Source organism: Pristis pectinata, chromosome 12, assembly GCF_009764475.1.
Source record: "Pristis pectinata isolate sPriPec2 chromosome 12, sPriPec2.1.pri, whole genome shotgun sequence".
NCBI lineage: Eukaryota > Metazoa > Chordata > Chondrichthyes > Rhinopristiformes > Pristidae > Pristis > Pristis pectinata.
Window position 1 is genome coordinate 33,248,095 of NC_067416.1, and position 72,089 is coordinate 33,320,183.

General features: G+C 43.3%; 3 protein-coding genes across 4 annotated transcripts in view; 1 reads left to right on the plus strand and 2 right to left on the minus strand.

Moving 5' to 3' along the window:
• LOC127576934 (interferon-induced protein with tetratricopeptide repeats 5-like) overlaps positions 1-4,672 on the minus strand; it is a 9,668-nt gene extending 4,996 nt beyond the window's left edge. The window contains exon 1 of the mRNA XM_052027762.1: positions 4,653-4,672. Coding sequence (XP_051883722.1) covers positions 4,653-4,672 — 20 coding nt within the window. The remainder of the gene's footprint in view (positions 1-4,652) is intronic.
• A 6,509-nt stretch (positions 4,673-11,181) lies between these two features.
• LOC127576756 (interferon-induced protein with tetratricopeptide repeats 5-like) lies at positions 11,182-52,694 on the minus strand. 2 transcript variants are annotated; one of them, XM_052027472.1, is made up of 3 exons: positions 19,630-19,645; positions 18,597-18,830; positions 11,182-13,731 (listed from the first exon to the last, which is right to left on the minus strand). In XM_052027472.1, exons 2-3 carry the CDS (start codon positions 18,722-18,724, stop codon positions 12,282-12,284), a joined length of 1,578 nt encoding a protein of 525 aa, XP_051883432.1. In that variant the 5' UTR covers positions 18,725-18,830; positions 19,630-19,645; the 3' UTR covers positions 11,182-12,281. The 2 variants fall into 2 exon arrangements, 1 of the variants encoding a protein (XP_051883432.1); XR_007957284.1 differs by lacking the exons at positions 18,597-18,830; positions 19,630-19,645 and adding an exon at positions 52,672-52,694 and having other exon boundaries at positions 13,603-13,731.
• Positions 52,695-53,285: 591 nt separating this feature from the next.
• Positions 53,286-54,521, plus strand: ch25h (cholesterol 25-hydroxylase). Its single transcript, XM_052027508.1, is given in 2 exon segments — positions 53,286-53,781; positions 53,783-54,521. Coding segments are annotated over 2 exon segments (825 nt in total). The 5' UTR covers positions 53,286-53,329; the 3' UTR covers positions 54,156-54,521.
• The last annotated feature ends 17,568 nt before the right edge of the window (positions 54,522-72,089 follow it).

A 72,089-nucleotide genomic window follows, 5' to 3' on the forward strand; every position in this document is an offset into this window, starting at 1 on the left:
GGGGCAGCCCGCAAGTGTCGCCACACTTCCGGCGCTAACATAGCATGCCCACAACTTCCTAACCCGTACACCTTTGGAATGTGGGAGGAAACCAGAGCACCCAGAGGAAACCCACGCAGTCACAGGGAGAACATACAAACTCCTTACAGGCAGCAGCCGGAATTGAACCCAATCGCTGGCACTGTAATAGTGTTACAATAACCACTACACTACTGTGCCTGACCTACACTGCCGTGCCATGCCTGGTTTACAACCTGCTCATTGATGCAAAGTATGTTTTTTTCTGGATTACTCTGCCCCAGACCTTATCACAGCCTTGATTCAAACATGGATCAAAGTGCTGAATTTTAAGGTGAGAAGAGAATGTTTGCCCTTGACATCAAGCCAGTGTTTGTCTGAGGGTAATAACATCAAAGTGTCTGGGTAGAACTGAAGTGAATGGGTATCAAAGGGAAAATATGCCAATAATTGGAATCAAACCAAGGACAAAGGAAGATGGTTGTGGTTGACAGAGTTGGATCCCCCCCCAGCCCCAGGACATCAGTTGCAGGAGCTCCTTGGAGCAGGGTTCTAGGCCCAACCATCTTCAGCTGCCTCATGAATGACTTCCTTTCATGATAAGTCGAAAATGAGGATGTTTGCTGCTGATTGCATGTTATTCCAACTCCCCTTCCCATTCCCACACCGACACGACCGTTGTCAGCCTTCTCCACTGCCCACAAGTTCACCTTATGTTCTGCCCAGTTAGTGAACAACCCAAAGGTATGAACACTGAATTTTCCTATTGCAGGTAACCTTTACCTCCTGTGTTCCTCTCTCTCTCTCCTACTGATCCACCTCTCGTCCTCCCATTTATGTTCCCTTTCCTATACACCTCCCCCTGGCACCCCCCCCCCCCCCCACCGACCCCATCACCTTTTTTCACCGCCCTCCCCCTCCTGCTTTCATCCACCCACTACCCACATACTTCACTCACTGGATCCCCTCCCCCATCTGGTTCCAAATGCCCTTCACCTCTCCCTTCATGGTTCCCATCATCACCTTCCTTACTTATCAGATTCCAGCACTTGTAGCCTTTGTGTCCTCACTTATCACCCTCCTAGCTGTCTCCGTCTTCACCCACCCCTCGCCCTCCTGTTTCCATCTCCCCATTTTTTTCCTTTGTCTGCTTCCACCTATTGTCCAACTGCCTCTGTCTCCCAGCTCCAACTCTCCCCCTCCCCCACCTGGCTGCTTCTGCCCATCATCCCTCATCTCTTCTCGGTCTACCTCTCACCTACCATCCCCTGCCTCACACAGCCCCCTCCTCTCTTTATACTGGCTATCTTCTCTCAGTCCTGACGCAGGGTGTCAACCTGAAACGTCAACGATCCCTTTCCCCGACAAGTGCTGCTCAACCCACTGAGTTCTTCCAGCAGTTTGCTTGTTACAGCATAAATAAACTACCTGGCCCAAATGTTCCAACCTGCCCATTGATGTCAGCAACGAAGGTCTCAGAACCTGGAAGGACACTTGGTTTCTTGAGCATATTCTTAGGGATCTTTTTTGATTTCTGGCAATTTCTTGCTCAGCCACCCTAATCAGTCGGTAATCTAATGAGGGTGGCTTAGCAAGAATGTACATCACTCATACACTGAGAAATTTGATCACATGAACCTGGTTCTTTCACTAATATGAAACTGAAAACCAATCTGTCACCATTTCTAGATCAAATTGCACCAATGGTGAATTCCTCTGGATAATTCCTGCATCAGGGTTTCATTTGATGATATCAATTCCCATGCCATATTTCTTTTACATGGATACTGACATTTTTTCTCTCTTCACTGTCTTGTATAATTTATGTGTAATTTATGCTTTGTGTATTGTCTGTACCTACGTGCCTGTGATGCTGCTGCAAGCAAGTTTTTCATTGTACATGTACCTCACTGTACTTGCGCACATGACAATACACTTGACTTGACTTGACATCATCACATACTAACTTATAGGACATTGCATTGGAATATGGACCACATTGTTTCGTAGGTGCGAGGGTAGGGCATTCCTGGGAAAACATGGACTTAATCCAGACTGGTAGAGCATGCACATAATTGAGAAACTGACCTAAATCCTTGGCCCAACCACTATCATCCCCCCTCAAACCCTGCAGTGACCTGCATGGTGCAGGACCTCTGACCTCCACCCAGCCCTCAGCTCTGCAATCCCTTAACCCCAGTTTCCCCACACGGTGCTGGCTTCTTGCGTCTGTGCCAGCCTCCCCTATCAGCCTCTCCCCACCAACTCGCGTGCTGTGCTCCCTCCTCTAACACCTCACCAAGTGAGATTACCAGATGGTGCACTTTTGGAAATGTGCAATGCCCAGCCAGTGGGAGAATACCAGAGCACCTCACCAAAACCCAATCATGGGAAGAACATGCAACACCACCCAAACAGTGCTAGAGGTCAGGGTCGAACACAGGTCTCTAGGGCTGTGAGGCAACAGCATTAACTTCTGTCCCACTGTCCCACTGTGCCACTCAAAAAACACTTGGGCCATAACGTCTGACCTGCCACTTATGGGTATTGTACTCAGTAGTAACGGCAGAAATGCCCTCTGCTTAACGGTTGTGATTATTCAGATGTTTTTATGGGAATTCTGATGTTAACATAACCAGTGGAACTTCAAGCAAAATTCATACCTGCAGCAGTTTTAGCTGCAAAAGTCAACATTGAACTAAACGCAAAGGTATAGCTCATGAAGAGGCCTCAGATGTTCTCTTTTTCTGTGATCCAGATCCAAGGCCTTGTCACCCTTTCCCACAAACCTGCTACTGCAGTAGCTCTAGAACACCAAAGGCTCTGCTGTTTCTTCAATTCCTATCAGATTGTTTTGTGGCAATCATTATTAAATTCATGTTATAGATTCCCTGCAATTTTGTGTGATGTTTAATTTTAGATCATCCAGCAAGTGCTTGGTAGCATTGGCTTCAGATCCTTTGTGATGCAAGTTCAAATAATCCAGCATGCAAACATAGTGTCCTGTTATTATCAGGGCTAATATACCTCAGTTTTAGTGGATCCCTTCTGACCTCATCTGCTTTGACACAATCACAGTTTTGTTTACTGATTGTTGTAAAGTTTAATTTGGTTGGAATAAATGATGGCCTCTACACAAACACCTTTTCCTCGTGTGGCTTGCTCTGATTCATTAACTCAAACTTTTGTAAATGGTGGGGTCTTGAAAGAAGTGGCTGGTGACAAATTGCTGCATTGGTTTAAATTTTTCCAATTTTCCAAGTTTTGGGGATGGTTTCATTAGATTGAAAAATGGGGAATGTCACTCCATTATTTGAAAAGAGGAGAAAGAAAGCATAAAACTACAGGGAAATTGGCTTAACATCAGTCACAGGGAAAATGTTAGAAGTTATTATTAAAGACATTATAGCAGAAAAAATTAAGATAATCAGGCAACGTCATTCTGGTTTTGTGAAAGCAAAACCATGGCCGACCAAATTAGTGGAACTCTTTGAAGTTGTAACATGTGTTGTGGAGAAAGGGGAGCCAGTGGATGTACTATACTTAGGTAAACACAGCTCAACTTCTAACCTGCTGTGCTGATTGTGTGGAGCTTAAACATTCTCCCTGTAATTTTTTGGGATTTCCCCAGATCCACTGGTTTAATATTTTGCTCAAGACATAGAAGGAGGCTATTTCAACCATTCCATCTGGGATTCCATCTGAATGGGATCCAGTGCAATCCCATTCCCCCACTAATTTTTCCCTGTATCCTATTCTTCCCACATTCCCATTGATTCTCCCAGATTCTACCACTCACCTACACACTAGAGGCAATTTACAGTGGCAAAATAACCTACCAACCTGCACGCCTTTGGGAAGTGGGTGGAATCTGGAGCACCCGAGGGAGATAGCAGTGGATTGAACCCAAATTGCTGGAGCTTCTATCACTGTGCATCGTTGTGGGAGAGGGAGAGTTGGAGGAAGGCGAGAGAAGGAGAAAGGGAGAGGAAGATGGGAGAGGGTGAGACAGAAAGAAAAGTCAAAAGGCAAGAGAGAGACAGAGGGAAAAAGAGGCTGGAGGGCCTGTGAGAGATAGAGAAAGAAGGCAAAGAGGACTAGGGCAGATAGAGAGCTGTACGGAGGGAAGGGGTGGGGCAGCAGCCTGCTGTTTCCCAGACACGGGATCTAGTCTCAGCTCCTTTGATTGAATCTAGGGCTCCATTCCATTCATTCCTCAATTCCATAACATCTGTCCGACCCCCATCATCTGCCTGACACCCGTTACCTCCCTGGTTCCCCATCTTCTCCCTGACCCTCCCTCATCTCCAGGGTCCCCACCATCTCCCTAACCCTCCATTACCCCCCTGACCATCTATCATCTGGCCAAACCCCCATCATTTCCATGAACATTATTCTATGACCTCCCCCCTCTCATCGGCCTGGCTCCCCTATCATCAGCCTGACCCTAGTCCCCACTCCAACCTTCCCTCTACTCCAGCCTCAACATCTACTCTTCTTCCCATAAGTTCCCAGACACTTGCCCACTCCCCATCCCCTGCCTGGTCTTCCCAGAAATACAGTCATCCAGCTTCACATTTTCTTATGGTGTCCAGACGTTGAAAGATGCTGTGTAAAGTGAAAGAACCACTCACCTCAGTTCACCCTTCTGCATTGCACCTCAGGTTCAGGTAGTTTATCTGCTGAAGCCCCAGATAAAGTTTGGCTCCCCACTTAAGTCCCATTTTAAGGCCCAACCAGAATCAGGTGATTCCGAGGAAATGATGCCTGAAAGTGTGGCTGGAAAGTAAGTGCCTGTGTGTGATATTTCACTCCTGGGAATAAGATGATTATGAACATCGGCTCTTGGACTGTACTCACTGAAGTACAGAAGAATAAAAGGGGACCACATAGAAACATTTAGAATGTTGAAAGGACTGGACAGAGTAGATGTGGTTAAGCTGTTTCCCTTGGTGGGTGAGTCCAGGACTAGAGGGCACAATCTTAGAATTAGAGGGTACCGGTTTAAAACAGAAATGAGGAGAAATTTCTTTAGCCAGAGGGTAGTGAAATTATGGAATTCTTTGCCACGTACAGCTGTGGAGGCCCAATCATTAGGAGTGTTTAAGGAGGAGATAGATAGGTATCTAATTAGTCAAGGTATCAAGGGATACGAGGACAAGGCCGGAAATTGGGGCTAGATAGGAATAGTTTTTAGTCTAGCTCATGGAGCAGACTCGATGGGCTGAATGGCCTACTTCTGCTCCTTTGTCTTGTGATCTTGTGAACAAAAAAGACATCTTCAGTGCCCAAGAGCAGGAAGGATAAATCCATGGGGACTGATCATCATACAGTCAGTATAATCATGAACCAGCTTAACCCTTACTCTGTTCTTGCTGAATGGGCAGAGCAATAATTAGGTTTGGATTGGAGATTCCCATGGTTATGAATTGGTATTGGTATTGGAATTGGTTTATTATTGTCACTTGTACCAAGGTACAGTGAAAAACTTGTCTTGCATACCGTTCGTACAGATCAATTCATTACACATATATTGAGTTAGTACAGAGTGTATTGATGTAGTACAGTGTAAAAACAATAACAGAATACAGAGTAAAGTGTCACAGCTACAAGGAAGTGCACTGCAGGTAGACAATAAGGTGCAAGGTCATAACAAGATAGATTGTGAGGCCAAGGTCCATCTCATCATATAAGGGAACTGTTCAATAGTCTTATCACAGTGGGATAGAAGCTGTCCTTGAGCCTGGTGGTATGTGTCCTCAGGCACCTGTATCTTCTGCCTGATGGGAGAGGAGAGAAGAGAGAATGACCCAGATAGGTGGAGTCTTTGATTATGCTGGCTGCTTCACCAAGGCAGCGAGAGGTATAGACATGGAGGAGATGCTAGTTTCTGTGACGCACTGGGCTGTGTCCACAACTCTCTGCAGTTTCTTGTGGTCCTGGGAAGAGCAGTTGCCATACAAAGCCATGATGTATCCAGATAGGATGCTCCCCTAACTGCTGCCTAAGGAAGCCCATGACAACTCATTTGCAATCTGTACACTTCCCACCATCTTCTGTTTGCCTTGACCCTGCAGTTTACCCTTCCCTTCCCCCACTCCCTCACCTCTCTGGTTGCTCCCCATTGCAAGCTTCAGCTCAGAGGCATTCACAAGCACTGTTGATGTGGGCAACAACCCCTGGACATAGTCAGGAGGATCTGGGGGAACCATGAATGGGATTCGCCAAACATGAACACATCACTGATGTCAGGGTGGTGACTTTTAAATTGGGGACATTCTCTGAAATTGATCGGGAACCTGCTAATAGGGGGGAGGAGAGAGGACGGCTTAGGATGGGTGTCCCAGGACAGCATGAAATGGGGCCTTGTTTTAGGGATAGAGGAAACTGGGACATGGGAGAATCAGAGAGAGGGAGACTGGGCAATGTAGGATCAGAAAGAAGGGGATTGGGGTATGAGGGTGAGGTTTCAGGGTACTTAGAAGCACATGATAAAATAGGCTCAAGTCAGCATGGTTTCCTTAAGGGGAGATCTTGCTTGACAAATCTGTTGGAATTCTTTGACTAAGTAACAGGCAGGATAGACAAAGGAGAGTCAGTGGATGTTGTTTACTTGGATTTTCAGAAGGCCTTTGACAAGGTGCCGCACATGAGGCTGCTAAACAATATAGGAGCCCATGGTATTAAAGGAAAGGTACCAGCATGGATAGAAGATAGGCTGACTGGCAGAAGGCAAAGAGTGGGAAAATAAAGGGGGCCTTTTCTGGTTAGCTGCCAGTGACTAGTGGTGTTCTCCAGGAGTCAGTGTTGGGTCCCCTACTTTTCACGTTATATGTTAATGATCCAGATGACGGAATTGATGGCTTTGTGGCCAAGTTTGCGGATAATACAAAGATAGGTGGAGGGGCAGGTAGTTTTGAGAGAAGGACTTTGATAGCTTGGGAGAATGGGCAAAGAAGTGGCAGATGGAATAGAGTGTAGGGAAGTGTATAGTCATGTACTTTGGTAGAAAGAATAAAGGTGTAGACTATTTTCTAAATGGGGAGAAAATTCAGAAATCGGAGATGCAAAGGGACTTGGGAGTCCTAGTGCAGGATTCTCTTGCAGATTGAGTCAGTAGTAAGGAAGGCAAATGCAATGTTAATATTTATTTTGAGAGGACTGAAATATAAAAGCAAGGACGTAATGCTGAGCTTTATAAGGCATTGGTCAGACCACATTTGGAGTCTTGTGAGCAGTTTTGGGCCCCATATCTAAGGAAGGATGTACTGGCATTGGAGAGGGTCCAGGGGAGGTTTACGAGGATGATCCCAGGGATGAAAGGGTTAATGTATGAGGAGTGTTTGATGGCTCTGGGCCTGTACTCACTGGAGTTTAGAAGGATGAGGGGGGAATCTCATTGAAACCTACCGAATATTGAAAGGCCTGGATAGAGTGGGTGTGGAGAGGATGTTTCCAGTAGTGGGAGAGTCTAGGACCAGAGGGCACAGCCTCAGACTAGAAGGACATCCCCTTAGATAGAGATGAGGAAAAATTTCTTTAGCCAGAGGATGGTGAATCTGTGGAATTCATTGCCACAGACAGCTGTGGAGGCCCAGTCACTGGGTATATTTAAAGGAGAGGTTTATAGATACTTGATTAGTAAGGGCGTCAAAGGTTACAGGGAGAGGGCAGGAGAATGGGGTGAGAGGGAATAATAAATCAGCCATCATTGAATGGCAGAGCAGACCTGATGGGCTGAATGGCCTAATTCTGCTCCTATGTCTCATGGTCTTATGGTCTATGAAACCTGATGTAAGAACTTGTGACCATCGTGGTCAGAACAACACAAGGGGTCTTTGACCTGAAACATTAACTGTTGCTCTTTCCACAGATGCTGCCTGACTTGCTGAGATTTTCCACCCTTTTCTTCTTCTATTTGCCTCAATACAGGAGATTAGTTGGTTTGTCCTTTCAATGAATTTGGAGGAAAGTACTAAATAAAAACAGAAAATGTTGGAAACTCCCAGCAAGTCAGGTAGCATCTGTGGGAAGAGAAACAGTTAATGGTTCATTTTCTGACTTTATTTCAGATTTTCAGCATCTGCATTTTTTAACTTCAGTGCTTAATAAATGCTTTTTGTGCATCTGGAGACTTTCTGATTGGCACATGTGCAGTCAATGACACTTTGCTCCTGTACAAAGCCCCAAATTTGAGTGCCATCTGATTGGTATCATAGCTGGCGGACTTATTGTAACCACCCTCTCTTGCAAATAGCTCTTCAATTGTCTGCTGAGCATGTTTCTGACCTGGCAACTGGGAGATCCTGGACATCCCTGTTGTGGAATTCTGAAAGGATCCAGAGGCACAAGATGTTAAGGATGAAGGGGCAGCCACTGGTAATGTAGCTACAAGGTCCACCAGGCAGCTGGTCTCCCTCCAGGAGGTTGCAGACGTCTGCCACCAACTGACGTGACAATCAGGGTCCCTTTAAATACTGCTGAGCCAGATCATCAGGGGCAGTGCCTCATGTGAGAAACATCTTTCATCTCTTCCCTACTCTGCTGCCTGGCTACAGGTCTGTCAACAAGCCGCTGCTGGTGCCTGTAATATCCAGGGTGTAGTCTGCGACGCACCACCACTCTGACACCTTTCAGAAGATTGCCAAAGCATTAACCTTTCTAAGGGAATGGAAATATTATAGTGTTATTCGACTGGTAATCGATAACCGCCAACAAATGATCCAGAGTTCAAATGCACAAAGGCAACCAGGGAGTTCAGATTAATTAAAAAATGTGAGAGTGTGTTTGCGGTAATGGAGATCATGAAACAATCCATTGTAAGATCCCCTCTGATCTCCTTTAAGGAATGAAATATACCCATGCTTCCCTGGTAAGGCTCCAACAGTGTGGTCAACTCATAACTGCCCTCTGAGATGCATTGCAAGGTACCAAAGCATGGGCCAATTTTGTTGGCTATTCTATAGAATTGCTCAGCCTAAGTGCCAATGACGTTTGCCACTCCTGCCTGAAAGATTTGGTACTGCTATGGATTTCAGTGGTGCAACAGAAGCATGCTGGGATTCTCCAGAAATTACATTGGAATTCTGCTCTTGGATTGGTGCCAGGCTTGACCTGGACTTGCCCTTTGCCAGGTCTCATTGTCCATTTACTGGGGTGAAGATTGTAGGGTGACATGCAATTAAGGGAAGTATACTTTATTACTTATTTCCATTTTGTTTAATGTTAATTATATTAATGTCTTTGATTTGAGCTGCTTTTATCATTTTTAATGTTTTCATAATTTTAAAATCTTTTATCTGGCACCCTTGGGACTTAGCTGGTGCCAGACCACAGAAAATGTGGACCACAAAAATTGCCCCAATCCACTTCCTCTGAGCAGGAGAAACAGGTCGAATTGTGAGCGGAGTGGAGGATATAAAGAGGCTTCAAGAGGAGAGAGACAAGCTGAGCAAGTGGGTGACAAAATGGCGGGTGGTACATCATGTGGAAAAATGTGAGGAATCCACTTTGGTGCAAAAAATCCGAAATGCAGAGTGTTTTTTAGATGGTGAGAGGCTGATTCATGTCGATGTTCAAAGGATCCTGTTTGTGCTTATACGCACGTCACTGAAAACAAACATCAGAATCAGAATCAGAACCATGCAGGTGCCACAGGTGATTAGAAAGACAAGTGGCATGTTAGCCTTTATGACAAGATGATTTGAATAAAAGAAAAAGGAAGTCTTACCGCGATTATTATGACAAGCTCTGTTCCACCACTGGAATCCATGGTGGAGTACCGAAGTTTTGCAGGCTGATAGTGTTGGTGAGATGGTGTCTGAAGTATTGTGTATGATAATTTGAATAATTTCCGATATTGAAAGACTTGCTCTTTCCCTGGCTACTCTTTTGCTCCTGATGTACTTATGGAATGTCTGGGGATTCTCCTTAATCTTACCTGCCAAGGATATTTCATGGTCCCTCTTTGCCCACTAATTTGTTTGATAAAAATTCTCCTGTACTCTCTATGTTCCTCAAGAAACTCATTCAATTGCTGTTGACCATACCTGCCATGTGCTTCCTGATCAAACCTTCAATAATCTTTCTCATTCAAGGTTTCCTAATTCTGCCATCTTTGCCTTCTACCCTTACTGGAACATACTGGCCTTGAACTCTTATTAACTCTCTTTCAAAGGACTCCCACTTGTCAGATGTCATTTTATTCACAAGCGCCTGCTCCCAATCCACCAGGTCCTCTCTTGTGCTATTACAATGTTTTTCTCTTGGTCCCCAGGAAATTAAGAAACAAAATACTTTGTCTAAAGAGTGGTGACAATGTGGAACTTGCTTTAACTGGAGTAACTGGAAAACACTAGAGGTACATATAAGGTTGTGTCAGACATCTAGATGGGTGAGAAGGGAATAGAAGGTTATGGAGATTTACAGAAGAAAATATTCTAATTAATTTTCTCATTTAATGTGCTCAGTCACTTATCTCACCTCAGAGAACTAATTTAAAGGTATTGGAGGAAGTCTGGTCCAATCTCTCCTCTTAACAGAAATATTCTATCCCAGGCAAAATCCTGGTAAATCTCTTTTGCATCTTCCACAATGCAATCAAGACCTTCCTGTGTCTGTAGGAGGTGCAATAGGAGAAAACAAATGCAATCTGAAATACAGGACAAGAGGGGGGAAAAAAGCTGAATGGCAGTCATGTCTGATGCAAGATTGAAATAGCTTGAATCTAACATTGCTGAATTCACTGTTGACTCTTGAAGGCTGTGATGTGACCAGCCAAAAGATGAGGGGTTGTTCCTCAAGCTTACATTGAACTTTGCTGGAACAGTGAACAGGCCAGGTTGGGAAGGAGAATTAAAGTAGCAGGCAACAGCAAGCACAAGACCACATTTGTGAACTGAATGAGGTACTCTGCAAAATAGGCATGCCATCTGCATCAGATTTCCTCAATGAAGGGGAAACCACATTGTGAGCAATAAGCCCTGTATACCAAATTGGAAGAAGTACAAATAAATTGCAGCTTCACCTAGAAGGAGTGTTAACTTTACTATCAGCACTAAAGGCTGGACTGAATGTTCTTTGAATGTTCCTTGAACTGATCCTGTTTACTGTAGTGTGGACCAAGAAAACAGCATTGGTGTGGAGAATGATGCACTAAAATCATAGCATTTTATTGGTTACTTTAACACTTGTCACTGATATTACAGCACATTTAACAATATTGATCAGAAAATATGTGCCAATGACCATAAAGCTTTAAATGAAAATTTAATAAAAAGCTGCAAATCTGAAATCTTAACAATCTGGAAACACTCAGCAGGTCAGGCAGCATCTGGGCCTTCAAAGGGTCATCAATCTGAAGCATCAACTCTGTTTTTCTTTCCACAGATGCTGACTGACCTGCTGAATGTTTCCAGAATTTTCTGTTTTTATAACATAATACTTTAGCATTTTGAACAGTTTGAGTCTGCCGTGGTGCTTTTTCACTGTAGATCACTTTAAGCTTTAACTCATTGGTGCGGCAGGTAAAATGGGGCCATACAAAGACTCTAGTACAAGTAGGGGAGATTACATCCGAAATATTTTTGCTTTCAAACTAAAAGTTGCTTAGAATGGAAGTATTAACTGCAAGTAACACAGAAGGTTAAGGAAAATCAAAAGTAATCAATCTCCAGTCTAAACTGGATTATAAAACATTCCACATATCTAGGTCATAACTGATTTTGCCCCATTTGAAAAGAAATATGGTGCAGTTGAGTATTCCCCTTTATAATGATTTGAGTATTTCATAAATAATTTCATTTTCTTTCGGAGCAAGCTTTATAACCTGGAAACTGAATCAGATGGCACCTCTTGTTTGGCTCTGATCACACAAAAATCTGTTTTACCCAGAATTTAGTTGACTAGCAATCAACTGAAGGTGAAATCAAACCCACTGAGTCATTGGACTGGGCACTTACAGTTGAAATACATGCTTATGCTTCTGATTCAGCCATAGCATCAGATGTACCTGAAATGACCTCACATATTCTACACTTCATCTCGGATGGAAATTGGAGTACTGGGGAGAGAAGGGAATGCTGTTCTGTGTAGTCACAAAATCAAGCACAAAACCTGCAGATGATCGCCAATGAAATGTGAATTAAAGTGTCCACATTAATGTATTATACATGACATTGGTCAACTGTGTAATAGCGGGAAATAGTTGAGGAAGGACCTTTCCACAGGCAAAATGCCCTGGGGTCCATTTGGGTATCGAGGGCCTAAGTAGAAAGGCGTAATTCACGAAGAGCACTGAGATATTCTTCATTGTCAGGATCAAACTCCAAAGCCTTTTCAAAGCATTCAGTAGCTTCAGTCTTCTCCCCAGCCAGCTGGTGCACTAACCCCAGTACACCAAAGGCTTTGCTGTTGCTTGGATTTCTGCAAATTTGTTTTGTTAAAATCTTTCTCAAGTTAGTGTCACAGATTTTCCATTGTGTTGTGCCATGTTGGAGTTTAAGTCCTTCCAGAAAATAGTTGATGGCATTTGATTCAGATCTGTTTTGGTGCAGTTCAAATAATCCAACCTGTAAAACTAATGCCTGCTTACTATCTGGAGCAATATCCTCCATGCTCAGGAGATCGTTGTAGATCTCCTCTGCTCGTTGTACTTCTTCATTTATTAAGCAGATTCCTGCATAATCCAGTTTTGCAAGAAAAAATGATGGTCTTAGTATAAATGCCTCTTCAAAGTGATGCTTGCACTGACCGATCAACTCAGCTTTCTGTTGAAATGCAACATTGGAAGAGTGTTTGCTGCCTGGATCTTTCTTCAGAGTGAATAGTTTTCCCCTGTAACACATACCTATTTGGTGGTGTAAGAAGGCAGAGCGTGGAGTAGATTCTAAAGCTTTCTTCAACAGCCCTATCGCTATATCAACAGCGCCTCCTTTTCTGTAAAACTTCGCTGCATAGCGAAGCACGTATGGAAGATCAGGGGTCTTCTGCAATGCTTGTTCAACTAATTCATTTGCTTCCTGCTCTTCACTGAACTCTTGCAGCTTTAGAGCCAACAGCACCATGGCCACAGAGTTATCTGGATCAAGCTCCAGCACCCGACGCAACTGTCTCACTGACTCACTCTGCTCCTGATTCTCTGGGATACCAGAAAATGACGCCAGACGAAACAGAGCAGTGGCATAGCCCATGACCCACTCCACATTATCAGGATCTTCCGCCAGAGCCTTCTCAAAACATTCCTTTGCCTCCTCATAGTATTCAGCAGCAGAACTGAGCAATGACCATCCCTTCTCCCCGTACACTTCAGGTATCATTGCTGTATAGCGAGGGTCAGTGGTGAGCGGTTGACAGATCACCTCCAGCCTGTCGAGGTAGGACTGGGCCTCGGTCAGTTGTCCCATGTGGTAATGCACCCAGGCAAAGTTTCCATAGGTGATGATGCTTCTTCTTTCAAATTCATCTTTGTGGTTCTCCCTCCGAATCTTTTCAGCTTCCTTCAAGTTTTGAATTGCTTCTTCATGGTTGCCTTGCAGGCAGTTTACAAAAGCCAGATGGTTGTAGGATGTGGCTTTATATTTTACACTAAGATTTATAGAATCTTGTAATCTAAGCTTCGCATTGTCCAGGTCAATGTTGTCTTTCTGTGGGGTCCACGTGAAGTGGCATTGAAGCTGGAGGAGTTTCGCGAACAAGGAATCCTTCAGTGTGTTGCTGCAAGAAAGCACAAAGGCCATTTATGTCTTTTGGATTCTCCATCCTGGTTGCTCAGATTCACAATATTAGCAAATTCCTAATAAGTGAGCAGGTGCATCAGACAGAACAGTTCCATCACTGCCTGGTCTGACCAGTATACACCAGACGGAGATAAATCCAGTGGAAGAGAGCCTTGGTTCTGGAAACACCAACTAATAAGCTGAGAGTGCCAGCTGAAAATAAATACTATGTTTAGATCATGACAAATGAATGTGTTTCAACTTATGCAGTAGAGCAGCATACATTTACATCCAGATTTGTCATTAAAGGGTTAGGCCAGTCCAGCACTTTATTGATTCAGTAGCTGGAAAAAGGAAAGAAGAAAGCAACTTTGTGGTACCATGTCAATCAGTTGCTACTCTATCAGAATACATACATGATTTGTTCATTTCATAAGTAATTGGTAACTGGGGACAAGGCTGACAAGCTGCCAGGCACTCCCTGGGTAACTGGACAGATTCTCCAACTAAGGAAACCCCATCATCAAACTAAAATTGCAATTGCAAACCCACTGCAATTCGCCTATCGCTGAAACAGGTCTACAGCGGACGCCATCTCCCTGGCCCTACACTCAGCTCTGGAGCATCTGGACAGTAAAGACACCTACGTTAGACTATTGTTTATTGATTACAGCTCTGCCTTCAATACAATAACCCCAAGCAAACTTGTCACCAAACTCTGAGACCTAGGACTCAATGCCTCCCTCTGTAACTGGATCCTTGACTTTCTAACCAACGGACCGCAATCAGTGAGGATAGGCAGCAATACCTCCAGCACGATTATTCTCAACACTGCTGCCCCACAAGGTGGAGTCCTCAGCCCGCTACTCTACTCCCTATACACTCATGACTGTGTGGCCAGATTCTGCTCTAACTCCATCTACAAGTTTGCAGATGATACCACTGTTGTAGGCCGTATCTCAAACAGCAATGAGTCAGAGTACAGGAAGGAGATAGAGAGCTTAGTGGAATGGTGTCATGACAACAACCTTTCCCTCAATGTCAACAAAACAAAAGAGCTGATCATTGACTTCAGGAAAGGGGGCAGTGTACATGTACCTGTCTACATCAATGGTGCTGAGGTCAATAGGGTTGAGAGCTTCAGGTTCCTGGGAGTGAACATCACCAATAGCCTGTCCTGGTCAAATTACGCAGATGCCACAGCCAAGAAAGCTCACCAGTGCCTCTACTTCCTCAGGAGACTAAAGAAATTCGGTTTGTCCCCGTTGACTCTCACCAACTTTTATTGCTGCACCATAGAAAGCATCCTACTGGATGTATCACAGCTTGGTACAGCAACTGCTCTGCCCAGGACCGCAAGAAACTGCAGAAACACAGCCCAGCACATCACGGACACCAGCCTCCCCTCCTTGGACTCTGTCTATACCTCTTGCTGTCTTGGTGAAGCAGCCAACATAATCAAAGACTCCACCCACCCGGGTCATTCTCTCCTCTCTCCTCTTCCATTGGGTAGAAGATAAAGAAGCCTGAGGGCACGTACCACCAGGCTCAAGGACAGCTTCTACCCCACTGTGATAAGACTATTGAATGGTTCCCTTATGCGGTGAGATGGACTATGACCTCACAATCTCCCTTGTTGTGACCTTGCACCTTATTGCACTGCACTTTCTCTGTAGCTGTGACACTTTACTCTGTACTGTTATTGTTTTTACCTGTACTACGTCAATGCATTCTGTACTAATTCAACGTAACTGCACTGTGTAATGAATTGATCTGTACGATTGGTATGCAAGACAAGTTCTTCACTGTACCTCAGTACGTGGCAATACCAATAAACCAATACCAGAAGGTTCAGGAATAGAAAACACTATGACCAAGAATAAGAAGGCAACATTTCAAAGAACTATCCAATATGTCACAAAAATATCATTGGTATCCAATTTAACTCAAGAAGGCAACATCCATCATCAAAAATCCCCCGCCCCCCCTATCCAGGGCAACACACAAAAAATGCTGGAGGAACAAGTTCATTTCCCTCCATCGATGCTGCCAGACCTGCTGAGTTCCTCCAGCAGTTTTGTGTGTTGCTCCAGATTCCAGCACCTGCAGTCTCATATGTCACCATCCAGGCCATTCCATCTTCTCGCAGCTGCCATTGAGCAGAAGGTAGAGAAGTCTTAAGTCCTAAAAACCACCAGATTCAAGAACGGCTACTTTTCTTCAACCAGTCGGTTCTTGAACCACCAGCGCAACCTTAATCAGTACGGTTTAGCAACACTATGACCACTTTGATTACCTTGCACTAAAATGGACTTTGTTTTTATTATTTTGTTCTTCCTTGTAAAATTTGTGCATAATTTATGTTTAATTTGTGTTTTTCTTGTGAATGCTGCTTATCTGATGCTATGTGCCTGTGATGCTGCTGCAAGAAAGTTTGTCATTGCACCTGTGCATACATGTACTCTATGTCACTAACTATTACTAATAATGTTCTTTTAAATCTTCTTACAGGGCTGGCGATCTTCCGACTTCCAGGAATGACTACGAAGTGGACCCGACTCCCAGACCCAGAGGGAAACGACCAGCATGGCCTAGGACGGACCTGTCCACGTGGAAGCCTCTGCAGGGCAAAGAGACGTCCCCACGGAGCCTCCATTGCTGAGACCCGATTCCTGGTCCCCACCAGAGCGCCCGACACCAAGAACTGACGTGCTGAGGATGAGTCCCGAGGCCCAACCCAGTGAGAGGCCCGACCCAACGAGATCGACTCCCGAGGCCCGACCTGACGCCGAGGCCCGAAGCCCGACCCGACGCAAGGCCAAGGGCCGAGGCCCAACCTGATGCGAGGCTGAGGCCCGACCTGACGCAGGGGCAAGTCCCAAGGCTGGAACCGACGCAAGGCCGAGACCCGAGGTCCGACCCGATGCGAGGCCCAGGGCTCAACCCAACGCGAGGCCAAGGCCCAAGTCCCGACCCAATGTGAGGCTGAGGCCCAAGACCCGACCAGCTGGGTCACGACACTGGGGCCCCTCCGCATCGTAAGCCCGACCCTACGGAGCACCCGGGGCTGAGTCCCGACGTCAAGGCCCCCCTAGACGCCCCCACTTACCTGCTGAGACAGCTCACTCCTCTTCAGGACACTTAAACCTGTATGGAATCAACTATTTACCTCACAAGATAGCAGAATCCACTCCAGGTCTTCCAAGCTTACCTCCCAGTCCAGAAGAATCAACTCCAGGTCTTCCAAGTCTGTTCACTGGCAGTCACTTACCTTCCAGTCCAGGTGAATCCACTCCATGTCTTTAAACTCCAGCAAGGAGAAGTTACTTACCATCCAGTCCGGGGAAATCCACTCCAGGTCTTATAGGTCTGACCCTAAACAATAACTTATCTGGTGGCTCCACTTCAGGACTGCAGAGTCGCCACCGCATGTCTCGGAAACGTGGTAAGAGGGCTGGGCTGCAGGTGAGGCTGAAGCAACGTGGTTACAAGACCCCCCCTCCCCAGCATACTACTAGCTAACATCCAGTCCATTGAGAACAAAGTTGATGAACTGAGGACAAGACTGACCTACCAAAGAGAACTGAGGGACTGTTGTGTACTATGTCTCACTGAAATGTGGCTTACACCTGCCTCACCTGACTGTGCTATTCAACCTGAAGGCTTCTCAATTCATCGAATGGACCGTACAGTGTCCTCAGGCAAAGTTAAAGGCGGAGGGGTCTGCTTCTTAATCAATAACATGGGGTGCTTGGATGTGACAGTCTTGGTGAGCTCCTGCTCACCCAGCCTGGAATATCTAACGGTGAAGTGTCGACCATTCTATCTGCCAAGGGAGTTCACTTCAGCTATCCTGATGGCAGTCTACATCCCACCACAGACGGACATGAAGCCTGCACTCAATGAGCTATACTCCGTGGTCATCATCCTTGAGACAGGATACCCTGATGCCCTCTTCATTATCGCAGGTGACTTCAATCAGGCCAGCCTCAAGGGTGTGTTACCAAAATACTATCAGCACATCTCCTGCTCCACGAGGGGCGCTAACACCCTTGACCACTGCTACACAACCATCAAAGATGCCTTCCGAGCCACCCCTCATCCTCACTTTGGAAAATCAGACCACCAGGCTGTGCTCCTTCTCCCTCCATACAAACAGAAACTGAAACGGGAGGATCCGGTACAGAGAGTCGTGCAGTGCTGGTCTGAGGAAGCAGATGAGCTCCTACGTGACTGTTTTGAGACAGTGGACTGGTCCATGTTCAAAGACTCAGCTGCCAGCCTTGATGAGTATGCCACCACCATCACAGACTTTATCAGCAAGTGTGTGGAGGACTGTGTACCAAAGAAGACAATACGGGTGTTCCCAAACCGAAACCATGGATGAACCGGGAGATCCACTCCCTACTGAAGTCGAGGACTGCTGCAAATCTGGTGATCCTGATCTGTACTAGAGATCGAGATATGACCTTCGGAAAGCTATCAGGGATGCCAAGAGGCAATACTGACTCAAAATAGAGTCCCAGACCAGCCGCCAGTTATGGCAGGGCTTACATGCCATAACAGGCTACAAGACGAAGACGGGCTGCATAGTTAACAACAGCGCATCCCTTCCTGATGAACTTAACACATTCTATGTGCGTTTTGAACAGAAGGGAAGTGGATTGTCACCACCCACCCTAATGGACTCCAATGCAACTGAACCGTTGAGGACATAAGATCAGTCTTCCAGAGAGTCAACACGAGGAAAGCATCTGGCTCAGATGGTGTCCCTGGCCGTGTGCTCAGATCTTGTGCTGATCAACTGGCAGAAGTATTTGTGGACATATTTAACCTCTCCCTGCTTCAATCTCAGGTTCCCACCTGTTTAAGAAGACCACCATCATCCCGGTACCAAAGAAAAGCAAGGTAACATGCCTCAATGACGACCGACCAGTGGCTCTGACATCCACCATCATGAAGTGCTTTGAGAGGTTGGCCATGGCACGCATCAACTCCGGCCTCCCAAGCAATCTTGACCCACTGCAATTCGCCTACCACTGAAACAGGTCTACAGCGGATGCCATCTCCCTGGCCCTACACTCAGCTCTGGAGCATCTGGACAGTAAAGACACTTACGTTAGACTATTGTTTATTGACTATAGCTCTGCCTTCAATAAAATAATCCCAAGCAAACTTGTCACCAAACTCTGAGACCTAGGACAATACCTCCCTCTGTAACTAGATCCTTGACTTTCTAACCAACAGACCGCAATCAGCGAGGATAGGCAGCAATACCTCCAGCACGATTATTCTCAACACTGCTGCCCCACAAGGTGGAGTCCTCAGCCCTCTACTCTACTCCCTATACGTTCATGACTGTGTGGCCAGATTCTGCTCTAACTCCATCTACAAGTTTGTAGATGATACCACCGTGGTAGGCCATATCTCAAGCAACGATGAGTCTGAGTACAGGAAGGAGATAGAGAGCTTAGTGTCATGACAACAACCTTTCCCTCAATGTCAACAAAACAAAAGAGTTGGTCATTGACTTCAGGAAAGGGGGTGGTGTACATGCACCTGTCTACATCAACAGTGCTGAGGTCGAGAGGGTTAAGAGCTTCAAGTTCCTGGGAGTGAACATCACCAACAGCTTGTCCTGGTCAAATCACGTGGATGCCACAGCCAAGAAAGCTCACCAGCACCTCTACTTCCTCAGGAGGCTAAAGAAATTCAGTTTGTCCCCTTTGACTCTCACCAACTTTTATCACTGCACCATAGAAAGCATCCTATCTGGATGTATCACGGCTTGGTACAGCAACTGCTCTGCCCAGGACTGCAAGAAACTGCAGAGAGTTGTGGACACAGCCCAACGCATGACGGACACCAGCCTCCCCTCCTTGGACTCTGTCTGTACCTCTCGCTGCCTTGGTGAAGCAGCCAGCATAATCAAAGACCTCGCCCATCCAGGTCATTCTCTCTTCTCTCCTCTTCTGTCGGGTAGAAGATACAGGAGCTTGAGGGTACGTGTAAAAGATAGCTGGACATGCAAGGGTCAATGGTATGCAGCTATTCTCCTCATAGTCAGCTATTATTCCAGCCATAACTATAGTCACCCCATGGGTGAGGTAATTTTATACCATGGGAAGAATAGTAAAATTCTTGTAAATATCTTGTAAAATTGTAAAATTTGTGGATAATTTATGTTTAATTTGTTTTTCTTGTGAATGCTGCTTATCTGATGCTATGCGCCTGTGATGCTGCTGCAAGTAAGTTTTTCATTGCACCTGTGCCTACAAGTACTTGTGCACATAACAATAAACTCAGCTTTGACTTTGAACTGTCTCAGTAATACTGACCACACAGGAAATGGGAAAAACAAATGTAAAAGTGATAAGTGTGAAATGAACCAAGATAACCTTATGCCAAATCTGCTTTCAGGAGAGCTCAATGCAGTGGTAGATCCAGAATGAGAAATCTAGAATAATTCCTGCTCAGCACAGGGAATTGTAAGAAATAGGATAAAGGTGACAGAGACACAAGAGACTGCAGATGCTGTAATCTGGAGCGAAAAAAACAATCTTCTGGAGGAACTCAGCGGGTCAAGCTGCACTTGTGGGGGAAAAGGAATGGTCAATGATTTGGGTCGAGACCTTGCATAAGGACTGAAGTACAGAGGGAAGATAGCCAGTATATGGGAGTGGAAGGGAGGGGTGAGACCAGGGCTGGTGGTTGATAGGTATAACAAGATGAGGGGGGGGGGGGGGGTTTATGGATAGGTGGAACGAGGTGGAGGAGGGGGAGTGTTGAGACAGAAGCTGGTAGGTGATAGGTGAAAACAGATAAAGGGAAAGAAAATTAGGCAGATGGTACAGGGTGGGAAAGGATAAGGGAATTAAACCCCACATGTGTGCCATTGAAGGCTCACTTTAGTCATCGTTCACTAGGTTTAGTGATTTCCCTCCTCCACAATTCCCAACTTGTTCACATTTCCCCACACTGAACTCCAGATTCTGCAGCTTTCCCCACTTGCCTTACCTATCAATGATGCTTTGTAGTTTTTAACCCCAATCTGTTCTGCTCACAGCGTCACTTAGTGATATTGATAAACGTTAATATATGATACACTCTTACTGCAGTTAACTGAAAGCTCTCAATGGTGAAAAGCCTTTTCCCCAATGCAGATTCCTTTAATTGGAGGACATGCTCATTAACTTGCCTCTTGGTCTCCTCTCTCCTAATGAATTTTTTTTACACTTCAGTGACATGGACTACAAAGCTTGCCTCAAATTATCAGGTCCTGGGATCCCAAAGTGAGTGAACCTACCCCACTCCCAATACCTCCCAGTGGTCTGAGATCCCAGGATTAACCTGACGTTCCCAGATCACAAACCTGGGGTCAGATCCCAAATCCTTAACCTACATGATCACTAATCTTTCTCCCAGATGCCTGCAGATCCAGAGACAGATCAAAATAAATTTGACTGATCCAATTATCCATGCTAATGTCACTGTCATTTTCCCAGAATGTCCCAACTCCTAATAAAACTGTGTAAAGTGAAGGTGGTACTCACCTCATGCTGCTGTTCAGGATTCTAGCTGCACTTCAGAGGACTGGTTAGCTGAGAGACTGTGCAAGCTGAGGATCTCTGGTAGTTTTTATATCAGTGGGTGGGGCTGAGTTCCACATATTATTGCCTGAAACGTGGAATGGAAAATGAAACTGGAAACTGAAACTGATCAAGCCTAATCTTTCCTTGGAAATTGTTTGTGTCACAAAAATCCAGGAGCTCCAAAACTAGCAATGTTAAATTTACAGACACCACCCAGTTTACCCCTTTCAAGTGCTAATCCTGTCCACTAGTTAGAGTGAAAATAATAATCCCAAAAATTCTGGAAGGATTTAAGATTCTCAGAATTGTAGATTTCTCCCTCAAGCACTGCCTCAAGCAGCCCAGGAGAGTTGAGACTTAAACCCACTGTTGCTCCACCATTGCCCTCACTCTGTAACCATCTCCTCCCCGCGTCCTTGATCTCACCAGTACTGCTCAGTGGAAACTGTGGCTCAGAGACATCATGAGCATTGACATAGCAGGCAGACGCCACACAGAGTGGAGTCAAAGAGTTCTGGGGATTCAGGAACAGAGGGTCTCTGAAGATTGAGCTCATCTCTGTCAGGGTGGAACCTTTTAAATTAGGAGTCTCTGAAATCAGGGCTGAGCTGACCAAGAAAAGAGGAGAGAATGAAAGAGGAAAAGGAGACTATGAACGGTGTGTGATTGAGTACGGCTGCAGAAAGAGAGGAGTAAAGGGTTTAAGGGAGATTAAAGGGGAATCAGAAGGAGAGAGACTGGGAATTGAGGTTCTGGAAGACAAAACCTGGGAATGAACAAGATGAGTGGCAGACCAAGCATTTCTCACAGAGCTGGGAGTGACAACCAGTAAAGGGATAAGTGATACCTTGGGTCGAAACTTGTTTGCTAAACTTCTCTCACATTTCCTATGGTGGCAAACTTTCAGACTTCTTAAAATAATTAGCTGATGAATATCCCAATGTGGCTAAAGAATTTGCTGCATTGGGATATCCTGAGATTGGGGATGATGCCATATAACTGCAGGTTTTCTCCTTTAACATTTGGAAGCATGTTGACTGACACCTAAATCTCCCAGTAGACAAATTCCTGTGCAGTTAAGCCGGATATGATTTGGCCATTTTAGAAGGTGAGGGTTGCTGGGTAACAATGAGGGGCAGAAATGCTCACCTCAAGTTTTAGAGGACCAGTTTCATCAGGAGTTTCCTCGCATTTTATGTCCATGTTTTGAGCTCGCTGAGTTGCTGAGGAAGCTTTCTAGTACCTGTTCTGGCACGCCAGCAGCTTCCCAGAGTGTGGAACCTTGCAAAATGGGCTTCCCAAGGGAGTGCTCAGTTATTAGAGATTTAATTGAGGAAGAAGAGGAGGAGGAGGAGAACAGAACACCAGGCAGATGAGGTTATATCACAAGGTCTCTCCCTAATGACCACTGTGCCCAACAGGCAAAAGGTGACCTCCCTGGCCTTGTTTGAAGAACTCAGCGAGCTGAACCTTTTGATGACTGGCAAGCCACCTGAGATCACTGATCACATGCCAATCGGAATCCATGGCTTCCCCCTGCATGCCCCAGGCGCAATCTTCCAATGGGAGGCTGCCTCCTAGCCACTCAGTGAGGCCCAGCATAGCACAGGCCCTCTCCAACTCTTGATCATTGGTGAATGATTGTGGAGTTAATTAGCTTGAAATGTTATCTCCTTATTGCCTTGAACTACTGATTGAGTGGAAAATTGATTAACTTGATGTCTCTGTGCATTACTCTCTGCAGCTGTGGCCACAATACAAGCTGGTTCCCATCGACGTTGGGCAACAGTCCAAACGATTGAGGATTTGGAGTAAGGTTTATACCTACAGAGGTGCAGTGAGGTGAGGTGAGGTGCGGTGAGGTGGTGTTGCGCTGCGTTGCTGTGGCTAGTTTACTGTTAACCAGATGCTAGCAAACTATTGCAGTATTTGGATCAGGGATTCATTCACCAATGCGTAATGATCAGTCCAGATGAACTTACAAAGGAGTATTTAAGGAACGATAATGTTTCTCAGATGATATCTGGTGAACTGTGTCAGTGCCAAGGATTATATTGAGGAAAGAGTTCCTTTGTCTATACAGTTGTCCATACAGATTCATTGCATAATTGTCTATATAGATTCATTACTTTGAATAATTGTCTATAATGATTCATTATTTTTTCTGTATAGTTATCCATATAGATTCATAATAAAAGTGAGTTTCCATGCGGGAGTCCCTTATCACCCTTTACATAGTTTAGCTCATGGTGAGGTAGTGGAGCAGACTCGATGGGCCGAATGGCCTACTTCTGCTCCTTTGTCTTGTGATTTTGTGATCACCCTTGCCTCCCTTGTCTAACCCGTTTGGAGGGTATGAGGTGCTAGGAACCAAATTAAAACGATGGACCTCAAGCATGATATGCTCTTGAGCCATTTGCAAACCGGCTATAGAGAAAAGCAGATTCAGGAAGTGAACATTTGGCTGAAGAAGTGGTGTGCCAAAGACGGTCCTATTTCATGAGACACCAGCAGCAGTAATGGGACGAAAAGGAACTTTGTTGTTGGGGTGGACTCTATTTAACCCATGCAGAGAACAGGGTCTTAAAAAGTCAAATATATAAGATGGGCTTAAGGTCTTTAAACATGGAAAAAGGGACTTGGGATGAAAGGCTGTATCAATAATAGTTTAAAAACAAATAAAGGAAGGTAAGCATATTGATAGTGAGAAACCGTCCTTTTGGCAGCAGAGGTAAGGGGCTTAAAGTAACTAAATTACTTTACTATACCAATAAACAAGGAAAGAGAAATAAGAAATATGTAAGTATGCATTGGAGCAGAAGAACTGGTTAGCCCAAATAAGCATGTAGACACGCAAGGAGTATAAAGAACAAATTGAATAAATTACAGGCATAAATTCATTTTAGAGGGAATCACGTGGCAGCCATTACTGAGACAGAGCTAAAAGATGGTCAGGGCTGGGAAAAAAGTATTCCAGTTTCTTAAGTTCCTAGAAAAGGTTAGGTAAATGTAGCGGGGAAGGAGTATTCTTTGTGATCAAGGATGAAATTGCATCTCCCATGGGAGAGAACATAATGACAGGTAAGCAGGCAGTAGAAAATGAGGGAAAAGAAAAGGATGTAAGACTGTGCTGGGTGTACAGGCCCGCTTGTGGTCACTGTAACCTGGTACATTGAAAAGACAAGCAAAGGCAGCATGGTTTCAATGTGAAGCTTTAAGATTGGTCAGCAGGTTAGCCCATTTTTGAAAGCTAGCAAATCGGTTGAGTGTATTCAGATAGATTCTGCAAAATTATCTGCTGGAACCAAAAGGGACATAGGCTATGTTAAATTTAGTATTGTCTACCCTAACATTAAGCCTAATAATATGTGAACAGCTATCTATAAGTAAATTAAATTGGTAAATTGGTTTATTATTGTCACATGTACCAAGATACAGTGAAAAACTTGTCTTGCATACTGTCCATACAGATCATTTCAATAGTGCAATGAGGTAGTTCAAGGTAAAAACAATAACAGAATTCAGAATAAAGTGTTACAGTTACAAAGAAAGTGCAGTGCAGGTTGACAATAAGGTACAAGGCCATAATGAGGTAGATTGTGAGGTCAAGAGTCCATCTTATCATACTAGGGGGCCATTCAATAGTCATAACAGCAGGATAGAAGTTGTCCTTGAGCCTGATGGTGAAAGCTTTCAGGCTTTTGTATCTTCTGCCTGATGGGAGGGGGAAGAGATAGATTGTCCTGGGCGGGTGGGGTCTTTGATTATGCTGGCTGCTTTACTGAGGCAGCGAGAAGTGTAGACAGAGTCCATGGAGGGGAGGCTGGTTTCTGTGATGTGCTGGGTTGTGTCCACAACTCTCTGCAGTTTCTTGCTGTCACAGGCAGAGCAGTTGCCATACCAAGCCATGATGCATCCAGATGGGATGCTTTCAATGGCGCATTGATAAAAATTGGTGAGTGTCAAGGGGGACGTGCCAAATTTCTTTAGCCTCCTGAGGAAGTAGAGGCACTGGTGAGCTTTCTTGGCCATGGCATCTATGTGGTTGGACCAGGACAGGCTTTTAGTGATATTCACTCCTGAACCCTCTCGACCTCAGCACCGTTGATGTAGACAGGTGCATGTGCACCACCCCCTTTCCTGAAGTCAATGACCAGCTCTTTTGTTTTGCTGACATTGAGGGAAAGGTCGTTGTCATGACACCATGTCACTAGGCTCTCCATCTCCTTCCTGTACTCCAACTCATCGTTATTTGAGATACGGCCCACTACAGAGGTATCATCTGCAAACTTGTAATGTTCACGTTATGATTGTGCACAACACGGGTATTTGGAAGGAGAAACCAAAACAGCTGTAAAAATGCTGGACTTACATAAGGCTGGCTTCCTATGTGATGAAACAGGCTGCTGGCATAATAAACTGAATATATTTGTATAGAAGTATGGAGGGAAATGTTCAAAGAAGAACTTAATGTGATGTAGAACTAATTTCCATCAGCAAGGCCAAAATATCCATCTGACGAAAAGGACAACACAGAAAGCATGGGGGGGGGGAAAAGACAAAAAATAGCCTGGGAGACCAAGCACAACAATGACAAAGCAGAAACCAAAAGCAACGGGAAACGGAAAACAAAACTAAACCTACAATGGATATCAAAACCAACATAAACTCTTTCTAGCAATTATATTAGTAAGAGGAGGGCAAACTGCCAACCTGTTCAAAACAGAAACTTTGAAACGTGAGTGAATATCAAGAAACAGTAAGCAAAGCAAACTCTTTGTCAATTCTTGCAACAAAGGAGGTGATAGTGTCAAAGTCAAAAAGGCAAAGCTGAGGCACAAGCACATAACATTAGATACACAACATTCACAAGAAAAACATAAGTTATACAAAAATTATACAGGACATCCCCAGGAAACTATCATCAGATTGGGGGAGGGGAGAGAAGGGAGGGAGGGAGGCATTGGAGAGGTTGTGAATTTAACTCTGAGAGTAGATGTGTTTTGCAGCAGATGCTGTTGGTAGGGTGAGAGGGAGAAGAGCTGCAGGGTAGATGGAGTCAGTGTGTGCATGTAAGTTAAATTGACCGTGAACAAAGTTGACCACTTGAAAAGTTGATCGTTCAAAAAAAAAATCGCACTCACATTGGGCTTTAACCTCAACACACCAGACTGGGGAAAGATGGGTTTTTGGCTATGTTGATCAGCCATTCGGAGAAAGGTTAAGAACAATTCACAAATCAAACACAGGGTGACATTTCCTAAGCTTTCTAAAAATCGCAAGGGAAACTGTTGGTGGCGAAAGTATTTTATTGAGCAGGGGCTGAGAGGTTAACAATTTCATCTGACAAATAATACAACAGCCTCACAGCTTCTGTCTTGAGCAACTTTGAAATGTTCTCTGAACAAGAGTTGCTTTGGATCTTAGCAACATTCAGAATAAGCTTTCTACAGGTACCTTTGTCATTCAGTTGGGCACTTTAGCAGCTAGCACATCTCCAGTGAGGCACTCCTGAAGGATGTAGAGGAGGAGGCTGCTCCTGTCTCTCCTGCAACTGCACAAAGAGCAGCGTTCATGACAGACATTCAGCTTGCAGAAGGCTACATGCAAAGTAAACAGAGGGGGGCTCTGTTTCCTGCACATGTCAAAACGTCAGTGACCAAGGAGGCTCAGAACCTTGCACCGAGTGATTGTGGATCTTTGCAACATCTTGGAAGAAAATTCGCTTGCTTTCTATATTTATAGAAAAGACACATATAGTTTGCTGGTGATACAAAGATCGGTGTTGCAGTAAGTAACTTGGATGAGAACATAATATGAAAAGAGACATTTAAGTGGGTGAGAAAATTATAGCAGATGTAGGGACAGAAGGTGTTAGGTCTAGTCAGGGCTCACTTTCCTGGTGGGCACATGTGCTGCTGACTATAAAAGTAATCACCAGGCTAAGGCAAGCTTTGCAATCGTTCCACAGCTCTCCTGGAGATGCAAGTAAAATCTTGCAGTTGTCCTCTCTTAAATGTAAGAGGGGCTCTTGGATGTCCACTATTATGTGGCATCTAAAAAGCCCCAGTTGGAATCAGTAATTGGTTGGTTTTGTGGCTCTGATGAGCCTTAGTGGGCCATTAACTTCACCCAAGCTGTTGTAGGATCTGGTTATTTTCAAATCCACAGGTTCTTTCAGGAGTCCAGGAATGAGTTGAAAACAACTTGGTGCTTCACAAAGTTTTATTGGAAAGTTTAAAACAAAGAAACAGTCACACAGCACATGGCACTAGTTTTGATGACCCGAGACGAAGGGAATAAAAGATGAGCTCAGGCCGGGGGGAGGAGAGCAAGAGAGAGATTAACAAAAAGCGACACCTTTTATACCTGAGATAAGAGATGCTCTTTACCTAACAATAGTCCAATCAGGAAACCTATTAGATACTTGTGGCCAAACCAACCAATGAAAAAACCACATTTTCACCTGATGGACGAACCAATAAGCTAGCAAGCGGCCATTCCTTGTGCTGCCACTTGAGGTGTATTAAACACTATACATGTTAAAAAGCTAATTAAAACAGTCGAATCCAACAACCCCCCCTTTGATCCTAAGTCACCCATTTAGGATTATTATATAATATGTACAAGAATATACACATGTCCTTCAAAGCATCTGTAGCCTTGTGTCATGGTTAGGCAGATCAGTGGATGCACTTGCACGAGTTTGAATAAGTCCACTAATGATTGCCTTTAAACAAGTAATAAAGATGTAAATTATTATAAGACATATAGTATGAGCATTATGACTAAAAATACAACTACAACTAATAGTAGAATAGACTTCATGATGTCCAGTAGTTGTCGACTTGCTTGAAGTCTTCTGGCTGGTTAGTGATTTGCTCACTGTAGCCCAGCAGTGTAGGCACTGTGACCAAGAGGTTACTAGCACATTAACCACAGCACTTGTTGCCTTCGTCTGGCGCCACTTTAGTCCGCTTGCAGTGGCTGGCGTGTATCCACTTGCTTTTACCTTCGACCTTGACTGCTGAATTGATGATCAGCAGTACTTGGTAAGGGCCTTCCCACCGAGCTCCTAGTGGTTCCTTGTGTGGTTTCTTGACCAGGACCCACTCGCCAGGAACCAGGGTGTGTCCTCCTTCCAATGGACTGCTCCAAGCAGCAGAAACCTGATGGGAAGCAGACTGAACCACTTGGGTTAATTTCACACAATAATCGACTAAACTATCTGCCATTATGTGTATATCAGCCTCTCTGAGATCAGGGGCTCCCGGTAGTGACATAGGTCACCGTGTTACCACTTCAAATGGACTCAGTTTTGTTTTTTTGTTTGGGGTTGCTCTGATACTACATAAAACCAAAGGAAGAGCAGTAGGCCATGGTACGCCTTCCTCGTGGTACTTAGTCAGCTGTTGTTTGATGATGCCATTCATTCTTTCAACTTGTCCTGATGACTCTGGATGATGTGGACAATGAAAAGACCACTCAATGTTCATCAGTCGACATAATTCTTGGCAAACATTTCCAGTGAAATGTGTTCCTTGGTCCGAGTCAATGTGGCATGGCAATCGCCATCTAGGAATATATTCCTTAATCAGAGTTTTGGCTGTATGTGTGGCGGTAGCTTTTCTTGCTGGGATGGCTTCCACCCATCTTGAAAATTTGTCCACTATTACTAGGACACCTGAATATCCTTGGCACTTTGGTAGAGTGACGGAGTCCACTTGTAGATGTAGAAATGGACCAGGTGGAGCAGGAGCACTTAGTTGAGGTAGTTATTCTGCTGATCCAGGGTTAGTCTTCTGGCACGTCATGCATCTCTCAACTGTTTGTTGAGCTTGCATCCTGAACCTTGGATTCCATCACCATTGGGAGAACCTGTCAATCATCTTTTGCACTCCAATGTGTCCTAGGGAGTGTATCTGCTGTGCCAGATAGGGAAGCAGTTCATTTGGGGCCACTAATTTATGACTAGTGCCATACTTCCATACTCCATCGTCGTTTAACAACCCACCATTTTCCAGCCAGTACCACTTCTCTTGGTCTGAGCATTGACTTTGCATCTCTTGAATATCTTGTATTTTCGTCTGTGATACAGAGTTCAACTTTGTTTTCATAGTTTCCATTATCAGGTTTTCTTTTATTTTCTTCGTTCCTTCCCTTGCTGCCCTTTTTGCAGTTTCATCCGCGTATGCGTTTCCACGGCTTTCCACTGTGGTCATTTTGGAGTGACCTTTGCATTTCAATACAGCAACTTCTGATGGTAGTTTTATGACTTCCAGCAGTTCTCGTACTAGCTGGTCATTCCTGATTGGAGTTCCCATGGCTGTAAGAAATCCTCCTTGTCTCCATAAGTTCCCAAAGTCATGAACGACTCCAAAGGCATATCGGAAATCAGTATATATGTTAGCCGATCTTCCTTCTGCTAGCTTACAGGCTTCAGTCAAAGCTTTCAGTTCTGCCTGTTGTGCAGAGGTACCAGGGGCCACACTTCCTGAGGCCATCACTTCATTTTCTGTGACGACAGCCCAACCAGCCATGCGAATTCCTCCTTCAATGGTTGAGGAGCCATCAGTGTACAGAATTAGATCTGGGTTCAGTAAATGCATTTCCTTATGGTAATTTGCATCTTCTTGGCATATGATTGTTCTGGCACAGTCATGATCATCTTGGTCTTCCATGTCCACTGGCAGCAGTGTAGCTGCGTGCGCTGGACTTGCTTGTTGAATGATGATATTAGGTGCCTCAAGAACAGTGGACCACTTGGACCATCGAGCAGCTGTCACTTGAGGGGCCCTGTGCATGGTTAGTAGAGTATGTACTGAATGTGGACAGTCTGGTCCGGCATGATGTTAGAGGCAGTCATAACTGCCAAGTAGGTTGCCTGCACTGCTCATAGACATGAACACCATCCTAATGCTACATTGTGCAATTTGGCAGAGTAATAACCAACAGGACGCTGTTGGTCTCCATGTTCTTGAGTTAAAACTGCCATCATGTAGCCACGCTTCTCGTTGACATGCAGGGTAAATGGCCTTCCTGTGTCAGGGATTCCTAGTGCAGGTGCAGTACTTAATATCTCCTTTAAAGTTTGGAAAGCTCCCGTCTATTCTTCATTAAGAGCCAGAGGGTCGTTGGAATGCTTGCTGCCTTTCAGCAGACTAGTGAGGGGTTGAGCAATTTCCACATATGAATCGACCCATGCTCTGGTGTAGTTGCACAAACCCAGAAATGATCAAAGTTGCTGGACCGTTGTAGGTGGTCTTGCTGATATAACAGCCTATGCACAATCTTCAGTGATTTCTCGTTTACCTTGGGAAATTTTCTGTCCCAGGTAAATCACGTCCTCTTGTTCTAGTTGTGCCTTGTCCAGGTTTGCTTTATATCCTTTGGAGGCTAGGTAATCGAGCAGGTAAAGTACATCACATTCACTTCCAACTAGTAAGTTAACATACAAGGCATCTGTTCTTTGCTCTATCAAGGCAAACAAGGACTGCAGGGAAGGGCCTAGTCACTTATGCGACCTTGCCCACACGTCCATTGCATCCGAAGTGGTACTTTGAAGCTGCTCCATCCGATCAAAGTGCCCCGTTCTTTGTGAGATAGGGGATAGAACTTGCGGTTGAGGCTGTGGCTGGAATTGTTGCTGAGGATGTGGTTGAAATTGTTGTGGAGGCTGTTTATGCCAACACTTTTTTGCACTATGTCCCTTCTTACCACAAAGCTGACATCTCATTTTATTACCTTGTGGTCGTGGCCCAGACCAATATCGCTGTGCATTGCAGTCCCACTTGTCCTGTTGGTTAGCAGGTGTGGACAGTTGGTTCGTCTGTACCGATCTTATTTGGCCTTCAATATCCTGCTCCACTTGTTTGGCAGTTTGCACCAGGTCACTGTAGGAAACGGCAGCTTCACTCCAATTTGCTTTTGTTAGCCTCACCATTTTGGCAACATCTGCTTTCAAGCCATCCATGAATGCTGACTTCAGGGGGCCATATTTGGATTCCTCTATATTATCTTCAGTTATTCCTCAAACTCCTGAATAATTGAGCCAAACCGTCCTATACCGGTCTTCATATTCAGAAACATCCTCTGAAGCCTTTTGTTTGCAATCGACCACTTTCCTCCAATCGATCTGCATTGGGGCCTGTTCTCTCAACCATCTCTTAATTGCATTCCAACACCTCTTAGGTCCTGTCTGTCATCTCCCATGCCGTCATCAATTCTCTCACTCAACTGGTTTGCTGAGAAGACAACATAGTGCAATCATATGGATGCAGTTGGTATATGTTCTTGATTCGTTGAAGTTCAGTCCAAGTCCTTAAGTTTCCTTTTTTAGGATGTGGAATTTCTCTGGACCATTTGTCAATTTTTTCTGGATCCAGTGGTTGATGGTAAACCTCTTGTCTCCTTTCATAATCTCCGTTCTCATTCTTGTGTGCTTTGATTGCCTTCATTTTTATTGGGGCAAGTCGTGACATGGCTGCCAGACCAATCCTCTCATCGCCGTCACCATCACTTGAGTCACCAGAGGTTTCTGTTGAGTCAGTGCTACACCCATCCCGCAGTACCGTAGAGTTCCAAAGGTGCCACTGTTCCTGGGGTCTGCTCAATGCTGTGCCCCTGGGAGGACCGCCCACTGAAAGTCCTGACTCTTGTGTATTGGGGCTGATTCAGTCTGCCCTGGAGTTCCTCACATTTTGCATTAAGCTGGTTACATTTATTGCTTTGTTTTTTCACTCGTTCAGTTAATGCAGAAAGTTGTTCTTTGGACTTTTTACTCTATCATACAGTTCCTTCAGCATGTTACACACTTCTTCCTTCTTCCCCAATTGTTCAGTTAATTCACTTATTTGGCTTTTTAGCTCAGCATGCTCACTCTCAGATTTGGTGATTTGGCTTTTTAACTCGGCACGCTCACGCTTTCTTCGCTCTGTTAATACTGCAATAGTCCAGCCAGTTTTTGCCTTTCCCGACCACATTTTCTGAATCCTATTCCATATCTTTTCAACATCACTCATAAGCCAATTTTCACTAGACTCGGTATCAATAGCACATTTCTTCCTGTTACGAACCAGCAACAAAAGAAACACTGCGAGTCATGTATAAGTGTTAAAAACTATTTTATTAATAGCTACTTATGATAATAAGAAAAATAAAAGCAAAAATGTTAGAATGTTAGAAATAAAAATGTTAGATCTTAAACATTAACCCCAAAAGCTAAACTCGAAGTGTGTGTGTGGCAAATTCCCAAACTCCAAGTCCAGGAATATTTCTCAAAGTTCAGTTCAGCAAGCCGTAAGGTGAAACATGAGCAAAGGCTTCTTCAACAACCACCGTTGACTGAAGACAAAACGTGGAAAGAAAATGGAGAGTAATTACGAAACCCAAATGTTTCACTTTGGAACTCATACGACACCTCAATCACTGATGCTCCCTTAGTGTATACTCAGCAGTAACTACTGCACCGCTTTGTTCCGAAGCATCTGCCACCCCGAAAGGCATTCGAATCATCCACACAAATACCTGTTTCCTTCTACAGGTTAACGACAAAGTGGACTCCACTGCTTTGTTCCAAAAATCCATACGTGGATTGTAGTGACAGACACAGTTATTGTTTCTCATCCATCGATAGAGAAACTAGAAGGCTGGTGTCTCTCTCTCTCTCTCTCTTCTCACTGACTCCGACTGTCTGCTCCACCAACGTCATTATGTCCTTATTCTGTTGACATCATCACATCACACACACATAGACACACACTATACTATCTTAAAGGGACATTCACCAACAGTAACCTAGTCTGTAACATTCCGGATTGTTTTGTTAATCACATCAAATTGATATACTTGATCCAGGTAAGCACTTAAACTCCCAGTTATCAGTTCTCTCTCAGTTGGAGATGCTGTGGTTTGTTTCTCAACTCCAGCCATTGTTTCAGTTCAATCTCAGTGAGTACCCTTCACTTAGGTGTTAATCACAGTTATCAATAGATTTTCAACCCAAAATATTTCAAATAGCAAGGTAAAATAGAGTTTTCTTCTCACTCTTGAACTTCCTTCAGATGGTGTACTGAAGCAGAATCCGATGATTTCCCCAACAATTCAGAAATGGAAGATGTTCTTCTGTCTTTGTCTGAGGAATTTTCAAACTCTGTTTTTCATAACCATCCCTTGTCGGCTATGCCAAAATTGTCGGATCCGGTTACTGTCGAATCCACAGGTTCTTTCAGGAGTCCAGGAATGAGTTGAAAACAACTTGGTGCTTCACAAAGTTTTATTGGAAAGTTTAAAACAAAGAAACAGTCACACAGCACATGGCACTGGTTTTGATGAGCCAAGACAAAGGGAACAAAAGATGAGCTTGGGCCGGGGGGAGGAGAGCAAGAGAGAGATTAACAAAAAGTGACACCTTTTATACCTGAGATGAGAGATGCTCTTTACCTAACAATAGTCCAATCAGGAAACCTATTAGATACTTGTGGCCAAACCAACCAATGAAATAACCACATATTCACCTGATGGACGAACCAATAAGCTAGCAAGCGGCCATTCCTTGTGCAGCCACTTGAGGTGTATTAAACAATATACATGTTAAACAGCTAATTAAAACAGTCGAATCCAACACTAAGAAGGCTCCCACTCTCCAGCCTGAGGTGTCCCATTAAAATGGCATTAATGTTCAGCTGGTCTGCAACCACAAGATCACTCTCCAAGTGCATGCATGATACGTGTGGCAATGCTCCAACCTTCTTGATATATTCAGCCCTCGAAACAAACTTCAAAGTTCCAAGTTATTCACTTTGATTATTGCGTTGTTTCAACTTGAACCACGATACCAGTGTGGATTGGTCAGCAACACTTCTGCTTTCATTCATCGAAAACATCTAACCACAATATAGCCTCAAAACATACAAAGGTTTGTATTTTTTTTTCTTGCTCTTCTGCTTTGTGAACCCAAGAATGCCAAATGTCACCACAATATGAGTCCGTGCTATCTCTTTCAGTTTCTTTCAACCCTCATGCCTCCATATTACCCCACATCTGATTTTTAAGATGTTATTTAAGAGCTTTGATAATTCAATTGAAACTATCTGCACTGCCATTACTTTAGTTGCATGCCTTCAGTCTGGCTACAATACATTTCAATTGCTGCCTTCAATTGTCAATGGATTATTGTTGACTTTTAATGCTTGATCTTCTTTGAAGCAACACATAGAGAGTGAATAACAGGGCATAACTGGTGGAATCCCACACGGATTAATGCTAGGGCCCTAAATATTTGCTATCACAGAATAATACAGCGGGGAAACAGGCCCTTTGGCCCAGCAAGTCCATGTGAACCATCAAGCACCCATTTAAACTAATCCTACCTTAAAATAACTTATTCTCCCCACATTCCCATCAATTCCCCCCAAATTCTACCACTCACGTACACACTGGGGGCATTTACAATGGTGAATTAATCAACCAATCTGCATGTCTTCGTGATGTGGGAGGAAACCAGAACATCTGGAGGAAAGCCTCAAGGAGGAGGTTACCGAATACCTAGAGGCGCAAGGCAAGATTGGACCTAGTCAACATGGTTTTGTGAAGGGGAGGTCCTGTCTGACCAACCTATTGGAGTTTTTTGAAGAAATCACAGGTAGGGTGGATAAGGGAGAGGCAGCAGACGTTGTGTATTTAGACTTTCAAAAGGCCTTCGATAAGGTGCCTCACAAGAGACTGATTAATAAGATGAGAGGTCATGGAATTATGGGTAGGATAGCAGAATGGGTGGAGCAGTGGCTGGTTGGCAGGAAGCAAAGGGTGGAAATAAAAGGATCTCGTTCTGGTTGGTTACCGGTTACTAGTGGTGTGCCGCAGGGGTCGGTGTTGGGGCCGCTCCTTTTTACCTTGTACATCAATGATTTGGATGATGGAATAAATGGTTGTGTGGCTAAGTTTGCGGATGACACCAAGATAAGTGGAGGAGTAGGGAGCATAGAGGAAATAGAAAGGATGCAGAGGGACCTAGACAGTTTAGGAGAATGGGCAAGGAAATGGCAGATGAGATTCAATGTTGAGAAATGTGCAGTTGTACACTTTGGAAGCAGAAATAAGTGGGTAGATTATTATCTAGAAGGAGAGAAGATTGAAAGCACGGTAGTACAAAGGGACTTGGGGGTACTCATACAAGATACCTTAAAAGTTAACCACCAGGTTGGATCGGTGGTTAAGAAAGCGAATGCTATGTTGGCATTCATCTCGAGAGGTATAGTGTATAAAAGTAAGGAAGTGTTGATGAGGCTCTACGGGGCACTAGTGAGGCCTCATTTGGAATACTGTGCGCAGTTTTGGGCCCCACATATTAGGAAGGATGTGCTGACATTGGAGAGGGTTCAGAGGAGATTTACAAGAATGATTCTGGGAATGAAAGGGTTTACGTATGATGAGCGTTTGTCGGCTCTTGGACTGTACTCACTGGAGTACAGAAGGATGAGAGGGGACCTCGTAGCGACATTTAAAATGTTGACAGGAAAGGATAGAGTAGATGTGGCTAGGCTGTTTCCCTTGGTGGGTGAGTCCAGGACCAGAGGGCACAATCTTAGAATTAGAGGGTACAGTTTCAAGACAGAGATGAGGAGAAATTTCTTTACCCAGAGGGTGGTGAAATTGTGGAACTCCTTGCCACGCACAGCAGTGGAGGCCAGATCAGTGGGGGTGTTCAAGGAGGAGATAGACAGATATCTAAATAGTCAGGGTATCAAGGGATATGAGGATAAGGCTGGAAAATGGGATTAGAATAGTTTTTTTTTCCCACCCCATTTCTTTTCCCCTTTTCCTTGGAGCAGACTCGATGGGCCGAATGGCCTGCTTCTGCTCCCTTGTCTTGTGATCTTGTGATCACAGCCAAGGGAGAACCTGCAAACTCCACACAGAGAGCACTGGAGGTCAGGATTGAAAGCAGGTCACTGGAGCCAGGAGGCAGCAGCTCCATTAGCTCTGACGTTTTGCTGATAATAATTAATTTTGACTCATTTACAGAAGGGAAAATAAAAGATAAGTAAGTTCAATACATTCAAGACAGAGAGAGGTCAATAGATTTTTGCTTAGATGCTATATTTATTCGAAAGCCGCATATCAAAGTTTGCCGGTGATACAAAGGTTGGTGTCACAGTAAGTGACTTGGATGGGAACATAACATGAAAAGAGACATTTAAGTGGGTGAGAATATTATAGCAGATGTAAGGACAGAAGATGTTAGATGGCTTTCCTAGCCAGGCAGCATGACCCAGCTTATATACTACAATTCCCAGCTTTCCTAGTGCTCCACAGAGGCCTCAAAAGTTTGACTGTTGTTTATCACTTCGAGAGTCCGTCCTCCATAAGCTACCGCATAGACCATACCAGTGAAGTCCACCCACAACTTGGTATCATTCAGACACATTAAGTATAAGGCACATAAAAGATTTTCCAGCCTCCAGTCATATCCTGCCACCATCAGGAACTGAACACTAATATCGAGGATAACCCTCAAGAAGCATTCTGTAGGGCTTTAAAACAAATCTTCCCCATTTACTTTGGAGTCATAGAATCATACAGCATAGAAACAGGCCCTTCGGCCCAACTGATCCATGCCGACCCTGATGCCCATCTAAGCTAGTCCCAGTTGCCCACATTTGACCCATATCCCTCTAAACCTTTCCTATCCACGTACTGCCCAAGTGTCCTTTAAATATTATTAATGTACTCCCTCAACAACTTCCTCTGGCAGCTTGCTTTGTATACAGACCACCTCTGGGTGAAGAAGTTGTCCCTCAGGTTCATATTAAATCTCTCCCCTCTCACCTTAAACCTATGCCCTCTAGTTCTTGATTCCCCAACCTTGGGTAAAAGTTAATGTTAAAAGGTAAAAATTAGGGTTAATGATTGAAAAATATTGGAGTCTGACTGACAGTCGAGACTTTATCCATTCCTCCTTTCTTGAATGGGAGAAGCACGGGGAGCAAGGGGTCTGATGTCACACCATTACCTCCCTGCCTGAAGCTAATCCAGGCTATTCACAGCCTTTGCTCCTAAAATGACATTGCAACCACATTGCCAAGGCTGCCAATTTCCTCTTCCATAGCACTGCCCTACTCTGAGTCTCAGTTCATCTGCCAGTCGACCATGTTCTCTGAGCTGTCCTGCCTTGTGCTCATCCAGACTTAAGTAGCCTGTATAGTAACACACAGCAAATCCCATTCACCTGGAACATCAGCTCCTGCTCCAATGCCGCCTCATTTTATCATCTTACCTGCTTTTGGATCCCTCCATCCATCACTCTCCCTATCTCTGCCATCTTCTCCTGGCCTTTTGACTTCTAGAACTCTGTGATCAACTAACTGCCACATTATTGCCACCATACATTCAGCTGCCTGAGCTCTGGGGCTCCATCCCCAAATCAACACTGGAGAATGCAGCCCTCTCCAAGCTCAGCACCACTTCTGTATCGTGGGGGCCTGTTGATGAGGAGTACAATCCTAAGGCAGCAGCAGTGAATGTGGAATGTACTGTCAGGCACACTGACCATGACAGCAGAGAGACTGGAGGAATGTGTGACTAATGCTGCACCACATTTATGGGGCTGGACTGTCTAAATGCACCAAGAAGATCTTGTATTGATGAAGCCCCTTTTGTAAAGCTGGGATATCACAAAGTGCTTGCCAACCAGTAAAATTTCAGTGAACTATGAACAGAAAATAGAGAAACAAAGGACTGCAGATGCTGGAATCTAGATGAAAAACACTATGATGCTGGAGGAACTCAGCAGGCCAGGCAGCATCCGTGGAGATAAGCAGGCAGTCAACGTTTCAGGTCAGGACCCTTCTTCAGGGCTGACAGTCAACATTTTGGGTCAGGACCCTTCTTCAAAACAGGTCAGGTCCTGAACCGAAACGTTGACCACCTGCTTCTCTCCACGGATGCTGTCTGGCCTGCTGAGTTCCTCCAGCATCATAGTGTTTTTCACCTATGAACAGAAAATGCTGGAAACCTTTTCAACTCAGGCAGCATCTGGTTAATGTTTCAAATCAATGAACTTTCTGCTCAATCCTACTGTAACTTATAATACAATCAACTTAAAGGACAATAATGAAGAAAATTTTATCTACGAACCTGTTAACATCTGTTAAACATTTTGAGTTCTATTGAGCTGCGGGATAATACAACAATAAACTGAATAGATTCTCTACTTTGCCACAGGAAGGTGCTGTTTATCAATGTTAAACTCTTGATGATTTGGGCCAATTTCAAATTAGAACACAAGATGTGCAAACTCTCAAGCTTATTCTGCAGATCTGATTTTGGCCTTTATGCACCTTCCTACCTGTTTCCCACTATCCTTGAGTCTAAAATTCCAACAGCCTATCAGCCTTGAATATATATAACGATTCAGCTTCCACAGCTTTCCAGGGCAGGGAATTCCAAAAATTCCTCCTTGTCTCTATTTTAATCAAGTGACCCCTTATTCTAAAACTATGCCTGCTTGTTGCAGAATTCCCCACAAGAAGAAACCTTTCCTCTTTGTGGGGAATTGTGGAAATCTTGTTGTCCCCTCAGAATCTTATAAACTTCAATAACATCATCTCTTATTCTTGCAAATGCTGATGAGTATGTTTCCTGCTTTATAGATTCTCACTGTCTTCAGTTTCAATAAAAAATTGTTATTTCCAATCAAGGAAATACTTTTGGAACAAACATGACATGAGTCAGAGGGAAAAAGGCTTAAAAAGCATGGTGTACCTGGCCATTATCTAGGAAATATTAATAAATGGTTTAATTACAGTAGAAAGAAATAACTGCTGCAGACCTCTTGGGGATAGTGATCTAATGGGGAGATGGTAGATAGGAGATTAGTGAAGCATTTAGCCAAAGTAAGCTCTTTATAATGGTAAATACTAATTTTTCCATAGACTGGGGGAAGTAAAACAGGTTAAGTCGCAGAGGCCAGGAATTTCCAGAATGCATTTGGGATTTGTTTTCTGAAACAGTTGAGTTACTTTTAACCATTTTTATTCATTTATGAGATGTGGATGTTACAGCCAAAACAAAAAGTGTTTGGTGATAAAAAAACACAATGATACTCGAGGAACTCAGCAGGCCAGAAAGCATCCATGGAGAAAAGCAGGCGGTCAACGTTTTGGGACAGGACCCTTTTCTCCACAGATGCTGCCTGGCCTGCTGAGTTCCTCCAGCATCATCATGTTTTTCATCTAGATTCCAGCATCTGCAGTCCTCTGTTTCTCAAGTATTTAGTGATCCCTGATGTAGGTACAGCCAAGTGGTTCAATACACCATTTCAGAAAACAGATAAGAACCAACTGCATTGCTGTGAGTCTGAAGCTGGAAAAAGAACAGACTGGGGAAGGGATACAGATTTCATTCCCCGAAAGACATTAATGATGAAGTCAAAAAGATGAAACAGAATTATTGGCTTGAATATCAGAGAAACAATATGCAGTTGATTTGATATCGCTCTTAAACTTGATAAAAGTTACATGAACTCCCAATATATTTTGGAATCAGTAAGACAACAGGCCAAAGATTGGGTCCTGATCATTGAATTAGTTAATAATCCAGTAGGAAGGAAATTCTTGCACATCATGGCCAGAATATGATAGAATTTTAAGTTTGGTTTGAGATGCAGGAGGAAGCATCACGAAAAACTCAATAGACTAGACAGCATCTATTGAGAGAGAAACAGAGTTAGTGTTTCAGGTCAATGGCCTTTCATCAGAACTGTGACCAAAAAAAAATTGAGTTCGGGAACGTGAGGTACTTCTCTCTAGGGGATTAATTGATTGGATAGTTTTACTCCTCTCACGTTGTTCTGAACCAAAGAACTCAAAATTATTCCAATCAGCAGAGGGCGCCAGTGTTCTTTATAACGTGATGGCCTCCAGCTTTTCTCTGAAGACAAATTCCAAAATGAGGCACCTTGTTTTGGCTCCAGTGACGTCAGGGTTAAGAAACCTATAGCTCCCTCAGTTGCCAATATCTTACCAGAGTTTTAGACATTTGGGTCGTGCACCTGGGAGAGCTGCTGCCTCACACAGTGCCAGCGATGGTTCAATCTGTCCATGTGGAGTTTGCACATTCTCCCTGTGACTGCCTGGGTTTCCTCCGGGTGCTCTGATTTCCTCCCGTATCTCTTAGGTGTGCTGATTAGTAGGTTAACTGGATACAGTAAGTTGCCACTAATGTGTAGGTGAGTGGTGGAATCTGGAGGAGTTGGTGTGAATGTGGGGAGAATAAAATGTGACTAATGTGTAAATGGATTGGTGTAAATGGGTGGTTGATAGTTGGAACAGTTTCAATGGGCCTGTTTCTGTCCTGTACCTTTCTGTGGCTCTATGATATTATTCATCTTCCAACACATCACATTGTATTTCCCCAACAAATCCCCACCCAAAGATAACCACCCTATCCACAAAATTCCACTTGGACCAGATTTTGTGCCTGTGTTGAACTTAAGAGTCTTGCATCAGTATTTTCCCCAGATGGTTCTCTTTAATGCCCGCTCTGCTCTTCATGACTGTCACTTCCTCTTTTGGATCATTTCTAAACTGTGATTTTCCACGACTTCTACTCCCTTTGATTAAAAGGTGACTTGGTGTCTTTAACAGCACTTTCAGATACTGAGATGACGTTGGTTGAGGAGTAAGTTTCTCCAGAACTCCTCTATTCACCTTCAAAATAACGACATTGACCTCTTTTACATTAGTGAGTAAAGGAATGGTAAAACACAAAAGAGGATAGCCCAGCATTTGATCACTACAATTACCTGAATTAGCTGACTGGCAACTGAAGGATTGTCAACAGGTTTAACATCCAGAGTCGGGGAGAAAATTGTCTCCTTGCCAAATGGAGAGGGCAGAATCAGACCTTCCGGTTGTAGTCCCATGTTGACCAACAGTCTAATAACACTCAGTGTCAAGCCCACAAAACCACCAGTGATGCTGTCTGGGGAGACACTGACCACCTTCCGTGGAGAGATCTAATTAACTGTGTGATTTTTCCATTACAACAGTTGTGGAGCATAAAGTGAAAAATTCCACAGTGCTTCAAGGAAGTTATCAAATAAAATTGATTCAAAGTAGACAACTAAATTACAACAAACTAGACAACTAAACAATTAAAATTTATAAAACAGACTCCCGAAACATACACTCTGTTCCAAGCACAGTCCTGGGAGGAGATTCTGGCCCATGACTGCCCATGAATGGTACTGAGAACATCAAAGTTGTGCATCAGGAGCTGAGAGAAGCCTCACCAAAGCAGCAGAAGGAGCACACCCACCCACCCTGTGAGCCACCTCCTGCTCTTTCTGTGGAAGAGTCTGTGACCCCCACATTGGTCTCATCAGCTATTTCAGAATATACAGATCTGGAGTGGAAGCAAGTCATCCTTAATCCCGAGATACTGCCTAAGAAAAATAAGATGTTCTTCTGAAATTTCACCAATGTGATGTGTGCCCAATTACTTGTATACTGCTGTTAAAGAATCATTTTGCAGTAGCACATGTTGCTAAGTATAACAGACATGCTTGACTACTCAAATGAAAAGAATTGGAGGGAAGCTCAGTAAAACACCGAACTAATGCTGGAAGATAATCAAATGAAATGATCTAAAATAGATCTTACAGTCCTTAAAAACTCATATGAAAGGACCTTAAATAGATAATTAATTATGCAAAAAGAAGAAAAAAGCAACGTTAATCACAAAGCAAATAAGTGAGGTTCTGCGAATGTGAGAGTCTGGAAACTCCCTGTGCATGAAAGTGAAGAATTTCTGAGTAATAAAAGTGCATGCACATACAGGGATCTTATCAGTGAATTTCATATCTTTGAATTACTATCTGGGTCAGTCCCAGCCTCGGAATGTATTTTTATAGACCTATGCCAATCAAAGCCTGCTGCTTAAAAATTTCCCTTTTGCTTTACACACCATGGTCTATGGGTTTCAATATATAATTACAATTGCTTTAACCTTCTTAAGAAATCTAATGAGTGAAATAAAAAATTTATGGCCTTTCCATTGAATCAGCCCACAAATTTACTATTTAAACCAGCCAGTGCTTTTCACAACTCCAGTACTCGGAGCTCTAAATACCAAAATGCAACCTACCTTGACTTCTATCACTGCTCGTGCCAAAGTTCGGTGGGTTACAGGTTGGGGAGAGGGTCCATCAATTAGCATTGAATGGTTGGGATCAGCAGTACCAAGAGCATGACTGGGGGGCTCACCTGCTGAAGAGGCCAGACTGTGGGAGTTGAAGAGTAACCTGGCAAATTATTGCAGTGCCTTTCTGTAGGAGAGTGCACCACGACTTCATTTTAGACACATTACAATCACCGAGATCAGCTCCCATATATCAGAATCAGGTTTACTATTACTGACTGATATGTTGTAAAATTTGTTGTTTTGCAGCAGCAGTACATTGCAATGACATTAAATTACCATTCAGTAGAGGCTTGCCTGTGATCCAATTCCCAGGAAGATAAGAACAAGGACAAAAGAGACAAGAGACTGTCTTATCAACCCTTTGATCCTGCTTTGCCATTCAATTAGATCATGGCTGATCTAATCTCGGCCTCATTACAACTCTTCCATTCTCTCTCTACACACCTTGGTACCCTTGTCATTCAGATGCCTGTCAGTTTCTGTCTTGAATACGTTCAATGACTCCACAGCTTTCTGAAGTAAAGAATTCCAAGAGTCACGACTCCCTGATAGAAGAAGCTTCTCTGCATCTCCACCGTCAATGGGTGATTCTTTATTCTGAAACTAAGCCTCCTAGTTCTGTATATCCACACGAAGAAAAACATCCTCTCAGCATCCACCTTGTCAATCTCCCTCAGAATCTCATGTTTCAATAAGATCACCTCTCATTCTTCTAAGCATAGGTTCAGGCTGGTCAACCTTTCTTTATAGATCAACTCCTTCATTCAAGGAATCCCGTTGACTCTGCTTAATTGTCTTGATGCATGGGGAATCATTCAAGGCTAAGTCCCCATGTATGCAGATTCCAGCTTGAATTCTAAATAAGAAAAAAGATTTGCCTTTCACCATATCTGAACATCCCAATGTATTATGCAACCAATTAAGTACTTTTGAAGTGCGCTCACCAAGATAGTTCTCCTCAATCCACGTTTCACTCATTACAGTCACACAGTCATTCAGCATGGAAACAGGACCTTCAGCCCAACTGGTCCATGCTGACCAAGATTCCCATCTGAGCTAGTCCCACTTGCCAGTGTTTGCTCTGTATCCCTCTAAACCTTTCCTGTACATGAACCTGTCCAAGTCCCTTTTAAATGTTGTTAGTGCATCTGCCTCAAACACTTCCTCTGGCAGCTTATTCTGTATACTGACCACCCTCTGGATGAAAAAGTTGCCCCTCAGGTTCCTATTAAATCTCTCCCCCCTCACCTTAAATCTATGCCCTCAAGTTCTTGATTAAGAGTGCATTCACCCTATCTATGCCCCTCATGGTTTTATACACCTCTATAATATCACCCCTCATTCTACGTTCCAATGAATAAAGTCCCAACCTGCTCAACCTCTCTCCATAACTCAGTCCCTCAAGTCCCAGAAACATCTTCATAAATCTCTTCTGCAATCTTTCCAGTTAAATGGCATCTTTCCTATAGAACATAGAACATTACAGCACAGTACAGGCCCTTAAGCCCACGATGTTGTGCCGACATTTTATCCTGCTCTAAGATCTATCTAACCCTTCTCTCCCACATAGCCCTCCATTTCTCTATCGTTCATGTGGCTATCTAAGAGTCTCTTAAACATCCCTGATGTATCTGCCCCCACAAACTCTGCTGGCAGTGCGTTCCACACACCCACCACTCTCTGTGTAAAAAAACTTACCTCTGACATCCCCCTTATACCTTCCTCCAATCACCTTAAAATTATGCCCCCTCATGTTAGCTATTTTTGCCCTGGGAAAATGTCTCTGACTGTCCATTTGATCTATGCCTCTTATCATCTTGTACACCTCTATCAAGTCACCTCTCATCCTCCTTCTCTCCAAAGAGAAAAGCCCTAACTCACTCAACCTAAGATGTGCTCTCCAATCCAGGCAGCATCCTGGTAAATTTCCTCTGCACCTTCTCTAAAGCTTCCACATCCTTCCTATAATGAGGCGACCAGAACTGAATACAATACTCCAAGTGTGGTCTAACCAGAGTTCTACAGAGCTGCAACATTACCTCACGGCTCTTGAACTCAGTACCCTGACTAATAAGGGCCAACACACCATACGCCTTTTTAACAACACTATCAACCTGCGCAGCAACCTTGAGGGATCTATGGACGTGGACCCCAAGATCCCTCTGTTCCTCCACACTGCTAAGAGTCCTGTTATTAACCTTGTATTCTGCCTTTGAATTTGGTCTCTCGAAGTGTATCACTTCACACTTTTCTGGGTTGAACTCCATTTGCCACTTCTCAGCCCAGGTCTGAATTCTATCAATATCCTGTTGTACTGTACAGCAACCTTCTACACTATCCACAACACCACCAACCTTTGTATTATCAGCAAACTTACTAACCCCACCCTTCCACATCCTTATCCAAGTCATTTATAAAAATCACAAAGTGCAGGCATCCCAGAACAGATCCCTGCGGAACACCACTGGTCACTGACCTCCAAGCAGAATACGATCCATCTACCACCACCCTCTATCTTCTATGGACGAGCCAGTTCTGAATCCACACAGCGAAGTTTCCCTGGATCCCATGCCTCCTGACTTTCTGAATGAGCCTTCCACGAGGAACTTTGTCAAACACCTTACTAAAATCCATGTACACCACATCCACTGGTCTACCTTCATCAATGTGCTTTGTCACATCCTCAAAGAATTCAATCAGGCTCATGAGGCATGACCTGTCCCTCACAAAGCCATGTTGACTGTCCCTAATCAGCCTATGCTTCCCCAAATGCCCATAAATCCTGTCTCTAAGAATCTTCTCCAGTAACTTACCCACCACTGAAGTAATGTCGTCCCGGAATCAATTTCCCTATCCGTCCGCTGTAAATAACACAGTGCCACAAGGTCGATTCGAACAAATACCTTTATTAGCAGTGCACCGCTAGGAGAATTCTCTTCAGCACTCACTAAGAGTCGCTTCCCGAGTTCTCCCCAAACAAAGAGCAGACAGACAGTTATACAGGAATTGTCACGCACATCCCATGCAAATGGGGCAGTGAGTTTCGTTCATGCTATAGAGATCCCGAGACAGCTATCACACCTTTTGTCTTAGTATAATTGAGTTATAATCAAGGCTTTCAAAGGCAGGTATCACCCTTCATTGTTCATACGAAGTATTCACCTCGATGTTAATTACACTCAGTGTTGCCACCGTCTGACATATCGGAATGGTTCGTTAGCCGAAACAGTTAACATACTTAACATTCCAACCTAACTAGTGGGTCAGCAGCTTGCTAGCCCTTGCTAAAGAAATATAAATGCATATATATATTTTTTTTGTTTGCCAGTTATAGGTATGGTTGCAATTCTTAACCCTTCACTTCCTCAGTAAGACTCACTGGTCTGTAATTCCCAGGGTTATCCCTACTTCCTTTCTTAAACAAAGGAACAACATTTTCCACCTTCCAATCATCTGGCACTACTCCTGTGGCCAGTGAGGACGCAAATGTAATCACCAAAGGTGCAGCAATCTCTTCCCTCGCTTCCCATAATAACCTTGGATATGTCACGTCTGGCCCCAGTAAGATATCTATCCTAATGTTTTTCAAAAGTTCCAGCACATCCTCCTTCCTCACATCGACATGCCCTAGCGTATTTGGCCTGTTGTACGCCATCCTCATATTACTGGAACAGAGGCTCAAGCTGAGATGAAGGGTTTGAAAGCAATGAAACCATCAGGATGGGTAACTATAGAAGATGCATGGATTAATAACTGTGAAGCAGTGGAAACCCAGGTGAGGAGTGATAAAAACTGGGGAGATTCCAACAGATTATTACACAGGATCCATTTCCCTTTTTCAAGAAAAGCAACTAAAGGCCCAGTATCCATATCCCAGTAATGGAGTCAATATTCATCAGTAACAACAACAAACTGCAGTTATACAACATGTTTTACATGACAATTATTGCTCTATGGATTGCTGTGTAAAAACAGGAGTTTAGGAGGGATGACCAAACACATGGTGGCAGAGATCAGATGTGAAAAGGCATTTAAAAGAGAATGGAAAGGCGAAGTAAGGGAAGAATTTCAGATGGGAATTCTGGAGAGGTGGACTCCTCAGATGGCTGAGATAGAGCAGAGGCAGGGTGGATAAGGCCAGATTCAAAGAAATGAAGAGTCCCAAGGAAGTTCCAGTAAGACACACAGGAACTACATAAGACTGGATTTTGCTGGCAGCACAGAAGAGACCTGAGAGCAATTATGAGAGAAGGGTGAGGATACAAACATGAGGTATCAAGTCAGTCTAGAAATGTGTTTAAGGCTCTCAGGTAAGGTCTACCAGAGGTGCAATGGATTGAATGTGTTCTTTCCATTGTATGATTCGATGATCTAATCGTAATAAGCCAATAGATGCTATGCCAATATATCTAGAGAAGTAAAACAGTAGAAAGCTGAATAAAAGGTAAAGCATTTCTAGACTGACTTGAGGGAACATGTGACATTGTTTGCCTATGCTACCAGGGGCTTTTGGTAAAATATCACATGGAGCAATTTAAGTCCAGTGGATATCAAGTTTAAGGTGAATTATCATTGCAACTTAGTTCTTAAATATTTAAGGGAGAAACACAAATATTTAACAAGAACAAAGCTGCAGTAGTGATTACTGAGTGAAGTTCATGACATTCATTTGCGATCTCAATCCAAGCAGTCAAAATCCTAGAAGCAAGGTCTCTGAGCTCAGATGATAAAGAGAAAGCTTAATGGGGTTTATATTTAATTTGATCATGCCAAATGAAACCCAGTAACAACAATTACACGATAATAAACATTGGAAGAAATAGTAAACATTGGACCGCCCATTGCTGTAATAACACTCGTCAAGAGAGAAAGCTGATAGGGCTAAAGGTAACGAGTTGACGCACCAGGCTCAATCAGAAAGAAATAACAGTCAACAAAGAGAAGGTGTGCCGAGGTATCATGGCAAATGCACAGTCGCTATTTTCATAAAAGCTCAATTAGTTTTTAGTCAACATTTCCAAGCTGGCATGTCTGATATAGAATTGAACTAGTGTGGATAGCAGATAACCAAATAACCATTTTTTGGAGGATTTTATCATGACAAAAACTCCTGATGTTTCGTACAGCATCAAACATATATCATATACAGTCTACAGTTCTGAGTTTAGTAAAGCAGGGGTTCAAGGTAGGCTGAAGAGTTTGAAAGCAATGAACCCGTCATGGGTTAAAACTTGTGAAACAGTCGAAACCAAGCAAAGGAACAAAGGATGCTGGGGAGATTCCAACAGATTATTGCATGTAACTCAATTTCCTTTATTCAAGAAAGGCAACCAAAGACCCAATTTCCAGGTCTCAGTAATGGAATTAATATTTGTCGATAACAATTACAAATTGAATTCATATAACCCCTTTTGCATGACAAATATTGTAATATGCTTAAAGGATTGCTGTGTAAAATGAAAGTGTGGGAGGCACAGCCAAAGATTTGGTGGAAGTGAGGAAGTTTTTAAAGCAGGGTGGAGAGTTAAAGAAATGGAGTAATGTTTTTATTTCTCTTTTAGCTATTCTGCAGCTAGACAGTGCAGTAATCAGGAGTACTGCAAACATTGAGTCATTATAATATAAGACTTCTTATGCCTTCAAGGCAATGCAGATCAATAACACTGCTCAGTTTAACTTCCAATCATTCCCATGCAATTAAATTTTATTATTGTGCTCTTCTATTTCTTGACTAAATAAGTGAGCTATTCTGAGGGAGGAGCACTAATTGTGTATGATTGTAGCTAACCATTCTTTGACTGGGTTTCTGCTAATGATTGCTGAAACACATGGGTTCACTAAAAATAGCAACAACCTCTTACAGTCGAGAAAGTGTAATCAACTATTTAGCTGCAATCAAGTTCGTTTTAGTAAGCTCAGCATATCTCAGTTTCATTTTCAGACTTCCATTCACTTCTGCTCTGTGTAGATTTGAAGATGCAGAACAATGAAACTCCCCTAGATAAAAGCAATTGTACCCCATCATGTAAAAAGTGAAATTCCACTGGACCATCAAAGGGCTAGTTTTTCCTTCAATGAGATCTGGCTAACCCTTTTCACGAAGAGAAGAAAACAACAATTATATATTAATGGCCCAGAAATTCCAGGCATGAATCAGTGCCTGCAATTGCCACTCATAAATATGCCTTGCTTGAACTTACCTGGACCAATGCAGAGGGCCTCTTCTGCTGGCCCGAAACATCTCAGAGTCCGGTACCAAGATCCCTAACAGCAGCAGGGTCTCAAGCAATGAAATGGAAGTTCCTCTACAAAGCTTTAAAAGGCCCCTGAAAGCTTGCTGACTGTCAATCATTTCAGGGATACTTTAAATGTTTCTGAATGCCCCTAACATTCATGAACATTTAAGAACTATTAAAAGGATATATTTTGTTTTAAAGTTTCAAAAATCATGAACTTATCTCAGAATACTTCTAAATAATTGAAAACATGAAACTAAACAACTAATTACATAAAATAAATTGACATTTTCCTTGGAGACACAGGAGATTGCAGATGCTGGAAGCTGGAGTAACACACAAAACGCTGGAGGAACTCAGAAGGTCAGGTAGCATCTATGGAGGGAAGTGGACAGTCGATATTTCTGGACAGATGAAGGGTCTCGACCCCAAATGTCGACTGTCCACTCCCCTCCATAGATGCCGCCTGACCTGCTGAGTTCCTCCAGCATTTTGTACTACATGCTCCTTATCTGTCATCTCCACACCCCTATAATTCCCATTTAAATAATGGGGTCACAGATTGTGCGCCAAGTCTAACCTTGTGCAGGATCTGAGAGTTCATATCCTGGTGTACATGTTAAGGAAGATAGTTACACCACTGAACTCCATGGAGAATTCAGCAATGGAGTGTCTTAAAACACATAGCTCCTACTAATGAATCAGAATCAGGTTTATTATCACTGATATATATTGTGAAATTTGTTGTTTTGCAGCAACAGTACAGTGCAAGACATAAAAATTACTATAAGTTACAAAGATAGACAAATCGTGGAAAAGAGGAGTAAGAGATAGTGTTCATGGGTTCATGGACCGTTCAGAAATCTGATGGCGGAGGGGAAGAAGCTTTTCCTGAAATGTTGAGTGTGGGTCTTCAGGCTCCTGTACTTCCTCCCTGATGGTAGTAATGGGAAGAGGGCATGTCCCAGATGGTGAGGGTCCTTAATAATGGATGCCGCCTTCTTGAGGCACCACTTTTTGAAGATGTCCTCGACGGTGGGGAGGGTTGTGCCCGTAATGGAGCTGGCTGAGTCTACAACCCTCTGCAGCCTCTTTCGATCCTGAACATTGGAGGGTCCATACCAGGCAGTGATGCAACCAGTCAGAATGGTCTCCACTGTACATCTGTAGAAATTTGCAAGAGTTTTTGGTGACATACCAAACTCCTAATGAAGTAGAGCCACTGGCGTGCCTTCCTCACGATTGCATCAATGTGTTGGGCCCAAGATAGATCCTCTGAGCTGTTGACGCTCAGGAACTTGAAGCTGCTCACCCTTTCCCCCTCTGACACTTCAATGAGGACTGGTGTGTGTTATCCCGACTTCCCCTTCCTGAAGTCCTCAATCAATAATGGTGAGCAAGTTCAGAACTTTGTTTGACTACACATGTCCGGGACAACTGCACTTATTGCCACATAAACAGAAAATCTACAACTGTTGGTATTCACCCACTACATTGTTCTAACATCGATCATTGCATTGATGCATTGATGTTATTTGACCATTTTCAGCTTTTAAGTGTGTGCAAATTAAACCTTATGAAACCTTTTATTATAAAAGCAGCATTCATTTTAACTGAAAAAAAACTGTCAACATTTCCCAAGACATTAGACTCCAATCTTCTCTTCACACATTTTAGTTAAAATATTTGAAAAGAAAGTCTCTGCCCAGATATTTCATCTTTTGATATTTTGTTTAGCACCCCCTTCCCTCAAAAATACTAGGAAGTTGAAAATACATAATCTGTTCATGTAATGTACTTACTTTACCTCCAAGCTGTGTTTTTTCTGCTCTTGTAAAACTTATGAATAGCTTCAGATTCTCAGTACCAGGCAGCTTTATGTAATCCAGGTCATTTATAGCATGTTCACTGTCATTTTAACAGATCCTTTCCCATTACTACTGAATAAAACAGCATAATTGCTATTCATTTTATTTACAATGACATAAATCCAAAGCAATCACATGAATAATGGTAAACCACAGTCACTGAAAGCCATGTCACTCACTTAAGTGTTGCAGCTGGAATTTTTCAACTAGGATCTACCCCAGAATGTGAAGAATTTTGCCTTCAATGAAATTGAACTTTCATCAATAGGAACAAAAAAGATCTATAATTATTTTATATTAATGAGTTGCCATGTGAACACCACAAACTTCCCACAATTAAAAAACCCATTCCACATGTATCTTGCTGTAATTAGTCCAGGGGAACAGATGCACACATGTGATTTTGAAAAAAGAGTAGGAATATAGATGCTAGCTATTCTGGGCATTTTTTAAAATTCATTCTTGGGATAAGGGGATTTGTCATCCCAAGTTAACAGAGTACCAGTGAATATACAACACTGAAAAAAATGTTCACTTTAGTAAGCAATACACCACACTAATTACATCCGAGATGCTTCCAAGCACTTTTCATGGGCTGGAATTGCTTCCTCCAGCTTCCCTCTGTAACAGCTTCCCTCTATGAAAAGGGTTTTGGCATGAAAATTTACATGAATGGTCATCATATCCAATTACTTTCCCTAGACGTAGAGAAAGTAATTGGAAATGATGACCATTCATGTAAATTCTCATGCCAAAACCCTTTTCAAACAGATCTGCTGTTTCATCATCCCAATTCAATTATAAAGTCATACAGTACAGAAACAGACCCTTTGGCCCACTGCCTGGGTCAACCATAAAGACCCATTTGCATTAATCCTATACTAATTCAATGTTATTCTCTCCACATTCCCATCACCATCCCCCCACACTTCTTTGGGATGTGGGATGTAACTAAAACTGGAGAAAACACAGGCTGTCACAGGGGAAGCTTGCAATGTGAATGATTTGTTTCTGTGCACCAGAGGTCAGGATTGGACTGAATAATTGGAGCTGAGAGGCAGCAGCTCTACTCGCTTAGCCACTTTGCCATTCACAAGAGAGTGATGCAATGCTACTGATATTGGACCGCTGCTCAGGAATAATTTCTTCTCCTATGTTGTCCAGTTCCAAGACGAAACACCTGAAGATATTTTTGTATTAAGAACTTCTTGGTTATTGATCTACAGCCATCTCTCCAGCAGTTTATGTTCCATTAACTACATCAATATCACTGTATTTGATAACATATATGCTCAAACAAATTTTTCTTTCCAGCAGAGCATGCTAGCCACAAAATTACAGTCCAGGACAGTTACAGACAACACTGTAAACCAACCAGTTATATCCCTGAACACTTCCTTGTTATTCCTGTTTTGCATTATTATTTATTGTTGTAACTTACAGTAATGTTTATGTCTTGCACTGTACTGTTGCTGCTAGACAGCAAATTTCATGACATATGTCAGTGATAATAAATCTGATTCTGATGCTCTACCAGGAAGGCCTTTGCATCTGTAAAGTTTTTGGTTGCTTTCTTGACTAAATGAAGCAAACTTGCCTTACATTGTGCTTCCATATATAATTCAAAGTCTCAAGTAGCTGTCTATCTCCAACTTAACCATACAACGACCATAAGCAATGATCCCACTGACAATTCTGCTACACTGACTAGAATATCTTGCACGTTTTCTGTAACATTTCTATCACGTATTTCCAGAGCATGTGATGACTACCGTTAAATATTCCGCTATCTTTCAAACTACATTATAATCACCAAACTAAACGGATAATTGAATTCAGTAATCAGGCTCCTCACTGCCACCACGTGCCGTTTCCTCTTAATTATCAGTCGCCAATATTTGTGACGAAAGAGGTCTACTTTTATTTAAACTAAACTATACCAAACTGAGGAGACAAGTGTTTTAGGTTTTGACTGATGCTTTTACAGAGAACCCAAGAACACTAAAATACAATGCAAATAAATTGAACTACCACTAACCTCTGCAACTGTATCTATTTTGCGAGACCGTGCACTTCTTCACTGCGTTCTAAGTTTTGCTTTCGGAACGTAGTTTTTGTTTTGGAATAGCACATCCCACAATATTATTCAGAAAGCACGGTTCTGATAAGCGATAAGCCCAGACCCGTCAAACACTCCCGCGCAAACATAAAGCGGGCTCTACAAAACAAAAATCCTCATAAAATTAAGTAATATTCAGTTGAATACTGTGACATTCAACCGGGGTTTATAATCCAGTGCGCTAGAGAACAAATGCGGATTCGAATAGAGAGCCTGATACAAAATTACATGATGCAAAGAATAGTTACATTTACTGGGCTTGCGAGACAAGTTCTTGGCAAAATATCCCAACAACTTGTTTGAAGGGTGATTTTACCTACTCTAATCTCAAAATGACCCCTGAATTATTTTAAGGCAAAATCATTTTTAATTTTATCTATTTAAAAATTCAGAAATTATTGCCTGCAACAGTCCAATTATTTTGCCAGTCTGGAGATAAGCGATTACAGGCTCAGGAGTGCGGACCTTTCCCTCCAGAGGTTCCGCCCGTCTTGACGTGACTGCTCCGCCCCATCTGAGAATCATAAAAGGAGAGTGTTGCATCCAAGGCACCAGAAGGTACACGTGTCTCGCCACAATGAGCAGCGGTGTGTTGCTGACGGCTGTACACAACAACTGTTCTCTGGCTCCGGCCGCTCTCTGTTTACAGCCCCTTTGGGATCGGGTGCGCAGCTTGGAGAGCTGGATCAAGTCGCCCTTCTTCCCGGTGAGCTTTTCCTTGGGGGTCTACCTCGCTTTCTGCCTGCCTTTCGTCTTCCTGGATTTCCTGGCTCCAAGACTCGACTTCCTGAAGAAGTACAAGATCCAGGCTCAGAACAATCCGAGTGCCAGGATGATGGCGAGCTGCCTGGCACAGACCCTGTACAACCACATTCTCTACATCTTCCCGCTGTCGGTGGCGCACTGGTACTGGCGCCCGATGCAGCTGCCGCTCGCTGCGCCTGAGCTGCCCAAGGCGCTGCTAGACATTGCTGCTTGCCTGCTTCTCTTCGACTTCCAGTATTTCGTGTGGCATCTCCTCCATCACAAGTGCCTGGCTCTACCGCACCTTCCACAAGGCTCACCACAAGTACACGGCCACTTTCGCCCTGGCCACCGAGCACTCGGGCGCCTGGGAGACCCTCTCCTTGGGATTCTTCGCCGCCGTTAACCCGGCCATCCTGAGCTGCCATCCTCTCACCAGGTTACTCTTCTTCACCTTCAATATCTGGCTGTCGGTGGAGGACCACTCGGGCTACGACTTCCCCTGGTCCACGCACAGGCTGGTGCCCTTTGGACTGTATGGAGGGGCTCCTCACCACGACCTCCATCACATGAAGTTCAGAACCAACTATGCTCCTTACTTCACCCACTGGGACAGGCTCCTAGGAACTTATACCACACTACCCAAAAAGTCCCAGTGATTTGTTTGGAACTTACTTTGCAGAAAAGATTTTGAGAGACTGATTTATTTATTATAGACACTGAAAAGTATTGAGATCCATCGATGCAGGGTGGTGATTCACCACCAAAAGAACTGTTCAGGAGAATAAAGTTCTTGCTGTTTAGAAAAAACTCTTAAAATGTGTAGTTTTAAAAAAAAAGTACAAAGCACTTTCATAATTTTTGTTATTGAAGTTTTTGCTTAATGTTTTTACAGTTAATGTTCACTGCAGGTCAGTGATTAATATGAAATGAATTTAACATAAAGATATAGTTGTTTTTATATTGCAAAGCACTTTTATGATTATTTTTGTTGCTTGATGTTTTTTACAGTTCATAAAGTTACAAAATAATATATGCATGCATTTAATATATAAATAAAATTTCTATATAATTTACATTTATTGGCATTGGTGTGATGTTTGAAAAGTGAAAATATCTTGCGTGTTAAGATCTTGCACGTGGGTGGCAGGTTTAGCTTTACATTGTTGGGGGGAGCTTAAATTCCAGTGTAGACATCACTTCAAATGATAATTTTAATGTAAACAGTTGCCTAAAGTCCATATCCACAAGCTCTCCACTTGAACACGGTTTGAGAAGTTGCCAGTGACAGCATCCTACACACCTTGTACATAAGGCCCAGGATTTGCTAAGCTGCAGAAATCCTGGTTTGGTATTAGCTGAGAACTAAATAGAATTTGTAACACAAACTCTGCAAACTAAACATAAATTGAAAGAAGAGCTGCTTTTACATGGTGTTTTGGGGAGAACATTCTTAACTGTTTATGCTTTTCATGTGCATTTGTGTGGCATAAGAACAGGACAGTGACTTCATGCAGAGCAAGGTCTCACAAACCATGATGATGATTTGATAATCTGGTTTTATGATGTTGATTTACTTCACATAGGACAACTTATCTGCTTTTGGATAATGAGATTTTTTTTACATCTACATGAGAGAGCAGACAAGATATCTATTTAACTTCTCACCCCAAAGACAGCACGCCCACAGCAAGCACTCTCTTGGCACCGCTCTGGAGTGTCTGCCCAGATTTTTGTGTTCAATCTCCGGAGTCTGATTTGGACACAAAATCTAGTGAGAAAGGCAAGAAAGCAACCAGCTGAGTCATGGCTAACACAGACTCAGACCATTATGACCCACCACATATACACAGACTCCAGATCCAGGGCAATGCAGTTGATTTGTAACTGTTCTTTAAAAAGGCATGAAAAGCTATTTGGGTCAATGACAATTGAGGATAGACTATAAATATATGTACAAAAAGATGAAGGTTATTCGCAAGGTGATCAGTTATTGATTTTATGTTTTTGGTCTTGGTTGGGTGTGTCAGTGCAGCTTGGATCGCTGATTTGGTTGGCCCTGTATTGATGAATTTTGCTGAAGTGGACACAGGAATGATTGGCAATGGAGAGTGAGTGAGTACAATGGGAAATATGAGCAATGGAACACTACGGACCACCTCTTGTATACCATGAACTTGTCTCTGATTGTATCTCTGTTTTTTTGCACTGTCATGTTTTTGCACAGTCTTTTTCTCCTCTCTCTTTTCACTGTCTTATTTAATCTATGTATAGTTTATATTCTATGTGTTATCTGTACCTACGTGTCTGTGATGCTGCTGCATGCAAGTTTTTCATTGTACCTGTACCTCACTGTACTTGTGTACATGACAATAAACTTGATTGTGCTGGAGACAGTGCAGAGGAGAGTCACCAGGATGTTGCCTGGGTTGGCAGAGTTTAGTTATAGCGTGAGATTGGAGAAGGTGGGCTTGTTTTCCTGGAGCAAAGGAGGTTGAAGGATGACCTGATTATGAGAGGCATAGATAGGCGAGAAAGTCAATATCTTCTTCCCGTGGTAGGGGTATCAAAAACAAGAGGGCATAGGTTTAAGGTGAGAGGAAGGAGTTTTAAAGGGGAGCTGAGGGGTAAGTTTCTTTACACAGAGTTTTCTTTTGGATATTTGGAATTCACTGCCAAAGGAGGTGGTGGAATCACATACGATTACTATGCTTAAGAGGCACTTAGATTGACACTTAAATAGGCAAAGCATAGAAGGGTATGGTCCTAATATGGGCAAATGGGATTAGTGTAGTTGGGCAAAAAGTTCGGCATGGACATAATGAGTTGGAGGTCCAGTGTCTGTGCTGTATGACTCTAATAATTACTTGATTTATGAATGTTTGATGTATTAGTTTTTGCTATAATGCTATTAATTCTTTGGTGTACATATCTTCAACTTACCAAATTATTTTTCGCTATGACAAACATTGTGCCACTCTAAGCATGGAGGAATATTCTTCCCGGCCTTATCAATTAATGACATTTTGCTTAAAAAAACAATTTCCAGGAGTCCATCCCTTTCGTAGTTCGAGGATTACCTGTACTGAGTCTCCCAAGTGTGTTTAACACATGCCATTAGCAAGATTGTTGAGGCCAAATTTGGTGGGCTGGTTTTATTAGCTTTGAATGAGTGTGTTTTCAGAAACTGTCCACTGTGTATCCTTCAGATGTGCCCTCTGCGTAATCTATTGAACTGTGTTTAAAATGTCCAATTGCTGTCCAATCCTTGAAGTTGAAAGTAAATCAACACCTGTAGCTCCAGAAAATGCTGAATAACAGTCTTATTTCGTAACACTAACGTTATATAACATTCTACATTATCTACTTTTCTGAAGTCAATAATGAATCACTCTTGTCGTTGTCATAATTGTTTTATTGATAAACAAATCATTAATTTACAACCAAGAAAGTGCTAAAATTAGCAATTAGAAGACTAGAAGTTCCTGATTTTGAGAGTGCAACCTGGGGAATAATTGTTAACTAGAACCTATAAACATCCGAGAGACAACAATGAAATACTTTTGAAATGTACTCACAATTATAATGGAGGAAGTGTAATGGCTAATTTCCACACACTAAGTGACACAAGAAGCAACATGAGAAAGACAGGACTATTTGATGTTATTGAGCAACAAACAATCTGCTAGAGGAACTCAGCAGGTCATGCAGCATCTGTGGGGAAAGAGGAATTGTCGATGTTTTCCCTCAAAACCATGATACAGGGTTTTCAACCCAAAACATCAACAATCCCTCTCCCCTCACAGATGCTGCTGAAGCCATTGAGTTCCTCCAGCAGATTGTTAGTTGCTCCAGGTTCCTGCATCTGCAGTCTCCTGTGTCTCCTCTCGATGTAAACTAAGAGTTAAACATTGACCAAGGCACCAAGGACAACTTCTCCATAGCACTGTGATCTTTCATATTTCATAAGAGAGAAGAGCCTTGGTTTACTATCTCATCTGAAAGGTAGCATGTTTGACTGTGAATCAATCCCTCTGTATTCACCTGCACAACAGACATGATAATAGATCTGAGTCCTCGAAATTGCACTTGAACTTCAATAGAATGCTCTTGAAGTGTACTCATTATTGTCTTGAGGAAAACCAGAACATACTAACTTAGAGACGAGACCGGTACCATTTGATCTGTAGCTAACTCAAGGCCTGCATCATCTCATTCGTTGGCCTTCTCATTCTTCTGTTCCTATTTTTAAACCAGTTCTGATGTTGATTCCACCCCTAATATAAAATGTTATATTAGTGTGGTTTTGCATTTCTTTTGAGATCCCTTCATGACATTACACTGAGTGGAACACAAGCTTGCTTCAGCCCCTTCTATTGAGATATGGATCTTTAATCTTAAAACTGTTGTCACTCAAGTAGCAGCCAAAGCATCCAATATGTGGGATAGAACAATTCTTTAAATAGTTATCTCTAACAGCAAGGAACAGCTGAGTCACCTACTCCTATCAGCTTATTCCATTTCATGTGAATACGGTACTAATGTTATAAAGGGACTGATACATAGCACAACAGTGAGCACTAAAGAGTGGGCACATCTTTCTGGTAGATGTGCTGAAGATACAGAATGTCAGAAAATGAAACCAATATGAATCAAAGACCTATTAATAGACCGCTAAAATTTTACCTAAACTTTAACAATGTTCTACAATGATCCACAATACTTTCAAACAGCTTTGAAGATGAGAACCCTTCAGTTTGAAATGGAAAGACAGTCTCTGACATTTCCCAAATCTGCCTTGACATTTTATGTGGGTGTCTTAAGCCTCAGAGCTGTGTTAACGGAGTTCATCTCCTGCCTGACTCATGGATGTCAGTATGTGTGAAAGACAAAAGGGAAAATATCTTGTAAGTTACAGTTTCTAGTCCCACCCTGGAAACAAACAAATATGTTTGCTGACACTACTGCTGAGCTGAATAAGTGCTGCAGTCTCAGAAGTGAGTTTTCTAGATGAGATGACAACTCTTTTGTCCCTTCTGCGGCTGGTAAAATTCCCATGATGCTATTTTAAAGACCAGAAATATTTCCCCTGTCAAATATCTATCCTTCAACCAACTACTAGAACAGATAATGTGGTAATAAGAGCAAAGAAACAGAAGCAGGAGTAGCCCTGCCATTTACTAAGATAATGCTGTTTTTTTAACTTACCTTTTCTGTATTAGTCCCATGATCCTTGCTTCCCTTAATATCCAAAATCTATTAACCTCTTGGTTTGAATACACACAGCAATTGAGCTTCCTTGGGTGGAGAATTCCAAAGGTTCACTATCCTTTACACTTGTACTGAGATTGCAATAAAGGTGCCACAGTAGTGCAGCTAGTAGAGCCTCTGCTTCATGTCGCTAGACACCAAGGTTTAATCCTGAGCTCAGGTGTTTTAAATTTAAAAAAAAGTTTTAATTTTATTTACAGCGTGGTAACAGGCCCTTCCTGCCCAACGAGTCCGCCCCACCCATTTTTTAAACCCATATTAACCTACCTGTACATCTTTGGTGCTGTCTGTGTAAAGTTCGCACATTCTCCCTGCAAACATATGGGTCTGGTTTCCTCCCACACCCAAAGACATGCAGGTTAATAGGTTAATCGGCCCCTGTAAGTTGCCCCTGGTTTATAGGTGAGTGGTAGAATCGGGAGGGAGTTGAGGTGAATGTTGAGAGAATAAAAATTAGGATCTCTGTAGGATTACTGTAAATGGATGGTTGATATTCAATGTGACTCATTGGACTGAAGGACCTGTTTCCACTCTATAACACTACAGGCCAGCGTACAGTTTGTCTTCCCAGCTGATTGTTGTTACTTCCATGTTAACTTTCAGTGACTTATGTACAAGGGCACAAAACAGCACCTGACAAACCTACTGCCTCTATCACCGAAAAGATTTACCACCTAAAGATTATCCTCCAAGTCACACGCCAACCTGACTTGGAAATATGTCACTGTTCCTTCATTGCAGATTCCAAATTCTTGTACCTGTACTCCAACAGCTCTGTGTAAGTACCTCCACCAGCAGGACAGCAGCAGTTCAAGGAGATGGCTCATCACTACCTCCTCAAGGGCAATTAGGGATGGGGAATAAAGACTGTCCTTGCCAACAATGCCTGGATCCTGAAAAATGAATAAACTGGTGAATTGGTAAATTGTTTTATTATTGTCACATGTACCAAGGTACAGTGAAAAACTTTGTTTTGCATGTCATTCACACAGATCACTTCATCACATCAGTACATCGAGGCAGTACAAGGGAAAAGCAATAAAAGGATGCAGAATGTAGTGTTCCAGTTACAGAGAATGCACAGTGCAGGTAGACAATAAGGTGCAAGGCCATGATGAGGTAGATTGTGAGGCCAAGAGTCATCTCTTGAATAAAAAAGAAAGTTCCCTCTGAACACTCACCAGTTTCAGTCTCTCACTATGTAAAAGTACCCAGCTTTTCCACTTTTCTTACTAATATAAATAACATGACATTTTCCTATTTTATTCCATCCACTGTGTCCTTGCCCATTCACTTAGACTGCCTACATCCCCAGACCTAACCCAGCTTTGTATCGTCAACAACAAAATAATTTTCCCATCGCTGGGCCTTGCTGTGTGAAAATTTGAGGATGCATTTTTACATTAATGACCAGAATTGCGTTATTGTGAGTAAAATCCTTTGGGACATCCTGAGGCTGGGAAAAGTATGTTGCAATTGCAAGTGACAAACAAAAATAAAACTATAGATGCTAGAAACCTGAAATAAAACCAGAAAATGCTGGAGAAACTCAGCAGGTCAGACAACACCAGTAGAGAGAGAAACGGAGTTAATGTTTCAGGTTATTGACTCTTCACTTGAACACTGTACAAACTCAAATGCCATTGCAAAGTTTGTTTTGAATTGCTTGGTCATAGAGAATATTAAACAACAAAACATTAAATGCAGGTCAGCAGGTCAGGCAGCATCAACAGAAGGAGAAACAGGTCATCTGTTTCAAATCGAGGATTCTTCGTCAGAACCGGGAAAGTGGGAAATCCAGTTAGTTTTAAATTGTTGAGAGGGTGGCAAGGGATGGATAGACAAAGGAAATATCACTGATAGGCTGACGCCAGGGTTACTATTGTAATAAGCTGTAAGTTATTTGGTTGGTAAGTTAATGAGGGTTGTGAGAGAGTACTCTAAGAAATAACCTTAAAAGCTTTGAAATGAGGGGAGTTAGAGAGAGAGAATGCAAACAAAGGAATGTAAAAGCTGTAAAATACAGAGCTCTTTTGACAGGGTGGGAGAAATGTGTAGCTCTCAAGGAGTCTGCTTGTTTACTGGCCAATTAATGACAAAGATGTGGTCTAATTACTCATCATGTGTTGACTGGCATGAGGTTTATGCGGTGAGTTGAAAATCACACAGAACATGCTAGGAAAGAAATATGCTCATTGATGCTTGCAAGTCTGTTAAAAACTCTGGACACTAGTCAGGAGTTTTAATGACTGTTGTGGATTTACAATACTTAGTTCTATAGTTGGTCAAAATATCCAGTGGTATGATTGGCTATGTCAAATGTAACCCTTACAATCTATAAAGAGGACAATTGCATAAATAAACACTACATGCGTGAGGAGAGCAGGTTACCGGCTCTCAGTGGAAGCCCACTGAGGAGAAATAATTTGGAAACTGACATGACCATGAGACATTTTCATGTTTATTGGCCAAACATACAGACAATAGGGCTATGTGACTTGGCCTGCATCAAACTAGATATCAGATATCTCCAGCTAAAATATTTTGCACCATTGTGGCAGAGTTTAAGGAAGGTTCCAGATAGTCTATTTTGCCACTTAGTACATCAAATGTGGTCATAGCATATTTGTTTTGTCAATCAATATTTGGAGTGTTTATGTACCCAGAGAGTCAGCCTCACAATACTGTGATAAAATAGATACATTTTGAGTGACTGGGGTTTTGTGCTCAGAAGCTTTTAGACCATCTGTGTGAATTACTTTGTCCCAAAAAAGGTAATTGAATATTCAGAGTTAGGCTTGTTGATTAAAATGTGCTCCTATTATAAATATATTATACTATGGAATCATTTGCCTACACCAAAGATATTGTAGCAAACTATGCAATCGCAACTACTGTAATTGTATCTAATCACGTGCTATTTTCTTTGTGCTTAAAGACTATAAAAACTTTATTTCCCCAGGAGAGTGTTCCACTAGGCCCTTTGTGAGTGCAAAACATGCTGGAAGATCTCAGCAGGCCAGGCAGCATCTGTGGAGAAAAGCAGGCGGTCAACATTTCGGGTCAGGACCCTTCTTCAGGACTGAAGATAGGAAAAGGGGAAGCCCAATATATAGGAGGGGAAAGCAGAGCAGTGATAGGTGGACAAAAGAAGGGAGGCGGGGTGGGCACAGGGTGGTGATAGGTAGATGCAGGTAAGAGATAGTGATAGGCAGATGCGGGGGAGGAAGGGAATGCAGATCCACCAGGGGATGGGTCAAAGGTAAGGAGAGAGAGAAAAGAAATTAGGCTAGGAAAGGGAAGAAGCATGGTGGGGGGTGCAGGGTTTGTGGGGAAGTTGGGGGGGATTATCTAAAGTGGGAGAATTCAATATTCATGCCATTAGGCTGCAAGGTTCCAAGATGGAAAATGAGGTGCTGTTCCTCCAGTTGGCACTTGGAATTCTCCTGGCAGTGGAGGAGGCCGAGGACTGTCGTATCGGTGATGGTGTGGGAGGGGGAATTGAAGTGACTGGCAACGGGAAGATGCAGGTCACGGTTACGGACAGAGTGTAGGTGTTCCACGTAATGGTCACCTAGTCTGCGTTTGGTCTCACTGAATGGAGTAGATGATATTAAGGGAGGTGCAGGTGGATCTCTTCTCACCTGAAAGGACTGTTTGGGTCCCTGTATGGAGGTGGTGTATGGGCAGGTGTTGTACCTATGGCGGGGACAATGGAAAGTTCCCAGGGTGGGGGGGGGAGGAGTGAACGAGGGAGTCACGGAGAGAGCGGTCCCTGCAAAAGGCAGAAAGGGGTGGGGAGGGGAAGATAAGCTTGGTGGTGGGGTCCCATTGGAGATGGCGGAAGTGGCAGAGGATGATATGTTGGATATGTAGGCTGGTGGGATGAAATATAAGGACATTTCACTGCTCTGCTTTTCTCCCCTATATGTTGGGCTTCCCCTTTTCCTATCTTCAGTCCTGAAGAAGAGTCCTGACCCGAAACGTTGACCGCCTGCTTATCTCCACGGATGCTGCCTGGCCTGCTGAGTTCCTCCAGCATCATTGTGTTTTTCATCTAGATTCCAGCACCTGTAGTCCTTTGTTTCTCCTTTGTGAGTGTATCTCATCTGAAAAACGCCCTTCCCCAGAACTGTAACCATTCCTCAGTTGAAATTTTGAGCTGTGAACAGATCAAGGCTATCTAAGATGGAGACACAGGGCTGCCATCCCCATTGCCCTATGCAGTTGCATATTAGGTGATAGCACACAGAATAGATTTCCATCATCAATATGAATATTGGCTGAAAATTGAAAAAGCTTGGAAAGTCTTGTTGCCAGGTACTCTGGATATCAGCAGAACTTGATGCTGGAATGCAAACTAACACAGCAAGCCTGCAGCCAAAGCCCATGAAGAAAGGGGTAGTTAGGTAGTTCAGAGCTCTCAACAAGGTGCAACCACTGCGACATCAGAGATGTCTCCAATATCAGAGAGGTCGTCCAAGTCCATGAGCTCAAGAGACATGTTGTATGAATTCGAGGCAACAACAGCATGCATGCTGACTGAATGATACCTGCACTTGATGTCAATTGTCGGAATCCATAAGTATCACGGAGGTTGGCTTCCAGTCAGTCAAAGAAGAAGAAGTCAACCAGGAGCCAGGGCGAGGTGTTGCAAGGCGTTGAGAGCCAGAATATACAGAAGATCCAGTGCCATTGAGAAGGTCAAAAGATCTGAATTCTGTACTTGTAATACAGAAGTTTTTGTATAGCTCTGTAATCGGGTTAGACATACAGCACTATGATTGGCTATAATGTCATTGTGTGATGTACAATATGCCTATATAAACTGTCTCTGCAAACTCCTGCAAATCCTCCAAAGGATAAGTGAACCAGTGTCAGTTACCTCAGTATGCTCAACACTGAGGCCTTGGTTATACCCAATCAGTCCATTTGGGTCATTTGTATCCCCGACACTAGTAGTCCCAAAACAGACACTATTCCATGCCCCATTACAGGACAAGATGATCAGGAGGATAGAGGAAGAGTTTCAAAGTTGTGTTCATCATTTCCTTGTAAAACTGCAATATTGCCCAATGACTCCTGGCAGCCTCTGGCCCATGACAACTGAAACTGGAGAAGGAATGATGTAAACGGCTGAAATAGCACACCAGCTATAAACAACCGACTCACTGGCTCTGTCAGGTGCCTCCTGTCCCTTCTGTGGAAGAGAGTGTGGTTCCCATATTGGTCTCATTTGTCATCCAAAAATCCATAGAGTCAGAAAGGATGTATCCCATGGGCCTGTCTAAGAAGGAGGAGAAGAGCATGTAAGCAATGGTTACCTTTTAGAATGGGTCCCATCTTCCATGCCCCCATCTGGAATGTACAAATCTTGTATGTTCCTTCATAAAACATGGAGACACAAGAGACTGCAGATGCTGGAATCTGGAGCAAAACAACAAACTGCTGGAGGAGCTCAGCAGGTTGAGCAGCATCTGTGGGGGAAAGGAGTTGTCTCCAGAAGTTTTTAGTTCCTTAACAAATTATATCTGCTTACTTAAGTAACTCTCATGGTCTGGGTATATGCTAGAGATGAGCAGAAGCCAAGTAAAAGAACACCCAGTACATTCAACAACTATGTGACAACTCTTTCTAATAAAGTTAAAAAGACTCTTCAGAGAGTTTCTAATATTCCAAGAAAGCATAGAGAACTGTCTGAGTAGCCTTGGTACTGTGCCAAGGTTATATTGACCCAGGTGGTGTGATATGACTTAATTAGTAGGGCATTACACAGTTACAAGGTCATGTCGACTCCAAATAATCTTCAGTATTAATGCACATTCTTCTTCCACTGTCAAGCCCTTGTACCACTTTCTCATGAATGTGTAGGAATGCCAGCTTTGCACTGATTGAAGAATAAAGAGCTTGTACCTCAAGATCAAATGGGGCTTCATTAGATAAGGTATCAGAACATGTCTTACTGTAAATCACAGGCATTGCCCTCCAAATACAGACACTCCCTTGGTGAGAAGAGTGGACAATTTGTAGAACAGGCACAGTTGACAGATAGTTTGTTCATTTCATGGTACTTCCACTGCTAACTGCTAAATAGCAAATACCTCTCATTCAGGCTCTGTGCTAATTCTCTGACCTGTAATTTAAAGGAATGAGGCTCTATAATGGAAGAAAAGTCTCACATTAACAGGCTGTGAATATTTTGAATATTCTGAATATCCACACATGTTAAGTTACAGATGAATCACACATTATGTGCAAATGTGAAGTGGCTATGGCTTTGCATCAACATAAAACTGGAGCAAGTGATGGCTGAGTTCTCACCGGGAGTGAATTATCAGGAAAGTAGTATCATTCCTCGGGACTGATACTAACTGCAGTTTAACTGCACCAGGATATGAAGTGAACTTTAAATAATTTAAAAAAGTTCTCTTTCCTAAATCTTTCAAGTCAACAAACTCTGCACCAATATCAAATTTTAAATGGCACCTATCCCAAAAACTTCCCAGAAACAAGCACCACACAGTCAGATTTCCTGTCCACTTTTCCGAGTACAAAGTAGACATAACAAAGAATAGATTGTGATAATTATTTCATTGTTCATCATGGGGAAATTTTTGAAACTTAGTCTAATGTGTAACTGCAGTTCAGTAGATTAGACTGTTGTAAGGAATTACCAAATACTCCCATTTACAACTACTACAGCTGAACTCTGTGGCCACAGAGACTGCAGTAAGGCCACACTGTTTCAAGTCATTTAAAAGAACTAACAATCTTCAGAACTGGCAGACTCAGGACTTCAGACCACCCAGGGAGTGAGTGCAGCAGCTGAAAGCTCAGGGAACTTCTCCGTTGTTTCAGGAAATGTGGCTGCAGGGGAGGGCTGCAGGTAAAACTGAAACACAGGGGCCTAAGGTGCCCTCCCCCCTCCCCCCAGTCATCCTCCTGGCTAATGTACACTCTCTGGAAAATAAAATTGAAGACCTCAGAGCAAGACTACAGTCCCAGAGGGACACAAAGGACTGTTGTGTACTCTGCTTCACAGAGACGTGGCTCCCCCCAGCACTCCGGACACAGCACTCCACTGCAAGGGCTTCACCATCCACCGCACGGACTGGACAGTGGCATCAGGTAAAGGCAGAGGCGGCAGTATTTGCTTCGTGATTAACTCATCATGGAGCACAGATGCGGTGGTTCTGTCTCAGTCCTGCTCCCCCAACATGGAACATCTAGCGGTCAAGTGTGTCTGTTTTATCTGCCGAGGGAGTTTTCCGCTGTCATCCTGGTAACAGCAAATGTCAAGCTGGTACTGGAGGAGCTGAGCACTGTGATCAACAGTCACGAGACAGCGCACCCTGATGCCTTCCCGATCATCACGGGGGACCTCAACCAGGCCAGCTTGAAGAAGTCTCTGACAAACTACAACCAACAGGTCACCTGCGGAACTAGAGGAGCCAACCCACTTGGTTACTGTTACGCCACCATTAAGAATGCTTATCGTGCCATCCCGCACCCGCACTTTGGCAAGTCCCATCACCTGGCTGAACTTCTACTCCTGGTGTATAGGCAGAGACTGAGGACCACAGCACCAGTGGTGAGGACCGCAAAGGTATGTATGGTCAAGGGAGGTGGAGGAGCGTTTACAGGACTGCTTTGAATCGGTGGACTGGACCATATTCAGGGACTTCTCATCAGATCTGAATGAATATGCCACGGTCGTCACCAACTTCATCAAGACCTGTGTGGATGAGTGCATGCCTTCGAGAACATATCCAGTTTTCCCAAACCAGAAGCCCTGGATGAACCAGGAGATTCGCAGTCTGCTGAGGGCTAGATCTGTGGCATTCAAGACCGGTGACCCAGATCCCTACAAGAAGTCCAGGTATGACCTACAGAAGGCCATTGTAAGAGCGAGAAGGCAATTCCGTGTGAAGTTAGAGACACAATCGGTTGCATGACAGCTGTGGCAGGGTTGGTATGCCATTACTTCCTATAAGGTGAAACCTAACAGCATAAATGGTAGTGAGGCTTCACTCCCCAATGAGCTCAACGCCTTTTATGCACACTTTGAAAGGGAAAATAACACCACACCGGTGCATATCCCCACAGCTTCTGGAACACCTGTGGTCTCTGTCTCAGAGGTCAACTTCAAGAGGGTGAACTTCAGTAAGGCATCAGGCCCTGACAGTGTACCTGGCAGGGTACTGAAAATCTGTGCCGACCAACTGGCTGGAGTGTTCAAGGACACCTTCAACCTCTCACTACTGCAGTCAGATTTTCCCACCTGCATCAATCATACCGGTGCCCAAGAAGAGCAAGGTGAGCTGCCTCAATGACTATCGCCTGGTAGCACTCACATCTACTGTGATGAAGTGTTTTGAGAGGTTGGTCATGGCTAGAACTAACTCCTGCCTGAGCAAGGACCTGGACCTGCTGCAATTTGCCTACCGCCACATCTACAGCAGATGCAATATCACCGGCTCTCCACTCGGCTTTGGAGCACCTAGAGAACAGCAAAACATACATCAGGCTGCTGTTTATCAATTACAGCTTGGCATTCAACACCATCATCCCCTCAGTACTAATCAACAAGCTTCAAAACCTGGACCTCTGTACCTCCCTCTGCAACTGGATTCTCGACTTCCTTATCGAGAGACCACAGTCAGTGTGGATCAGTAGTAACATCTCCTCCTCGCTGACAATCAACGCAGTCACACCTCAAGGATGAGTGCTTAGCCCACTGCTCTACTCTCTCTACACTCATGACTGTGTGTCTAGGCACAGCTCAAACGCCATCTATAAAGTCACCAATGACACTACTGTTGTTGGCAGAGTCTCAGATGGCGATGAGGAGGCATACAGGAGTGAGGTAGATTGGCTGATTGAGTGGTGTCGCAACAACAACCTCACACACAACGTCAACAAGACCAAGGAATTGATTGTGGACTTCAGGAAGGGGAAGTCGGGAGAACACACACCAGTATTCATTGAGGGGTCAGCAGTGGAAAGGGTGAGCAGTTCCTGGGCGTCAACATCTCAGAGGATCTATCTTGGGCCCAACACATTGGTGCAATCACTAAGAAGGCACGTCAGCAGCTCTACTTCATTAGGAGTTTGAGGAGATTTGGTATGTCACCAAAGACACTTGCAAATTTCTATAGATGTACGGTGGAGAGCGTTCTGACTGGTTGCATCACCATCTGGTATGGAGGCTCCAATGTGCAGGGTCGAAAGAGGTTGCAAAGGATTGTAGACTCAGCCAGCTCCATCATGGGCACAACCCTCCCTGTCATCAAGGATATCTTCAGGAGGCGGTGCCTCAAGAGGACAGAATCCATCATTAAGGACCCTCAGGGACATGCCCTCTTCATGTTACTACCATCAGGGACGAGGTACAGGAGCCTGAAGACCCACACTCGATGTTTCAGGAACAGCTTCTTCCCCTCTGCCATCAGATTTCTGAACAGTCCCTGAACTAATGAGCACTACCTCGTTATTCCTCTTTTGCACTATTTACTTATCATTGTAACTTACAGTAATTTTTATGTCTTAGCACTATACTGCTGATGCAAAGCAGCAAATTTCACAACATATGTGAATAAACCTGATTCTGATACAAGTTCCACTTCAGAAACATAGTCTTAATATTTAGGCTGACAGTCAAAAGTATTAACAATGAATTGCTTCTTTGTTGGACTATGGGTTTTATTGTTGTTACTTCCTTAAAATCATGACTATGATAAACCAAAGCCCTACCTGTTCTCTCAGGTAACCAAGGCCTGATTTCCATGAACATGGGGATCAGGTCTGTCATCATGATCAATATTTATCTCTCAACCAACAAAACTAAATCAGATTTTCTAATCACTGTGATACTGCTGCTTATAGGACTCTGATGTGTGTAGCTTGGCTGCCACATTTTCTCCATCACTACACCATCAATACTTCAAAAGATATTGATTAACTTTGAAACCCTTCCAGGTGTTCCAAAGTGATGAAAGACACTACATACATACAAGAATTGCCTTTTTTTCCTTACAGCGACAGTATGCAAAAATGAACATAGCTCTGAGAGCATTCATGAGTTACTATCAATGACATCTCAAACATGACATATGTCAAGCAACACCGAGATTGTTGAAAGCAAAGGATACGGTCAATAGTTTGTGGGTGACACTAAAATTGGTGGTACAATGAACAGTAAGGAGGGTTATCTAAGATTACAACAGGATCTTGATCAATTGGGCCAGTGGGCTGAAGAATGGCAGATGAAATTTAATTCAGATAAAGACGAGGTATTGCCTTTTGGTCAGACAAGCCAGGCAGGACTTACACAGGGCCCCAGGGAGTGTTGTAGTAAAGATCTAAGGGTGCAGGTACATAGTCCTGGTTGTTGTGACTGTGATCTTAGTCACTGGAGAGACACTGAAGCTGGCGATATAGACATCTTTATTCATCACAGCAAGCAGGCATCCTCCTGGAGAGCCTCTCGGTAGAGTCTCTCAAACTCAAAGTACATCAAATTTTTAAACCCTTGAGATCAAAGGTAACAGCAGGTGATTCAATACAATTTCAATAGTTACAATGTCATAGTTTACTTCAATATGTTGAGTCTGACAATGTTTCCTTTGAGTTACATATCTACAATGAGAGACATCTCTGAATGTTCAATTACCTTTGCTAGAACAAATTAATTCACAGGATGCTCTAAAAGCTTTTCAGAACAGAAATCGCAAACACCCTAAATTAATGTTGTGAGAGCTGACTCTCTGAGTACACAAATATCCCAACTATTGACAGGTCAAATATACCTGTGACCATTATTTGATGTACGAAGTGAGAACCTGGAGACGGTGCAAAAGAGATTCACAAAGATGTTGCCAGGACTGGAGAGCTTGGCTTATAAGGAGAGGCTGGATAGGCTGGCACTTTTTATCCCAGAATGTCGGAGACTGAGGTCTAACCTCATAGAGGTTTATAAAATTATGAGGGGCACAGATAAGGTGAATAACCAAGGTCTTTTCCCCAGGATAGGGGAGTCCAAAACTAGAGGGCATAGGTTTAAAGTGAGAGGGGAAAGATTTAAAAGGGACCTGAGGGGCAACTTTTTCACAGAGAGAGTTGTGAGAAAATGGAATGGGCAGCCAGAGGAAGTTGTAGAGGTGAGTACAATTACAACATTTAAAAGACATTTCAACATTTACATGGTTAGGAAAAATTTGGCGGGATAGGGGTCAAGTGCAAGCAAAAGGGACTAGCTCAGTTAGACAACTTTGTCAGCCGGGATGAGTTGGCCTGTTTCCATGCTGTATAACTCTATGACTCCTGACTTTTAATCTCCACCAGTTTGGTGGAGTTTAAGAGGCTTTTAGATAGTCACGTTAATATGAGGGGAATGGAGGGATATGTATGATACACAAGAGGAGGACATTTAGTATAGATTGGTATCAAGATCAGCACAACCTTGTAGGCCGAATGGCCCGTCCAGTGCTGTACTGTTCTATGTTCTATAAATCATTCTGCATTTTCTACATCCTTAAGGACCTCCAGCAATAAAATGGTGAGGAAGGCAACCGATAAAGCCCAAGAGGCTGTGGTTCAAAGTGATTTTCGTTATGCTGGTGAACTATTTCAGATCATGTGACTTGTCATGGGCTCCGGGTTTGTCATCCTACAGGCGGTGGGATCTGGCAGCTGAACAGTCCAGTTTACTGATGTCTGCTTCTCAGCAGCCAGGATCTGATTTCCCTTATTCTTACAACATAATTGGAGGAAATAGAGCAGCTTGTTATTACTGAATTCCCAAGAGACATGTACGGAGTCGAAAAGCCTTACTTGGGTCTGCCTCTATTCTCTGATAATCCCCATGGACACAAAAAGAAAATGTGGGAGCCCAGCCCATTTCCAGCCCAGCCTGATCCACACAACAAAACTCACCGAACTTCAGCAAATACAAATGGCCCAAACCATCTTCAGCAGCTTCATCAATGACCTTCCTTCAATCGAAAGGTTGGAAGTAGGGATGTTTGCTGGTGATTGTACAATGTTGAGCACCATTCACAACTCCTCAGGTAATAAAACAATCTACATCTAAATGCAGCAATATCCAGACTTGGGCTGATAGGTTGCAAGTAACATTTGTGTCACACAAGTGCCAGGCAATGATAATATCCAACAAGAGGAAATCCAGTTTTCAACCACTGACATTGAATGACATTACCATCGCTGAATGCCCCACTATCAATCTCCTGGGATTTACCATTGACCAGAAAGTGAACTGGAGTAGCTGTATACACAATGTTGCTACAAGAGCAGGTCAGAGGCTAGGAATCCCATGGCGAGTAACGCAGCTCCTAACTCCACAAAGCCTGTCTGGGCTGAAAGCAAACCAGCTCCTTTCAGAGACCACATTTTCTTCTTGCAATACCACAGTGACCAATGGCATTGGATGGTTAGGTATGGCAGATTTTGTGAAGGGGAACTATGCAATACAGTCCCCATGATGTTGTTGCTTGTGAGCTACCTGGATGGGATCAAAGAAATCTAAGGTGGATAAAAGTTAATCAGATAAGGGGAAACTGTTTGCACTAATTCCTTCTCAAACTTGTTTGCCATAGATCATTTTCTCCATCATATGTCTGCTACATGATGCACGCAAGCCTTGATGAACAAGGCTTCATCATGGCTTCACCTCCACACTTTTCTCAATCTTTTTCACCACAGTGTTGCACCTCACCTCCAAAAAGCCTGCATCTGAAGTGGAGCTAATCTACTATGCAAATAGGAAACTGTTCAACCGATGTTGCATCCACTCCAGAACAAGGTCATCTAAGCATCCGTCATCGAGACCGACGCTTAGATGACTGTGCATGTGCATGGACTTGGAGGCCAAGATCCATGTCAGCTTGTTCACTGAAACATACAAGAGAATTGGCTTTACACTAAACACGTGCAAAGCAAAGGTCCATTATGAATCTATTCCCACTGTACAACAATGTCCTCCAATAATAAAAGTCCATAACACGACCCTAGAAATTGTGGATTGCTTCTCATATCATGGGAGCCACTAAGATAAGAGTGAAATGCATCTTTTGCGTAGAGTGTTCTGGGGGCAGCCCACATGTGTCGCCATGCTTCCAGCGCCAACATAGCATGCCCACAACTTCCTAACCCGTACGTCTTTGGAATGTGGGAGGAAACTGGAGCATCCGGAGGAAACCCACTCAGACACTGGGAGAATGTACAAACTCCTACTCAACAAAGGGAGCCATCAGTGATAAAATTCACCATCGCAGCCACAGGCTTTGGCTGCCTGAAGAAAAGAA

What these genes read in the sequence shown, in the direction of transcription:
- LOC127576756 (XM_052027472.1), bottom strand. Translation starts at nt 18,724, where the DNA reads ATGCGTGCCATGGCCAACCTCTCAAAGCACTTCATGATGGTGGATGTC. An exon ending in ATGGTGGTCTTCTTAAACAG is followed by an intron (nt 13,732 to 18,596) that starts GTGGGAACCTGA and finishes GCTTTCTTGCAG; the next exon opens with CAACACACTGAAGGATTCCT.